The sequence below is a fragment of the Schistocerca cancellata genome, chromosome 12, assembly GCF_023864275.1.
Source record: "Schistocerca cancellata isolate TAMUIC-IGC-003103 chromosome 12, iqSchCanc2.1, whole genome shotgun sequence".
In the NCBI taxonomy this organism is placed as follows: Eukaryota; Metazoa; Arthropoda; class Insecta; order Orthoptera; family Acrididae; genus Schistocerca; species Schistocerca cancellata.
The window spans coordinates 57,168,763-57,234,450 of record NC_064637.1 but is presented as its reverse complement, the minus strand read 5'-3'; the positions used below and the strand labels follow the sequence as shown (position 1 = coordinate 57,234,450).

Here is a 65,688-nt window from a genome sequence, read left to right as displayed (position 1 = left end):
CGTGCTTGGGTAGCTCAGTTGATAGAGCACTTGCCCACAAAAGGCAAAGGTCCCGAGTTCGAGTCTCAGTCTAGCACACAGTTTTAATCTGCCAGGAAGTTTCATATCACCACACACTCTGCTGTAGAGTGAAAATTTCATTCTTAAAATCTTCCACAGTTGTAAAGTACTTTTGTTGAGCAAAGTCTTACACACAAAAAGCCGCCATGTGCTACCAGGATTTCAGGGTAAGACCCCCACCATCAGGGGTATCTGAAATCTGAAGTAAAACATCATTTATACCTACTTCATTAAAAGGAATTTTTTAAAAAATTAAAATTTAGAAACTAAAAAATTGTATGAAATGGTTAAAAAAAATAGCCCACCTGCCAAAAATAGCATGTCATGTCCATGCTCAAACAACTAGTAGGCAAACACATACCCTAAGACAGTCATAATAACATCACAAATTGTGACTGCAAAGCATCCCAACTTTCAAGTTCGGCCTGGGAAAATGTCTCTCATCCCAAACTTGCCTCCGGGAACATGTACTGTCTATAAAAATTAAAGCAACTACAGGAAATTAGGTGAAAGTCGCGCACTAGATCGAAGTGAAAGTAAGTAATGATCCTCCACTGTAGAAAGTGCAAATCAGCTTTATATCTATGATGAACCACAAGAAAATGGCACATTCAAGGTCAACACTTACCAAATGCCTGCGTGACCCATGTGGCTATGGCAAGAAGACTGAACAGTAATATTGCGGGCCTTATTCGTAGCAAAACACCATGAAGACAGTGCATAACATGGCATGGATAGGAACTAAAGTACAACTATGTACAAATGCTGAAAAAATGTAGAAGAAATACAGGTAAAAACTAAAAGCATGCCATTCCAACACAAGAGCTGTTCATCTTAACAAGCAAATAAGAAAGAGCAGTATGACTAATAACAAAATAAGCACAATAAAGCAACAAGCATATGACATTGAATGCTAACATACACTCCTGGAAATGGAAAAAAGAACACATTGACACCGGTGTGTCAGACCCACCATACTTGCTCCGGACACTGCGAGAGGGCTGTACAAGCAATGATCACACGCACGGCACAGCGGACACACCAGGAACCGCGGTGTTGGCCGTCGAATGGCGCTAGCTGCGCAGCATTTGTGCACCGCCGCCGTCAGTGTCAGCCAGTTTGCCGTGGCATATGGAGCTCCATCGCAGTCTTTAACACTGGTAGCATGCCTCGACAGCGTGGACGTGAACCATATGTGCAGTTGACGGACTTTGAGCGAGGGCGTATAGTGGGCATGCGGGAGGCCGGGTGGACGTACCGCCGAATTGCTCAACATGTGGGGCGTGAGGTCTCCACAGTACATCGATGTTGTCGCCAGTGGTCGGCGGAAGGTGCACGTGCCCGTCGACCTGGGACCGGACCGCAGCGACGCGCGGATGCACGCCAAGACCGTAGGATCCTACGCAGTGCCGTAGGGGACCGCACCGCCACTTCCCAGCAAATTAGGGACACTGTTGCTCCTGGGGTATCGGCAAGGACCATTCGCAACCGTCTCCATGAAGCTGGGCTACGGTCCCGCACACCGTTAGGCCGTCTTCCGCTCGCGCCCCAACATCGTGCAGCCCGCCTCCAGTGGTGTCGCGACAGGCGTGAATGGAGGGACGAATGGAGACGTGTCGTCTTCAGCGATGAGAGTCGCTTCTGCCTTGGTGCCAATGATGGTCGTATGCGTGTTTGGCGCCGTGCAGGTGAGCGCCACAATCAGGACTGCATACGACCGAGGCACACAGGGCCAACACCCGGCATCATGGTGTGGGGAGCGATCTCCTACACTGGCCGTACACCACTGGTGATCGTCGAGGGGACACTGAATAGTGCACGGTACATCCAAACCGTCATCGAACCCATCGTTCTACCATTCCTAGACCGGCAAGGGAACTTGCTGTTCCAACAGGACAATGCACGTCCGCATGTATCCCGTGCCACCCAACGTGCTCTAGAAGCTGTAAGTCAACTACCCTGGCCAGCAAGATCTCCGGATCTGTCCCCCATTGAGCATGTTTGGGACTGGATGAAGCGTCGTCTCACGCGGTCTGCACGTCCAGCACGAACACTGGTCCAACTGAGGCGCCAGGTGGAAATGGCATGGCAAGCCGTTCCACAGGACTACATCCAGCATCTCTATGATCATCTCCATGGGAGACTAGCAGCCTGCATTGCTGTGAAAGGTGGATATACACTGTACTAGTGCCGACATTGTGCATGCTCTGTTGCCTGTGTCTATGTGCCTGTGGTTCTGTCAGTGTGATCATGTGATGTATCTGACCCCAGGAATGTGTCAATAAAGTTTCCCCTTCCTGGGACAATAATTCACGGTATTCTTATTTCAATTTCCAGGAGTGTATATAACAGCATAAGTTAAGGCAAAAATATGTGAAACTGCCAAAACCTGCATCCAGTAGCGTTTGAAAGTTGGGGTTTTTTTGTTTGAAAGTTGGTGTTTTTTGTAGCCACATTGTGGGATGTTATTATGATGAGCCAGTTAATCATTTTATTTGATTTTTTTTTAGTTTCTAATTCTTTTTAATTTCTTAATTGTTTAATGCAGGAGGTACAACTATTGATTTACCTTAGATTTCAGATGTATCTGATTATGGAGTTAAGACCCTGGAACTGTGCTAGTGTGTAGCAACTTCTGTCGTGTAAGACTTCGATCAATAAAAATACTTTATAACTGTGGCAGCATTGTTTAACATATGCATCATAATTAGTAATGTCCACTTGGTGACTGAGTGACGTGGCACTATGCATAGCATACTGGCCTTGCATTCGGGAGGACGATGGTTCAAACCTGTGTCCACCCATCTTGATTTACGTTTTCTGTGATTTCCCTAAATCACTTCTGGCAAATGTTGGGATGGTTCTTTTGAAAGGGGACAACCGACGTCCCTCACCATCCTTCCCTAATCCGATGACCTCGCTGTATGGTCCCCTCCCACCAACCCAACAAATCAGCTCAACCCAATCCATTTGGTTTATCACAATTAGTAATGAAAACTGACACCATTGAAGGTATGTGAGGGTAAAGGGAGGAGGCAGGGCACCCAACAATAAGTTGCTCATGTGGAAAAATGTTCTTAAACCAGCTCTGTGACCATAATGTATGCTTTGTTCTTGCCTGTAAGCCTTATGACTGGCCTGTTATTTATCTTTGTGGCTATTTCTGTAAAGCTCTATCTTGCTCATTTCCATCTTTTCTTCCTTTCCATTGTGATCTATTTCTTCTTTGGTTTACCACTAACAGTTCCGTCTATTTCCCAGCTCTGTCTGCCCCCTTCTCTATACCATCATCATTCCATTTTTCTGCTTTTATCAAAATTTGTAGCCTCCTCAAATTGTGTAATTCAGATCAATATATTTTAAGTAGAAGGTATTCTTCCCTATGAACTTTCAACTTGATGTGTCAGATGTACAAAACTTAAGTACTGAAAGTCTGCTGTACAACACAAACCCTGTTTGCAAGTTTTTGGGCATACATGTAGATCATAAACTTACCTGGAAACATCGAGTTGATTATGTATGTAATGAAATAATATGTAGTCTTTATGCTTTAATGAGGCTACATAAATCCAGAAACATTAAGGATAATATGTTTTAGACTTGTGTACCCTTTTCTGTCATAAGGTTCTGTACTGTGTGGAGGAACATTTCATACATACACTACAGTCACCATTTTTTGATCACACAGGATAAAAACTACATACTTTATTTCACTGTACAACCACATCATACAAAATAAATATTTTCTCTTGCTATCAGGTACAATACAATATGGTATCCACCTTTTGCCCTCAGAACAGCTGCACAAACTCTTGGCATTCTGGAGATTGCAGTCCATCATATGTGTGAGTTACTCTGTAGATCTGCTAGATTAGATGACCTCACTTTTCTGACCTCCTTGTCAAGTTCATCCCTTAAGAATTCAATGGAATTTAAGTCAGATGACTGGCTTCGCCAAATCATGTTCAGCTCTTGTCTATTCACATATCCTATGCACAGTCCAGTGGCATTGTCCTGCTGAAGAACAAACCCATGAACAAACCATCTCTTGCCAGATTTATCTGCATCAGTATCCTATGATGTCCTTCCTTCTTTAATGTTCCTTTAATTCTCACAGTATCAACAGCTTTATCACCTGTGAAACAACCCCACGCAATGACCGAACCTCCACCATGCTTCACTGCTGGCATCACACATTGACTCTTCATACATTCTCCTTGAAGTTGACAAACAAACATTGTATGATGGATTCCAAAAACTTCAGACTTAGATTTGTCCATGAATAACACTGTGGACCATTGCTGCCATTCCAGTTTTTATGTTGTTGTGCCAATTGCAATATTTCCATATTATTTTGTTAATGTAATAAAGGTTATTTAGCCACTACACACTGCTTTAAACACTGTCCGTGAAGATGGCATTGCACTGTTGAGGCAGAGATTGGAGCTGTTCGTGTACTATTTACATCCTTGTGAATTTCAAGTGCAGTACGACTCCTCCGACATTTACTCTGTACACCCACAAACTGATCTATCCTGTATGATGTCACTTGGGGTCTTCCAGATCGCAAAGCACTTGCATTGGCAACCGTTTGATGAATCACTGCAGCATATACACCACTGTAGACTGTTGCTATTGTCCTACAAGAGTAGCCTTCCAATACAGAGCTACAATTACAGCAAGTTTTTCAATTCTAATCTCCTGTTCCCATACCATTACGAGGCAGTATGGTATGAAACTGATCAGGTACCAACACACTGCTAAATGCACACAGTGTATTGTAAACTAATGCAAACTGATTGCTACACAAATAGCTGAAGAAATGGGTCCCATTCAAATGGAACTGTCTACGGTAAAGGCATGTCCCTGTTGTTATGGATACTCAACAACACCCTTGTATACGAGCAACCAGTCATATAGAGAGGTGCTTAGCCTTTACATGTTCACACTTGTTTTATTATCAAAATGAGGATTTGGTAGGATATTCAAAATGAAATCTCTGATTTAACCACAAACCCGCAATTGTGATAGGTGATCGAAAACTTTAAGACAGGTGTGTGTGAGTATATGAACAAGTGTCTTTGTATTGCAGAAGAAAGCTCCGAGGTTGGTGGCTAAAGTCAAAAGATAACCTCTTGTAAAGATCTGTTTTTAAATTTCAACATTTTGACTGTTGAGCCACAACATTGGAACCACTGCCCATCTCAAGGCTGAATGCCACCACTGGCTATGTGGGCATCTGATTCGGTAACAAAACTTAGAACAAAAATGTGTGGCCAAATTTTCAGAAAATATTCCTCACACATAAATGATATGCCCTCTAGTATTATGGGTAACTCTAAAATATTTCTGCTTGCTGATGACACTAGCTTGGTAGTAAAGGATGTTGTGTGCAACATTGACTCGGTTTCAAGTAGTGCAGTACATGACCTCAGTTCATGGCTTGTAGAAAATAAACTAACGTTAAATCACAGTAAGACTCAGTTTTTACAGTTTCTAACACACAATTCAACAAAACCTGATGTTTTAATCTCACAGAACGGACATATGATTAGTGAAACTGAACAGTTCAAATTATTAGGTGTTCAGATAGATAATAAGCTGTCGTGGAAAGCCCACGTTCAGGATCTTGTTCAAAGACATAATATTGCCATTTTCACTATTCGAACGGTATCGAAAGTGAGTGATACTTCGACATGTAAATTAGTCTACTTTGCTTATTTTCATTCACTTATGTCATATGGTATTATGTTTTGGGGTAACTCTTCCCATTCTAGAAGGATATTTTTGACTCAGAAATGGGCGGTTCGGGCAGTAAGTGGTGTGAGTTCATGAACCTCTTGTCGACCTCTGTTCACGAGTCTGAGTATTTGACATTGGCCTCTCAATACGTACACTCCTGGAAATGGAAAAAAGAACGCATTGACACCGGTGTGTCAGACCCACCATACTTGCTCCGGACACTGCGAGAGGGCTGTACAAGCAATGATCACACGCACGGCACAGCGGACACACCAGGAACCGCGGTGTTGGCCGTCGAATGGCGCTAGCTGCGCAGCATTTGTGCACCGCCGCCGTCAGTGTCAGCCAGTTTGCCGTGGCATACGGAGCTCCATCGCAGTCTTTAACACTGGTAGCATGCCGAGACAGCGTGGACGTGAACCGTATGTGCAGTTGACAGACTTTGAGCGAGGGCGTATAGTGGGCATGCGGGAGGCTGGGTGGACGTACCGCCGAATTGCTCAACACGTGGGGCGTGAGGTCTCCACAGTACATCGATGTTGTCGCCAGTGGTCGGCGGAAGGTGCACGTGCCCGTCGACCTGGGACCGGACCGCAGCGACGCACGGATGCACGCCAAGACCGTAGGATCCTACGCAGTGCCGTAGGGGACCGCACCGCCACTTCCCAGCAAATTAGGGACACTGTTGCTCCTGGGGTATCGGCAAGGACCATTCGCAACCGTCTCCATAAAGCTGGGCTACAGTCCCGCACACCGTTAGGCCGTCTTCCGCTCACGCCCCAACATCGTGTAGCCCGCCTCCAGTGGTGTCGCGACAGGCGTGAATGGAGGGACGAATGGAGACATGTCGTCTTCAGCGATTAGAGTCGCTTCTGCCTTGGTGCCAATGATGGTCGTATGCGTGTTTGGCGCCGTGCAGGTGAGCGCCACAATCAGGACTGCATACGACCGAGGCACACAGGGCCAACACCCGGCATCATGGTGTGGGGAGCGATCTCCTACACTGGCCGTACACCACTGGTGATCGTCGAGGGGACACTGAATAGTGCACGGTACATCCAAACCGTCATCGAACCCATCGTTCTACCATTCCTAGACCGGCAAGGGAACTTGCTGTTCCAACAGGACAATGCATGTCCGCATGTATCCCGTGCCACCCAACGTGCTCTAGAAGCTGTAAGTCAACTACCCTGGCCAGCAAGATCTCTGGATCTGTCCCCCATTGAGCATGTTTGGGACTGGATGAAGCGTCGTCTCACGCGGTCTGCACGTCCAGTACGAACGCTGGTCCAACTGAGGCGCCAGGTGGAAATGGCATGGCAAGCCGTTCCACAGGACTACATCCAGCATCTCTACGATCGTCTCCATGGGAGAATAGCAGCCTGCATTGCTGCGAAAGGTGGATATACACTGTACTAGTGCCGACATTGTGCATGCTCTGTTGCCTGTGTCTATGTGCCTGTGGTTCTGTCAGTGTGATCATGTGATGTATCTGACCCCAGGAATGTGTCAATAAAGTTTCCCCTTCCTGGGACAATGAATTCACAGTGTTCTTATTTCAATTTCCAGGAGTGTATATTCCTTATTGTCGTTTCTTGTTACCAATATTAGTTTATTTCCAACAATAAGCAGCTTTCATTCAGTTAATACTCAGCAGAAATCAAACCTCCATTTGGATCGGACTTCCTTAACTCTTGTGCAAAAAGGTGTGCAGTATACTGCTGCATCCATTTTCAATAAGCTGCCACTCGAATTCAAAACTCTTAGCAGTAATCCACGTGCTTTCAAATCAAAACTGAAGAGTTTCCTCATGGGTCACTCCTCCTATTCTGTTGAGGAGTTCCTTGAAAAATTAAGATGATTCTCATTGTATTGCTGATAGCATTTGCTTAAACTTATGGACTGATTTTCTTACAGGTTCATGAACATTTATTTTTTATCTGTTATTACTTTTATGTTGTAAGTTCATGTACTGACACATTCCATGACCTTGGAGATTTGCTCCTCAATTTGGTCCTACAGAACTTGACATATAAATAAATAAATAAATAAATAAATGAAAATATGTTATATGGACATGGGACCAGAAACACTTTATTTCCATGTTAGAAATCAGTTTCTACAACTTTTCAACAAATTTATCATCTACTTTATGATGAAGCCTCAACTGTGAACAACAAATTTACATTAAAGTGAGGGTCACACATTGTCAGACAAACCACTCGTAGAAGTCTACTCACTTAGGAAAATCAGCTGCCGACAGTGTCTTCACATGTAGCACTCCCCAGTCATGTGGTCAACATTACTTGTCATAGCTAATTGGTTTACGCTGACACTAGGGTTTGATGACTATCAATTGCTTCACAAGTGCTCCAGTGGGGCAATGTGATACTAGAAATCTCTCCTGATACAGTCGTTGAGTGCCATGACTATTACCGTCTGATAATTCATACAGAAAATGGAATCTGTCAACTCTGCATCTGAGTACACTTCCATTGCATTGTACTAGAAACCATGTGTGTGAAGAATACTACACAGCTGACGCTACATGCTCGATGCTAGTAGAACAACAAAATCAGCTGCATGGCAACACAAACAATGAAGTGAGTCACACGACAATATTACCTTTGTTTAATTGAAACAACAAACACTGGCGGTGAACCTAAGAATTACAACTTCTTGTTCATTCTAACCAAATGCAACCAAGAAGGTATTTTGAACATTTCATGTAAGAAAACATTTCACACAGTGCTGGCACATCGGTTTCTTTGTGTTTCCCAGGATTAATGTGATTACTTACTTTATTTACTTACTTATACTGGCCACAAAAATCGCAGTCAGTCCTTGGCCTCATTCAGTCCACCCTTCCACAGCTTCCTGTCAGCTGCAACTTCATCTCCCAAACCTAGAAACTGCATGTCTCCCACGGTATTATCTTTCCAGTTTGTTCTCGGCCATCCTAGTGGTCTCCTCCCTTTGGCTTCTCTAACCATCACTGCCTTTATTACCATGTTCTCCCTCTCCTCCTCACATATCTGTACCACCTGAGTCTTTCAGTTTTCACACTCGCTACGATATCAGGTCGTGTGTATAACTGTCTGAGTTTGTGTTTTTCCTTATTGTCCACTGTTCATTTTCTTTCACTAGTCCATAAATTTTTCTTGGTACTATATTTTCAAAATCAACGAGTTCTTCCCGCGTTTCCTTTTTTCCCCCCCTAATGTCCATGTCTCACTTGCATTGCACACTATTAGTTTGATGGTGGTCTGACATATTCTTATTTTTGCCTGCCTGGATAGCAACTTGAAACTGGTGATGTTATGTATAGCTCCTAGACATCTTCCCCCTGCTTGAATTCTTGTTATGATTTCTCATTCTATAAGGTTTTGTTGGTTCAAAATGTTCAAATGTGTGTGAAGTCTTATGGAACTTAACTGCTAAGGTCATCAGTCCCTAAACTTACACACTACTTAACCTAAATTATCCTAAGGTCAAACACACACACCCACGCCTGAGGGAGGACTCGAACCTCCGCCGGAACCAGCCACACAGTCCATGACTGCAGCGCCTTAGACCACTCGGCTAATCGCGCGCGGCTTTTCTTGGTTAACATCGACACCGACGTACATGAATGTGTCTGTCCTCTGTGTTGTTAGGATCCTGATTGTTAGATGATTTTGTCCTAAATGAGCTCTTCTTCCTGTTACCATGAACTTTGTTTTATTTTCATCTATACTTAGACCTACTTTCTTAGCTTCTCCAATCACTACGGTTCCCATTTTCTCCAGGTCTTCCATGCTCTTTTCTATCACCACTATATCATCTGTGAAAGCCACATCATTTATCTTTTTCCCTATGGTGACTCCTGCATACTCTTGTATTTCTCTCCTCAGGGTGTTGTTGAGCACCAAATTGAACAGGGTTGACGATATATTATCTGAGAACTCCTCCTGTACTTTCACTCTACTCTTTGATTCCATCACACACATTTTAGTTAGCTTTATCAGTTTGTCTGGTATTCCAAACTGCCATTATCTTCCACATCCCCTCTCTCACTAAGCTGTCAGTTGTTTGAGGACCATGATAGTGAAGTCATGTTGATGTCTTGGCTGCCAAATTTTCCTGATCTGAACCTAATGGAACACATTTGGGACAGTACTGGGCTCTGCACACACAAACAGCCTGTCTGCAATTGACTAGTATTGCTTGAACTGTGTGTAAATATGTGGTGCCACATACCTCTGGAAATGTACTGAGGTGTTGTTAAATTTGTACCTCAAGAATTTCTGCTGTAGGGTATATTGTGTTTAAAAGGTGGACCGACATGCTATTGAAAGTTTTTGCTTATCAGTATATGTTCCAAATGATTCAAACAGTAACAGAGGACAGAATAATCACTAGCAGAAATACAGAATTTCATGGTTAAAATTATTTAATTTTATAGATAAAGAAATCTACTCAGCAAGCAGTGCCAGAACATACACATAAAAGACTGTTGTGATTGGCAAGCTTTCGGAGCCAGTGGCTCCTTCTTCAGGCAGATGGGCTGAAGGGGAAGGAAGAAGGGTGAAGGAAAAGAACTGGAGAGATCTAGAAAAAGAGGTAGATTTTTACGTTTGTCCACAAGAGGGGCATATATGACGTATCATGTAATAAGACTGCTATGCATTAATGTGACAGTATGAGAGAGAGGGAGACAAATATATTCTACATTACTCTGTGGCGTCGTGCACTTAGATAATTATTCTTAGATAGTAAGCTTTTCTTCTTGTCAAGATTTAATTTCATGAGCGAGGGGTTTATGCCATTGCGATATTTTGAAGGAAATTTGTATATACATCTGTATATACGATACAGAATCACTAATTCATGTGTGAGAAGAATTTCATTGACACTAAGGTCAATAAAACTTCGTTCATTTCAAAAAGGTACGTATTATTTCCACAAATGACATATACTCAAGTGTCATCTATTAATGAATACCAGCTTGAGAACAATTCTGATGGGAGCGTTCAGTTCTAATTAAATAATTTTATGCTTTCTTCGGAAAAGAAGTGATTTCACGTGTTTTTTTTTTTTTTTTTCCCCCCCCCCCCCCCCCCACCAATGTTTCTAAGAACTGAAAGCAAATCTGATTGCTATGCAACAGAGCCCCAACGAATATTTCTCCACAACTTTGATGAACACTTTCAGCTTCAATACAGCATCTGCAGCAGCTGGAACAGTCACCATAACAATGGAAGCATATAGTGTGGAAGCAGTTTCACCCATAGCCCTGTGTCCCACCAACATCTGTATGTATTCACTACAACAGTACACTCACACAATCACTCATACATATAAAGCCACAACACAATGTGGTGTGGGAAACATCTCAGTATAAAAGGGTCAGTATATGCAAAATACAAATAACAGTAAGTGAAGATAGCTGAGTGATTTTATACCAGAACTGCAGGTCAGGGGAGATTTACCGTACGGTATGAGCAGGAAAGACCGATTGTTGGGGACTGCATCAGACGAGATTTAAAAACCTCAGAGCTTAAAGGTGGAAGTCAGGGTAATATGCAAGACAGGAATTACTACTGAAACATCGTGCACGAGTTAATAAGGGTGAGAAGCTAAGTGCATTGTATGTTCACAGGGGTGGGAGGGGGTGGTGAAAAATATACAGTAAAGACAATGAAAGATGTAGAAAACTAAAACAGAATGAAACAAAGAGTAGTCACGGAGAAGAAAAGCTGAGATGGAAGAATAACGTAAATTAAGACCAGGTGGGTGGTGAGAATGAAGAACATGTTGTACTGCTAGTTCCCACCTGCAGAGCTCTGAGAAACTGGTGTCCGGGGGAAGAATCCAGATGATGCGTGTGGTGAAACAGGCGCCGAGGTCACGAATGTCATGGTGTAGAGCATGCTCTGCAACTGGATATTGCATGTTGTCAGTATATACCCTCTGCCCATGCCCATTCATCCTACTTGATAATTTGGTGGTAGTCATGTAGATGTAGAAGGCTGAAGAGTGTTTACATAGTAGTTGGTATATGACATGTGTCATTTCACAGGTGGCTCTTCCTTTGATTGTACATGTTTTGCCAGTTACAGGGCTATTATAGGTGGTGGTAGGAGGGTGCATAGGGCAAGTCATGCAGCGGGGATGGCCACAGCGTAGGAGCCATAGGGAAAGGAGATGGGTACACTGCTATTAATTTGTGTGTGAAAGAATTATATGCAAAATATAATAAGTTAGGGTAGTATGTGTTTTACCACATGTTGGAGGCAAATAATAAATGTACTGAAGTTGCTGGCTTTTCCATGGATGAAGATGAATGGGACATTTTCATTCTTCACATTGTTGCAGCAATGTGGTTCTCAAATGCATCCTAGACACTTCACAGCAGAAATTCCATTCAGCTTACAGAGATGCTAGAAACTAGTACCAGCTTGGGAGCTAGGGAACTTCTCATATTACGTGAGATGTGTGTGTATGGTATTTGCGCGTTGAGTTTCAATGAAGCTCAAAACTTGCAGCATTGTCGCCAGAACTAATTGTGGTCCTTTGGTTCTGAGTCGCGTGGAAGGACTGAACCAGAGACTTCCAAAGTTCTGTGACAAGCTAGGCTGCAACTTCCTGGACTTGCACCATAGGGTTGAGAACAGTACCATGTATATGCTGTATTTCTTTATTTCCGAAAAGCATATCACTCAGTACTGCTTGTTTTATTTTGTTTTAGGATGCAAAAACAGCTAGAGTCATACGCACCCATGTCAGGACTGCAGTACATGAAGGCAAAGAGAGGAGTACAAAACAAATACTCGTTAATCCCAATCGACAGAAAAGAAGACAGCTAAAAAGAGGGACGTGGAGAAATATCTATAAAATACGCTGTAGAGAAACAGAGGTAATAAACTAAAGATTAAATGTCCATCGTCATATTGCTATGACAGTTAAAACGTAAAACGAGGTTGACATCCTGCCTGTCATTCGCTAAAACGGCTGATAATGCAGACAGCAAACACAAATGAGAATGAAAGTGGTTAAAAATGGGCATTCCATCAGGAAATGGTGGACCATTAAAGGTTGAGAGCAATGAGCACAAAATGGTGGGGGAGCACCACTTAACAAATGGTGATGGCTAAAACGACAGTGCCCAATACGCAACCTAGCTAAAATGATCTCCTCATGGCAAGAGGGCCGAGAGGAGGTTGTCCAAGCCACTGGGAGAGGCTTAATAACCCGGAGTTTCTTCCCATGAAGGGAGGACCAGTTGTGATGCCAAAGTGACACCACCTCAAGACTGACAGCAACACAGAGATCAATGGAGGGGGTGGAAGAACTTGCTGGCTGAGGTATCAGGACTGCAGCCTTGGCATCAGTGTCAGCAATCTCGTTTCCTGTCAGACTGATGTGACCAGGAGCCCACATAAATGTCACAGTGGTCCACCAAGAGTGAGCAAATGACAGCTTTCCTGGACCAGTTGCACTAAGGTACGGACGGTGTATGACACACAGAGCCTCTGAAGGGTGCTGAGAGAGTCTGAGCAGATGACACCATTGAAAAGCCTGTGTTGCAGATGTATTGTGTGGCCTGATGCAAGGGGACGAGCTCTGCTGTAAATACTAAACAGTGTTCTGGAAGCCAATACCAAAAAACATTGGTACCAATGACAAAGGCATGCCCGTCACCACGCTCAGTCCGAGAACCATCAGTGTACACAAAGATACTATCACAAAGTTCCGTACAAAAGTCGTGAAACTGAAGGCAATAGAGCAAGGCTGGAGTAGTGTCCTTAGGAAGTGAATGAAGGCCAAGGTGACAACGGGCCGCCGCATAAAGCCGAGGTGGTGAAGGGTTCATGCCCACCGAGAAAGTGGCAGGTAGCATGAAGTTAAGATGCTGAAGGAAGAGCCAAAAGTGAACTCCAGGAGGTAACAGAGAAAAGGGATGCACTCCATACTGGCAATCAGAGGAGTCATCGAAGAAGGAGGCATAGGATTGGTGGCCACGCATGGCAGACAAACGGCATAGGTGTCTGCTGAGGAGAAAGTCAAGGCAGTAGGACAGCGATAGTTTGGCAGCTTCCGCATTCAGACTCTCAACCGGGCTGGTGTAAAATGTGCCAGTGGCCAAACGGATGCAAAGATGGTGGATAGTACTGGGACGGCCTAAGAGGGACAGACATTCAGATGCATAAACAAAACACCCATAGTCAAGGGACCAATACAAATGGAGGAGGGTGGTTCAAACTGCTCCCCAGGAAATACCACTGAGGACAGGTAGGACACTGAGGACCCACATACAGCGAGCTGGCAAGCAAGACACGTGGGAGGACCAAGAAAGTTTCCTATCGAGTATGAGCACCAGGAATTTTGTAGTTACGACAAACGGAAGAGCAACAGGCTCAACTGCACCGCCATAAATTCATATAAACAGTTTTGTCAGTGGAAAAATGAAAGACACTGTTGTTGCTCCATGAGCAAAGACAATCAAGTCATCACTGAAGATGCCGTCCAATTAGCTAACTCCATGGAGAACTGCAATAGATGGCAAAATCACCAATGAAAAGCGAGCAGGATATGCCTGGCGGGAAACAGGCCATTATAGGGTTAATGGCGATAGCAAAGAGAAGACTCAGGACGGAACCCTGAGGTACACCGTTTTCCTGGATAAAGGTGTCCGACATGGCAGAACTCACACGTATCTTGAAAACTCGGTCTGTTAAAAATTTCTGAAGGAAACAGGGCATGCAGCCACGGAAGCCCCACATGTATAGAGCACGGAGGATACCAGTCCTCCAGCAGGTGTCGTAGGCTTTCTCCAAATCAGAAAACATGGCTACAATCTGGGATTTCTGCCAAAAACCATTTGTGACATAGGTGGACAGAATGAAGAGACGGTCAACTGCAGTACAGCACACTCGAAATCCACACTGTGCAGTGGTTAGTAAATTTGCGAGGCCCTATCCACCACACCAGCCAGACATGAATCATACATTTCATCACCTTGCAAACACAGCTGGTAGCTAGAAGGAAGGTGTTTGTCCTTGCCGGGCTTAGGTATGGGTGTGACAGTGGCTCCATGCCAGCATCTGGGAAATGTGCCCTCTACCTGGATGTGGTTGTATGTATGAGGAGAAAGTGCTTGCCTGTAAGAGAAAGGTACTGGAACATCTGAATGTGAACATTGTCTGCCCCTGCAGTGGAGGATCGGGATGAACTGAGAGCATGATCTAGCTCCCTCATAGTAAAGGTGGCATTGTAGCACTCACTATTCTGAGAAGAGAAGGGTATCGCCTGAGCCTCCTCTGCATGTCTCCAAAGGAGGAAAGTGGGGCGATAGTGGGAAGAGCTCAAAACTTCCACAAAATTGCAGCCCAAGGTGTTGGAGATAGCAACAGGGTACACGATGACATCGTCTGCTACTGTCAGGCCAGAAATTGGGGAATGGATCTTGGTCCCAGAGAGCCATTGGAGGTTGGCCCACATGACGGAAGAGAGAGTGAACTATTATAAGAACTAATGAAATCCACCTAGCCTTTTTGCTATCCTGAAGAACGTGACAACACTGCACAGGCAAACTATTCATAATGAATGCAGTTTGTCTCATAGGATGACAGTTAAAAATGTGGAGAGCACCCTATCAGACAGGTTCTGGGAGAACCCCAAAGGGGATGGAGAGCATTAAAGTCACCAAGCAGCAGAAAGGGGTGAGAGAGTTGCCCAATAAGCTGGAGGAAGTCTGCCCTGGTGACATCGAATGACGGAGGGGAGTAAATGGCACAATAAGGAAAAGGTCAAGTGAGGAAGGAAAATGTAGACTGCAACAGCTTGAAGCAGGGCAGTTAGGGAGATGGACTGACTGTGAACACCATCTTGGATGAGCAGTATGACTCCCCCATGAGATGGAGCGCCATCCTCTGGGGGAAGGTAAAAGCAGGCCGGGAGGAAAATGCAAGAGCCCAAAGCGGTTGTGATGGTGCAATTTTGTTTCTTGTAGACAGAGTACAAGGGGCACTGTGATTCTAAGAACAGCTGTAAGTCCTTCCTGTTGGATCGAAAAACTCGAATGTTCCATTGGAGGACAATCATAACAAGGAAAGGGGAGAGGGGCAAAAATGAAGGGGTGTCATCTCTGTGGCTGTCGAGTGCCAGCCTTTGAAGATTCACAGCTACAGGGTGCAGGGGCTGGAGGCTCCTGCTTCATGAGATCTACAGAGGTGTCAGCATTCTCCCTCTTTTGATCTGCGAAGTTCTGGGAAGAACAGTTGGTGGTGCGCGCTGGCGACACGGTCGGCCAGGCGAGGGTATCACGTGGCGATACTGTCAAAGAGGATCTCCAAGTCAGTGAAGGTGAAGACCCTTTCCATTTGTTTGACTTCTGGAGCCTTTCCTGTTGGCAAAGGAAGACTCAGTTGTTCATTGGCTGGAGGGGCATAGGGGGCCTTTGCAGGAGTATTCCTTCTGTCCTTTGCGGCCTGTCGGTTGTGTAGCAGGTGACTTCACCCTGTGAGGCAGAAGTTTGGTGGCTCATTGCACAGCTGGAGGAGGAGACGGGGACACTACCATAACGCTGGGTGATGTAGCAAGAACAGTACTGTAGGAGCCAGATGGTAGAACGCAGAATTTCCGGCTAGCCAGCAACTTGCGAGCAACCGGGTATGGCACTTTTTCCTTCACCCGGATCTCGTGGACAGCCCACTCATCGAGATACACGGGACAATCTCGGCAGGAGGCAGCAGTTAATAGAGGGGGCAGAGGAAGGTGAACAATTGCCTTTGTGAGAGTCCCTAACAAAGGCAGGAGGGCAATAGGACTCTCGAGTTTGGTTGCAACAATAACACTGGTAGCAGTGCATCAGGTTCAGAATGTACGGTCGTACTGTGATAACTTCATAGCCAGCTTTGATCTTTGATGGAAGGACCACTCTATCAAAAGTGAGAAAAAGCGTACGAGTGAGCACTAAGGATGCACCTACTTTTTTCATCACCAGATGGCAGAGAATGACATCCTCATCAGAGAGTTACGTTTGGATTTCTGCCTCAGTCAGACCATTGAGCAGCCTAGTGTAAAAAACACCACAAAAAGAATTCGGCATTCACTGGGCCTCGAACATGATAGCTGTGGAGGAGCGAGGCTGCAAGCAGTTCTGCTTGAGAATCAGAAATAGTCTCCAAAAGCAAAATACTATTTCGTAAATGAGAGCAGGATTTCATAGGGCCAGCAACAGCATCATCACCTTTCTAAATAATAAATGGATTTACCGTAGCAAAGGACTGACAGTCTTCAATAAGTGGAACCACAAGGAACCGTGGTATAGCTGCAAGGGTTTTTGAATCATTTGCCTCATTCTGTTTATGTTTGGTAGATGTTGACCATGAAAAAGACGATTGGCCCACTGCGAGAAAATCCCCCATGATTGCCAGCACTCCTTCAGAGGTGGCGCACCTGTCTTAGGTGATTCTTCACACCTCCCGAACACCTGAGAGAGGGTCCAATCAGCAATTTAGGGAGATAGCAGCTCAGGCAATCATTCCTCCCCGGGCCTGGCCTTTAGCAAGGGGGTACGTGTGAACCCTACCTGTCAGCCCACACTGGGAATTACACATTACCCAGTCACCTGTTAAGCGGCAGATGTGCAGGCTGGCCTTCAGGAGCACACAGGGAGGTAGAAGAGAAAGAGGCACCTAAATTGCTGAAGCGGAGGAAGGATAGGAGAATGGGAATGAAAAAAAGAAAGAAGGAACAAAAGACAGTGGAGAGGGTTCAGATATCAGCAAATGAATGTGCAGATCACATTTCCAACAACATCCCAGACATGTTCCCCAAGGGAGAGGAAAAAGAACAGCATGAGGATAGACATGCAGCACAGAAGGGAAAAGATGCTGCAAAGGCTAGGATCCCATGATACCCGAGCATGAACCTGCCAAAGAGCAGTGAGCCCCCTGGGAGGGAGGGGAGGGGGGGGGGGAGGGGACAGCACTCAGTACCACACCTGTGCTTTTGTCAAAAGTATGATCGCATGGGGTATCAAGTGAAATTTGTGAGTGGACTGAGGACCTTTTGGTAGACAGGATGCAGCATGTTATCTTGGATGGAGAGTCATAGTCAGATGTAGAAATAACTTCGGGAGTGTTCCAGGGAAGTGTGTTGGGACCATTGCTGTTCACGTTGTATATTAATGACCTTGCAAACAATATTAATAGTAAAATCAGGTTTTTTGCAGGTGATGCAGTTATTTATAATGAAATACTGTCTTGAAAGAAGCTGCATAAATATTCAGTCCGATCTTGATAAGATTTCAAAGTGGTGCAGAGATTGGCAACTTGCTTTAAATGTTCAGAAATATAAAATTTTGCACTTCACAAAATGAATAAAAAAAAAACATAGTATCCTATGACTATAATATCAATGAGTCACTGTTGGAATCGGCCAACTCATACAAATACCTGGGTGTAACACTTTGTAGCGATATGATATGGAATCATCACATAGGCTCAGTTGTGGGTAAAGCAGATGGTAGACTTTGGTTTATTGGTAGAATACTGGGAAAGTGCAATAAATCTACAAAGGAGATTGCTTACAAATCATTCATGTAACTGTTTGTAGAATATTGTTCAAGTGTGTGGGACACACACCAGAAAGGACTAACAGGGGATATTGAACGTATACAGACAAGGGCAGCACAAATGGTCACAGGTTTGTTTAGTCTGTGGGAGAGCTTCACAGAGATACTGAAGGAACTGAACTCTCTTGAAGACAGATGTAAACCATCCCCAGAAAGTCTATTAACACAGTTTCAAGAATTGGCTTTAAATGATTAGTCTAGGAATATACTACAACCCCCTACGTATCAATCACACTGGGATTGTGAGGGTAAGATTAGAATAATTACTGTGCACACAGATGCATTCAATCAATCATTCTTCCTGCACTCCATATGTGAATGGAACAGGAAAAAATCCTAATAACTGGTACGTATTCTCTGCCAGCACCGTGGTTTGCAGAGTATAGATACAGATGTAGATATTCAGACAATAGTTACGTAAAATGTATAACATCCCCCCCCCCCCTCCGTCCCTCTTGTCCCTCTTCCCCCCCACCCCACACACACACAGTATAACATCCCCCCCTCCATCCCTCTTGTCCCTCTTCCCCCCCCCCTCCCCCCCACACACACACACATTCACATTAAAAAGAAAGACATGATCATTTTTAAAGTACTTTTTCATGTCAGCTTTGTCGTGCAACTGGTATTTATATGAATTTTATAATTCAATCAACTTGACTGTGTCTGTCACAAAATTCTTGTAGAAAAACTACATTGCTACACATAAGATGGAAAGATGAAGACATTATAAAATAATTTGTTGAAAACAGACATCAATGTGAAGACATAAAATATAAATTTGGAAATACTGAAAAAGAAGTCTACTCTGATTTTCTGGAGGCTAGTTATAGAATATCTCAGTGGTTCAGTACTGGGATCTCTGGGCTGAATGTTTTATATGATGTATTTCAACAAAGTAACGAGACTGACAGCACTGTGTTTGACTCAGCAGTGCCGATGACATCACACTTGAGTGGAGGCAGGTAAACTTATGATACACCATCATTGCGCAGTGGACCACGCTAGTGTCACTCAGATAATGACTGACACGAATTTCGAACAACAGAATATGTGATCAGATTTTGTGTCAGTGTTGAACACAGCGCAATGGAACCGTTTGCAAAACTTAAGCAGTGTTTTGTCAAGGTTCCAGAAAGAAGACAGTCAATTGAAGACAACCTTACAGTGGAAGGCCATCAGTTTCAATAACTGAAGCAAGTGTTGACAGAATCTGGGATTTTTTGTGTGCAGGTCATTGGCTGATGGTCAGAATGACTGGTGCAGAGTTGAATTTGACTCACACCATTGTTGGTCAGTGACCAAACATAAAAAACAATTAGGTGTTGCATCACGATGATGCGTCTTCCACACAGCAATTTCAGTAAACCATTTTTTGCCCAGTACGAATATTCCTGTGGCTCATCAGCCACCTTACTTGCCCAGCTTGAGTCCTTGAGAATGTTTTCTCTTTGCAAGATTGAAAAGATACCTCAAGCAACATGACTTTGGGGCCCTGGGTGACATTCAAATGAGTGTAACAGATCAGCTGAAGGCTATTCCAGCAGCTGAGTTCCAGCACAGCTACGAGGAGTGGAAGAACTGTCTCCACTGCTGTGCAGCTTCCCAGGGTAAGTACTTTGAGAAGGTTCAGTTCTAAATCTACTGGAATGAAACAGGTGAAAAAAAAAGCACTTTCATTATTATATTTACACACCTTGTATTAACGACTTGCTCATTGCAATATACAAGAAAGTGATCATGTATGTTGACGACCCAGTTTTATTACAGTAGGACATTGCAATACAGTAAAGGACCTGCCAATGAGAGCTGCGCAAATGGCAGAAAAATATTTAATGGAAAATGACCTAGTGATCAACATGAAGTAAACACGCACAAAATTTCAAATACACTCCTGGAAATTGAAATAAGAACACCGTGAATTCATTGTCCCAGGAAGGGGAAACTTTATTGACACATTCCTGGGGTCAGATACATCACATGATCACACTGACAGAACCACAGGCACATAGACACAGGCAACAGAGCATGCACAATGTCGGCACTAGTACAGTGTATATCCACCTTTCGCAGCAATGCAGGCTGCTATTCTCCCATGGAGACGATCGTAGAGATGCTGGATGTAGTCCTGTGGAACGGCTTGCCATGCCATTTCCACCTGGCGCCTCAGTTGGACCAGCGTTTGTGCTGGACGTGCAGACCGCGTGAGACGACGCTTCATCCAGTCCCAAACATGCTCAATGGGGGACAGATCCGGAGATCTTGCTGGCCATGGTAGTTGACTTACACCTTCTAGAGCACGTTGGGTGGCACGGGATACATGCGGACGTGCATTGTCCTGTTGGAACAGCAAGTTCCCTTGCCGGTCTAGGAATGGTAGAACGATGGATTCGATGACGGTTTGGATGTACCGTGCACTATTCAGTGTCCCCTCGACGATCACCAGTGGTGTACGGCCAGTGTAGGAGATCGCTCCCCACACCATGATGCCGGGTGTTGGCCCTGTGTGCCTCGGTCGTATGCAGTCCTGATTGTGGCGCTCACCTGCACGGCGCCAAACACGCATACGACCATCATTGGCACCAAGGCAGAAGCGACTCTCATCGCTGAAGACGACACGTCTCCATTCGTCCCTCCATTCACGCCTGTCGCAACACCACTGGAGACGGGCTGCACGATGTTGGGGCATGAGCGGAAGACGGCCTAACGGTGTGCGGGACCGTAGCCCAGCTTCATGGAGACGGTTGCGAATGGTCCTCGCCGATACCCCAGGAGCAACAGTGTCCCTAATTTGCTGGGAAGTGGTGGTGCGGTCCCCTACGGCACTGCGTAGGATCCTACGGTCTTGGCGTGCATCCGTGCGTCGCTGCAGTCCGGTCCCAGGTCGACGGGCACGTGCACCTTCTGCCGACCACTGGCGACAACATCGATGTACTGTGGAGACCTCACGCCCCACGTGTTGAGCAATTCGGCGATACGTCCACCCGGCCTCCCGCATACGCCCTCGCTCAAAGTCCGTCAACTGCACATACGGTTCACGTCCACGCTGTCGCGGCATGCTACCAGTGTTAAAGACTGCGATGGAGCTCCGTATTCCACGGCAAACTGGCTGACACTGACGGCGGCGGTGCACAAATGCTGCGCAGCTAGCGCCATTCGACGGCCAACACCGCGGTTCCTGGTGTGTCCGCTGTGCCGTGCGTGTGATCATTGCTTGTACAGCCCTCTCGCAGTGTCCGGAGCGAGTATGATGGGTCTGACACACCGGTGTCAATGTGTTCTTTTTTCCATTTCCAGGAGTGTACATTGGTGAAGCTGACATAAATGAAATGGACGGTAATAGCTTTCTGGAAATAGAAGTGTGCAAATTTCAGACATGGAAAAACCACACTGACAAACAAAGTACAAATGGGTCATTGGAAGTATCCGATTCCAGTTGTCTGCTTTGACTTGTGACGTAATAGCATTGTGGTGTGTGACATCACTATGGTGCGGTGTTTTTGAGTTGAGTTTGTGTATGCACATGCCGTGTTGTTGTATTTGATGGTACCGTCTGGTGAGATGTTGACGAGTTGAGTTTAACCTGTCGTACTGTGTTCACCTGATTCTTGGTGATCACTGAGGTAACGTGAGTTTATTTGAGACGGGGTAGTCAATGCTGTAATGTGGATTTTGAGACATTTGCTTTATTTTCAGGAAGTTTTTATGTTTTTTCCCCTTTTGTTTACGCGTGTCTCATTTTTGTTAGGTGTGATTAGTTTTAGTTTTTGTTTTGGTTTTATTCTATAGTAATTCTGATGTTTTGCCAGTTTTATATTTATGATATTGTAGTTTTAATTGATCAAGAGAATATGGGGCTTTTTGGTTTTGGTTTCACTGGTGTTTTGTGAGTTATGTGGCTGTATGAAGTTTGTGGTTGTGGTTTTTTTATTTGAGGTTTGCCACTAGGCATGGAAAACTGTGTTTCAGCCATATATCTCAAGGGGAATGTCTGCTTCTGCTTTTCGGAATTGCAAATGTTGGTTTTTTTGGTATCGGGGGCTTGATTTGAGCTATGTAGGTCAACTGAAGGATTGAAGCGTATGATTCCTGTTGGTTTTGTGGCTGTAGCATTATCTTATACATTTTTTTTCTTTTTATTTTTATTTACTTACTTTTTTATGGTACATTTTATTATATTGTTATACATTTAACTTGTACCGCACTAAACTCCTATTTCCCGCAGTTGTCCAGTTAGTTTCATTTTATTGTTAGAGCGAGATTCGTGTGTTGTTTTTACTTTTGTTAGCATTTATTGGCATGTGTATGCAGTGACGATATCATCGCCATTTTGTATACGCTGGAAGTTGGCGTTTCTCCCATACTAATGATGTCATGTGTCACAGCAGACAAGTGGAATCAGACCCTTCCGTAATGCCATAAAAACCATACAGAGCAGATTCTGAGTTGCAGACAGGCATAATGAAAAGACTTCTACACATTTAAGCTTTCAGTCAAAAGGCCTTTGTCCAAAATAGAAAAACACAGACATACAGGCAAACACAATACGCTCGCATATGGCCACTGCCTTTGGCTGCTGTGGCCAAACTATACACAGCAATTGCAAGGTGAAAGCTTAAATGTATAGGAGTCTTCATTGTGCCTGTCTGTGACTCAGTGCCTCCTTTGTATGGTGAGCAGCAATCTGTATTTTCATAATATTGCTGTCATTCCATCTTGGACTTTCCATTGTTTGGAAACTACCTTTTGTAAGTCTAAATATATTCTTAATGAATAAAATGTCACAAACCTTACTAAAAATGGACTACAGACTTATCTTCTCACACATATTGTTCTATATATCAATGCGGGGAGGAGCATCAGATGTACATATTCACAGAATTTTAAAACTTCCAAAGAAAAACATCTGATGCAAAAAAACTAACACCGCAAGAATAAATTTAAAGACTTTAAAATATTAACTGTATCTAGTTTGTACACATGAGAGAGAGTTCTCCTTTTTATGATAAATTGTACAGCAACACTGCGACCCATTCTACAATATTGTCTAAATGTATGGAACTCATACCAAACAGGACTTATAGGGGATGTTGAACATATACAGTGAAGAGCAGCACAATTGACCACAAGTTTGTTTTTGTCCATGGGAGAGTGTCACAAATATACTGAAGAAATTGAACTGGTACAGTCTTGAAGATAGATGTAAACTATCCCAAGCCTACTTACAAAGTTTGAAGAACTAGGTTTAATGATGACTGTAGGAATATACTACAACCCTCTACTTAACACTCACAAATCAATCATGAGGGTAAGATTATATTAATTATAGCACACAGAGATACGTTTAAACATTCTTCCTACACTCCATAAGTGAATGGAATGGTAAGAAATCCTAATAACTGGTACCCACTGCCATGAACTTTAGCAGTTTTCAGAATATAAATGTAGATGTAAATTGAGATTTTCAAGACTACAATACAAGAACTACAAATAATTAACATATTTGCAGCAAAACTCTTGCAATGACAGAGGAAGCATATTTCTTATCAGACTGCCACTTAGTGTGAAGAAACCAAGTATATTCAAAGGTAAATTGAATGAACATCTCAGCTCTGGATGTTAGTATAAAGTGAAGCAATTCTTGCAGGCAAATTCATGAAATAATGGTAAATTTAAAATTGGAAACAATGTTAAACACAACTTCTTAAACCGGAAAGCAACTTCCTGAGGAGGCAAGGAAGTAAGACAAAGCACAGCGCTGAGGATACAGAAAATGTGATATACACTGTGTTTCTGCTGCTGTGTATTACATCAAATGTGAGTAAAACAGTGTTTTTTTAATTTGTACAGAGTACTTCTTACTATTTTTCTGTTGTGGGCCATAACTTGTCTATTGTCCTTAGGTCTGGAACACAGCGTGTTACTGGTGCTGGCTTTTAGAGCCTATCATTTGTTTCCTCTTTTTTGAAACTTGCAACATGCCATGTCTAATTTATTATAAAATATGATCTGTGGCCAAAGTAAATTAAACCAAGTTCATTGCTTACTATGAGATTAACCCTCAAGTTTTCACTTTCAAAATGTTTTAGTGCTTTTCTTACAAATTTTTTAACTTCATTATTTGTATGTTTTGCTCGTCAAACAGCAGTGTATCATCTACATTCAAGTTGATCAGTGGTTTGTTATCTTGAGTACTTAGAATGTCACTTCAGTTTGAGTAACTGTACTTCCAGTAGCGATTCTCAGCACTGTTTACCAGGTACATATCCTCGTTTCAGTTCTGTATGGCGACGGTGAGTGTTCACAGACCCCAACTCTCTCTCAGCTCTAATCCCCCCCCCCCCCCCCAGTCACCCCTCTCATACACGGTAATTTGCAATTCACCAGAGTTTACGAGCCAGAAATGCCAAGGATTTTAACAATTATAATAAATTAAATTCAATGTTTTAAATAATCATAATAATCGGTTTACATCAATGGTTCATGCAGTGCATCTCCTCTTCTCCCCTCTCCTTGGATCCGCGCCCGTGGTTTATAGGAAAAACATGAGTGGTCATAACCAAATTACTTCGTAGTGACGTAAAACATAAAAAGTGATACGCTTCTCCAAAACTCTGATACAACACTCGTACCAGTAAGGCCAGCCCATTCAAAAGTTTGCATAGATGAGGGTTGTTATAAATCCAAGTAATGCCTATTTCTTTCGATTTTTCCCTTAAATTTATACACCTGACACCAAATCGTACGGAGTGTTGTGTAATCGAGGCTTGTATCGTGGACGTAAGTACTTTCACTTTACTGTACGTAGAAATACTACGATTTTTTGCATGATAACAAAAGTCACCAACGAAATAAATCCATATCCACAGTTGGGCGAGAAGATAATTTCTTTGTATCTTCAACACTATTGTCATATCTTCGGAATACGACGAGAGATTAGCTGTTTACAGAGGGGCAATATCTATTCTTCCTGTTGATACATGGTCTCACAGACATCAACATATGCTTTCTATTTGTATTCACCGCGTACTTTGACATCTGATGTTTTGTTGCTGAAGCAATTCGCGAGGCAAGAGAGGATAAAAAAGGATACAAAAAAATGCGTCAATTACTTCGAAAAATGCTGGATAATTTACTTGACATACGTTGCATTAAAAAGACTATATTCTACATTGCTTATTATTCTGTTACTAACTGCTTCTTTCCGTCCAATGTTAGCAGCTAATAATAGTAAGCGATCAATATTTTGTTTACCACTGGCTTGTTGGCACCATATTGGCTGCACTTGTGGTCGAGGAAGCGGTGGACTGAAAGCGCGGGAATAGCGTAGTAAGTTTCTGTTTCGATGTTCGTCACTAACCAAATACTAACACGCTAATTTTGGCTAGTTTAAGCATGGTGTAACTAAATATTAGGAAGTACTCTTAGCTTATATGAAGACAGAATGGAAGCATTCACGAAAATAGAGAAAATCGGGGAAGGTACATACGGAGTTGTATACAAAGCTAAGAATCAACATACCGGAGAACTTGTAGCATTGAAGAAAATTCGTTTGGAAACGTAAGTGTAAATACTTAATCCAGATTCGGCATTTATTTGGCAATCTCTATGCTGGTGTTGTTTATTTTATTAATACTTTTTACCGTTGTTTTTAATAATTTCGCAGCCTATGGACGATCGAAGAGTTGCAGGTGTAAGATAGGCATTATCAAAATTAATTTCATAGATATATCTGTCTGTGATAGCCTGTTTCTGATGCCAAGTTCTTGTTTTGTGTTAAAATGTTTCTTGTGGACCCTATTATGAGTTAGGTAATAGAGATGTTCCACTCTGTGTGATATCGTTTGATTATGATCAAACAGTGTAGTTCATTCCGTTGTTACGTATTTTCGGCAGAGTAAAGCATACACATTGTGAGATTTTGCATAATGTTTATATTCCAATTTATTGTAACTTGGCCGACATGATGAATGCTGCTGCTTCAGGCGTAGTTAAGTTGGCAACGTCGCATTGTTTCCTGGCATAAAGCTGGGTAAGCGCGTCTGTTGGATGTGCATGTAAACAGAATCGGTATTTTAATTGAAAATTCTGACGGTAAACAACGATTCCTAGTTCACCTTTTGATATGACTGCTGCTGATACATGCTATTACAAAAGAAGAAAAACTTCGTTGCTTGTGTTGTGTTATATGGTAAATATGACACAATGAAACTGAAATGCAACATGGCTAGCGATTGCTGTTCCGTTGCATTGAACTGAAGTGGAAATTCTTTTCATTGAAGTAAGTGTAGTGTATTACGTTCATATTTTTCAGATGTATTCATGCAACTGTAAATTTTATGACTCTTGGGCGAAAGTGAAGTGGGAATTACATTTCAGCTAGATGATGAACCATCGTTTAATGAATTAATTATGTATGCCACATTTCGTTTTTCGTCACGTTTGAATGTTATGCCTGTGTTAACCAATTCAGAAAATTTTATGAACTGCTATGGTGACTTAATGTGAGCGATTGTGAATTGTACTGGATTTTTCCCCCCTTTGTATTCTAATGATGATGAAAATGCTAATAACAGTGAATCACCGCATTGAATTCTTTTTTCCTGTTTGGTTCTGTGTTTATATATTTGTATACCCTTATTCAGTTTTGCAATTTTCTTGAGTTTACTTTTATTTTTGCTTTATTTTCAAAACTATTTACAGTGTAACTTTAAATTGTTTTCCCGACCTTTCTGAAATTGCAAGTCATTGTACCTTCTGTTTCAAGTATTTAATCAGCGACATTGTTTTCTGTACACTGTCTTGGAATCTGAATACACAAGTGTAACAGGACTGAACTCAGTCATCCATCCAAACTGGGATTTCCTGCACCCACATGTGCCTTTGACGATCTCCAGAATTTGATAAGTGAGAATGGTTCCTGTTTAAATATTTTTTTGTGTTACTTGGACTCTACAGATGATTCATATGTTCCTCTCTACAAAAGTTTATTATTTCTGGACTCGGAAAAAGTGAAACATCAACAACAGAAGAGTTTAGTTTGTATTTGTCTTTGTTTTATCAGTGCACATTGCAGCTGTGATTATAATAAATCTACTGAACTATAGCAGTGAGATTTGTGGGAAGCAGGTAAAAAAAGTATTAACATTCTCATTTAAAGGTCTATCCATATAAAAAATTATTCTTTACATCTGATAAAAGTTGATTTTTTTTTTAAATTTTCAAGTCATGGAATGTGTTGAACAATGACTGTTTTAATACATACAGGTGTTGATGAATTTGTGCCGTATTTTCTTTCACACATCCTACACATTATGTTGTAACAGTGGATGGGGTATGAACTTTGGAAGTAAGAATACATGAAAAGCTTAAAGATTTGTGCCAAGAAAGCAAGTTAAATCTTCTGTATTTGTTACATCTATGTGACAGCACATGACTAATAGTATGTAGGCTTGTATACAGTTATCACAGTGTGTTATTTTCACAAAGAATAGAAGGCTTGGTGTGGGTGGATCATAAGTAAAACATTCGCATTATTTGGTATCAATATACACTGCTGTTTTGTGCAATATTTTGGTTTAATAAATTTGAAAACTTGTTTCGTGGTCACATACCTAGTGTCAAATGCTATGAATCTCTGCGTAGTTAAGAAATAGCGGGTATTCAGGCTCAGTCTAATGTGTAAATGACACTCTTTAAATTTCTGTCTCTGAGGATGCTCAATGATTTGAACATTAGGCCCCACTGAATCCTTATTTTAGAGGAGTGTTCAAATCCCCACCCAGCAGTGTAAATTAGTTCCTCCCCCCCCCCCCCAAGGGTTACATCATTTGAGGTAAATACTAGAATGACTCCTTAAATGAATGAATGGCCAATTTTTCCCCATCTATGCTGTGGTTTTTTCTCTGCAGTGTAATTTGCCTATCTGCCAGATTAAACTTGAACTTACTTCTTCTTTTTGGATAAACTGTAGCTTCTTGTAAGTGAAGAGCGTAGGTGGTAGCTATACATAAAATGTAATCAGTCCTTGATAGTTACTAGTGTAATTGTCAGAACAGTACATTAGAAGTTGTAAAACATCTGCCAGATCTATGTTCCAGGTATGGATCATTTCATGTGACAGAATTAAACATTTACATAACACCTTAACATGTTTCCGTCCAAAATCCAGTTTCTTTTAGAACAGGGGCCCTCTTAAGAGCATAATTTTTGTCACACAACATGCCATATACAGTTATTAATGAATAGAATACCGTAGTTTTGTGCTTCTATTTCATGGAACTAGGTCCATATTTTATAGCTAGTTCGATCTATGTCTTATTTCATAAGCATATTTGCTTTTTCAACACCCGAATTAATTATACAGTGTTTAACAACTGATATGAAATATGTATGATAGTTTTTTTTTTTTAAGGAGCTAAATTGGTTATTTTATTTAGAACTCTCATTGCATGAACTTAACTGTTGAATCACTTCACTAAGCTTAGCCAGTCCTGGAAAGGTTTTGTTGGGTCAGTGGAAGGGTCCAACTCACCTGTGTGCTTTGGCCCATGGCATAACTGTGTTGTTTCATGACGTCATTTAGGTGCGGTGTGTTAGAAAGGGATTGTGTTTGCAAAAGGCGTGTTTGGAGTAAGCAGTGGTGCACTACTGAGTGTGGTTATTGTTTGTAAACTGTTTGTGAGTTATGTTAATGTGTTATTGACCTTAGTGCTGCTTGTTACTCGATGTTGTGGGGGTGGCATTATGGAAGTGTCCAATTCAACCCACCTGATTTGACCCAACATCTTAAATATGGCAAAAACGCCTACTTCTGATGGATACAAAATGGCAGTGATGATATTAGTATATTCACATGCCAATTAACATAAGCAAAAATGAAAATGATACAAGAATGTCTCACTCCAAAAATTAAATTAAACTAATGGGACAACTGGGGTGTAGGGTGGGGACAGGTAAAATATATAACATTGTAAAACATCCCTCCATCCAAAAACAAATAATACCCCCAAAAAGTCAGAAATCCATAGATCCTCATATTCACAGCCAATTAAAACACGACCTACACACACACACACACACACACACACACACACACACACACAGAGCTTTTGGTTATGTATATGTAACACAAAAATTCTAAGGCCACTTTTCCACCAGCAAAACTCGAGCACCTCTTACCCCTCCCTATAACTGACTTGGCTCAAAAAACCTCTAACATATTAGTACAAGCTCCAGTGTCAATCTTTAAACTCTGTACTATGGTTAACTAATAAATGATTACAACCACTCATCCCCAAACCCCTATAAGACGAAAATGCATCAGATATTACAGTACTACCCTCCTTAATATATTCCTTATTCAGTTCCACTAGTTCCCTCTATGAACCTGTGAAACCATAAAAACTTGATCTGCATACCCACCCCCTGAAATAATAGCCCCCACACCCACATACCAACCCAAGAACGGTCCCTCCCTCTTACCAGACTATGATTCGTCGCTCATAGGCTCGCAGTAGTGTTCTCGCTTCCTAAGCATGGGGTCCCGGGTTCGGTTCCCGGCGGGTTCAGGGAGTTTCACCTGCCCCGAAATGACTGGGTGGTGTTGTCATCGTCGTCATTCTTCCCCATTACGGTCGGAGGAAAGCAACAGCAAACCACCTCATTAGGACCTTGCCTAGTGCAGCAGTGCCGGTCTCCCGCATCGTTCCCTTACGTTCTGTCGAGCAACATGGGATTTCATTTCCATTTTCCATACAAAACATTTCTCTCACTCAACACCAGCTTCATGCAGACAATAACTTAGAAGACTGATAACAAAAATAATACACGATCAAGACAATCTCTCTAGTGGCCGACCTAGATTTCTTGAACCGTGTATCGAGAGCCAGATATTGTCACTCGGACAACACCACATATGCTTATCCCTGATCTGAGCCGCCACAACACACACAACCTCACATTGTTCCCACAAATGTTAGCAATAAGACCGAACACCTGCAGAAACATAATCTCATCACCTATCACTTCACTGTCATATCCATGCCTAACAAAAGAGCAGGAAAAATTTAGATTTCGTTCCACACAACAAACGCCAAACTAATCAGGCCTAACAAAACGCCAAACACATAAACAAAAAAAAAAAAAAATCCTTAGTAACTCAGTGAAAACACTTCCACAGCCCGTGTTACCATACCAACTACCTAGACTCTAAACCAAATTAGCACAATGACAACCAAAACTCAAGTGAACCAAATTGAATACCACACATTAAACTCAGCACATCAACATCCTCCACCAGAGGGTGCCATCAGATACAGTTACACAACATATACAAACACAATCAGTGGAGTTTGCTAGTCATTGGTTGGTTGATGCTGTGGATGACAATATGGCATAAGTAGTTAAAGTTCTGCAGTTATATGGTTGCTTGGCAGAATGTGTTGAAGTTTCACATTGAGCTAAGTCTCTGCTTCTCAAACCAGGCATGCGTGTATGCAGTAATGTTTTCAGTAATGGTTTTTTTGGTTGGGGGGTGGGGGTGGCCAGTGGGACTTGCCTAGTATCGTTGGTTTCCTATGAGCAATATAAGTAAAATGAAATACACAATTCCAGAGTTTTGGTTTTTTTTTTTTATTTTCGAGCATTTCATGTTTGTTATTTTTCAGTATTGTTTGTTTTTAGAATGGTAACATTCTTACTATGTATTTAGATTGTTTATGTCCAAGACCATCTACTTTCCATCCCATTAGTTTCATTATATTACTGAAGTGAAAATATTTCGCATGATTTAATATCTTTGTTCATTGGTGTGTTTGGTGACTTAACGATTTCCGTATTGCATACTGTGCGAATAGGGTTGTACAGCGTCTTGATGATGTCACAGGTCAAAGCAGACAGACGGAATCGGGCATTTCAGTATTGCTGTTTTGTTTATAGAAACTCCAAGAAATTTAAGTCTGCGGTGGTCACTTCTTTGCCCATGTAATTTAACTGTGTTATGTTCTCTGGCAGTTCTTGGTCCTGAAGTGTGCAATTTGTGTTATTATTTATCTAAGTTTCAAGTGCTTGAAGAGGGTTATTTTACTTTTTAATTCTATTCTATGCTAGTTCTGTGTTGTTTTTACTGCAAACTATTGCTGCTGAATCGTCTACAAACAATTTTTGTGGGGTTATCTCACATGGCTATTTCATATAACTTGTGTAATGTCTGGTCTAGTATGGACCCCTGGCATACTCATTTCTGTATTTCCTTTCATCTTGAATAGTCACTCTCCACTTTTTGGTGTATAACTATCTTCGTTTTCTATTTTTGAGACTGGATGGAAATCAACTTAATTTTCCATGGTAACTGTAAACAGCGATTTTGTGAGCAGCAGTTTATTGTGTCTCTTGTCAAATACTTAAGTAAAATCCTAAAAGAAACTGGATGCACACTGCTTGTTATTGTGGAGTTTGCTTAATTTAGTGATTAGTTTGTTTATAGTGTACACGGTCCTATGCCCTTTCCTAAATCCATATTTGGTTATTCAGAAAATGTTGTTTTTTATGTTTTCTAATTGATTATGTACTTTTCCCTCACATACATCAGAAAAAAAGGGTAACGTTGGTGCTGGGGGAGGAATTTTCTATCTCAGTTTTGTGAGACTTTCATCCCAGCAAACAGAGCTACGGTCTTTGAAGGATTTTGCAATGTTGGCACGGTCTTTGAAGGATTTTGCAATGTTGGCCACTTTGAAAGCAGGATGCATGAGTAAACTGAAGTTAATGCAGATATGTATTTAATTTTATTGGGATTTATGTGAGGAAGGAGAAGTTACAAAGTAAAACTGCTCAAATCTTTACAAATTGGTCTGCATTTCATAACTGCTTCCCTCTCAATCTCTAATTTGGGTTTAAAATGAGTGGGTTCTTCAGTATTGACAATCTGTCTTACAGCTTTTGATTAGTTTAAGGCATTAAGATGCATTCGCTGTATGCCATTTTAATGAATGTGAAATATTGCTTTGTATGTGTTTACAAATGTGAAATATTGCTTTGTATGTGTTTACAAACAAGACAAACTCTGCATAATGTTGTTTTTTGCTTCCATGTGGAGTTTCCTCTTTTTAATGCTAAAGATCTTGATGCCTTGAGTTATCCATGAGTATATTTTACCATGAGTCACATACTGTTATGAAATTGAAACATCCATTTTAAATACTCATGAATTGTGATACAAAAGCATTGTAATTAGTCCCTATTGAACAATAGGTGCTAAATGACTGAAAATTTTCATTCCCTTTTGAGACAAATACATTCACATTTTGTTGACTTAAGTTCCTGACTCATTTTAACTGTATGGATATTATCTGAATTTGGCACTGAGAAAAAAGTGCTGGATGCTCAGCTCCAAAATGAATGTTTTTGTAGCATCATAACTGATACTGCTTACAATGTCATCTACACTTGTTGCAGTGGATTGTGTTACCCTGGTGTATTCACTGAAATTTGGTATTAGGTCTCTTATAGATAGCAAGCCATTTAGGGAAATGGCAAATCTAAGTTGAAGTCAGTGCAAATAATAATATTTCTGCACAACTATTCTGCTCACAACCTACTGGCAAAGTTTCTGATTTGTCTAGTAATGCACATCTGACAGTAGTTAGAGATGTGATGTATCCATAATAATTAATATGCCACATTCCAACATTTCTATACAGCGGCTTTCAAATAATAGTTTGTCATTGTAGCAATTGGAAATTTGTCTAACTTCAGAGGTTAGTGATTGCTCGACTAGAATGCATGATCCCGTAGTGAAATTTTCTCTAGTAAACTGTAGCCTGTAAGTGAATTTACGAAGTTGACATTGACACTTATGCCAGTGTTTATTTAAGCATTAGAGCTTACATGATTTTTGTTCTCTAAAAGTACTTCCAGTTCGTATAACTTGTTCAAAATTACTGCTGGTTGGCCCCCTATGTTTAAGTGCAATATGCTGCTATATTTATGAATTAAATCTAGCCCAGAATGATTAAATTTGTTCTTTTCTGGTACTTGCATGGGTCTGAATTTCTACATTGCATTCCTGTGTTATTTTGTTACTTTTGGACAAAATTTTTTGGGAGTTGATTTACTTTATTAGTTTCCTTGTAGAGGGATGCCCAGCACAGTAATAGATTCATTTGTGCATTCATTATTGAGAGAGCTCTAGATCCCTGCCTGTGTCAGTAGCTAGCACCCTTTTGCCACATTTGTTGAGACGGCATTCCATGTCACATGAAAAAGTTTTTCATAATATCTAATGTGTAACATCATTTGCAAATTTTACACAGAGGCTTTTCACCTTGCTGTTAGTTAGTCTAATTCCTTTGCCTACACACGGCCAGTTTGTAGGTAATATCTTAAGAGGCAAAGTTGCTAGAATTGCGTTATGGAAATGCAGGATACGCAGTGCTGAACAATTTTGTAATGAAGCCATGGGTTTCATTTCTGTAGACCTCCTCTTATGAGAAGAATAGTCATTTCAGATAGAGTAGTATTCAATACCGATCATCAGCTGTGACCAGTGGCATAGGAAATATGCAGCAAATGTCAGAAACAACATGGTGATGATAATGTGATATTGGCATGTACACAGTCACGACCGCCTTCTCCTCCCGTTCAAGCTGCTGGAGAAAGTGGTCATGTGTTTGTGAGGTGTGCTTGCTTGTGTTGATGTTATCACTTGGCTCCTATAGCTATTTTCCACACAACAAAATCACATTCATACCAATTAGTTGAGTAGGGGCGCTGATCTTGGAGTTGGGTGTCCTGAATGTACTGTCACTACCACCACTGCTGCTGCCAACCACATCATTGTTTTTCCTGAGTGAAGAAATATTGAAAATGTATTTAACCTAATAAATATCAGACATTAGGTAAGATATAAAACAAATGACTTCCTCTCATTTATGAAAGTTTTTAAAGTTTATTAAAATAGTAACTCCGAAGTTCATTAAAATTCAGCAAAAATAAACCTTTTTCAAATTGTCTTCGAACTTAGGCTTTAAGCTGTGAAAGAACGTGACAATGACTTTAAAAAAAATTGAACGCTTAAGTTTTAAGTTGCAGGCTATTTGCATATTGCATAATTTTCCCTTATATTTCCTACTCATAAAATGTTCTTTCATTGAGAATATTATTAACTTTTTTAATAATACAAACTTATTTATTTAAAGTTCAGTCACAGAAAATTAATAGCAACTGTATTTGAAAACTTATATTATGAAACAATTGTTTAAGAGCTTGCTTTCCTATTAGCAGATACCTAGATTTGCATCCAGAATTGTAATAAAATTCCAGTGTTTCATGTGTGTTTTATACAGTGTAGGCAACTCTGTGGTAACAATTTTGTTTACAAAATCAAGAATTAAGGGGGAAAAACTCAGAGTGTTGTTTCACTTTTGGTGGAATGGTCCATATAAGTTGTGCATCTGAGACATATGGACAGTTTCTACAATTTCAGGTTTAGACCATATTTGTAAGACCATTCATTGGTGGAAGGAAGGTACCAGTCATGCTGTAGAACACAGCTAATGTAGATAGTATTAGACTGGTGCGTGCCCATCTAAGACTGCCTAAATCAGCCATGTACGAGAACATACTAGCCTTTCATCTACAAGTGAAACAGTTTATGGGCCTTAGAAATAAGGACTGAACTGTGATGGATATCTTTGACCGCTTAGAAGCCATTTTAGAGATACATGATTGAAGGATACAAAATTATTGCGTATTTGTTCCATTTAGAAAAACTTCATGTGTGTTTGTAGTGTCTTGTGAATTTCAGATGTGCATGGTGTCAAGTTTTGCAATTACAGTATTAAATACCATGTGCTTATGCTGGGTCACAACACACAGCACTCTTAACATTTTTATTCGTCTCACCCTAACACCTCCAGATAACTGAAATTCCATGTCTGTCTTCTGGCCACAAGCAAGAAATTTCATTGTAGTGTCACTTGCAGGTAAAAGTATAATTATTAGTACGCAGTGTGCCTCATTGCTCATTTATCGGATATCGACGTTTTTAACCCTGGTTGTGGTATTTATTTCCTTTTAGGTTTTAAGGAGAGTAGCTGAACAACATTTATACAGTATTTATAAGCTCATAAATACCTTAACATGGTGTTGATCTTTTCTGCTTTATTGATATTATTTACTTGAACCTAAAAATATTTATTCTTATCGGGACAACACAATGATTGACAAATTTGAAAATGTTGAGTGAATATGTGTCAATATAATTCTTGCTTTTCAGTTAACTTCCTGTATTCCTCAGTCGCGCTAGGCGTATAAGTTTGCACTTTTGTGTATACTGTTCTGTTGAGTTTATTTAGTTTTTGACAGTATAATATAATTGGATACATAAAAAAACTACTCACAAAGAGGCAGCAAGTTTTATATGTGCAAGCTTCTGTAGCCACTAGCTCTGTGTGTGTTCTCCTGTGGCCTCTTTGAGAGAAGATTTTTTTTCTATACAATTAAATTATGTTCTATTGAGTTTTTACTAATTCCGTTTTCCTGGCTGCCACGGAACATCTTTACCTTCACCTCCCAGTGTTTGACATTCCACATAACCACAGCTGTTAAGCAGTAGCTGTTGCTGAGCGTTGCAGGTCGACAGCAGGAGGCCACTTAACTAAAACTGGACGGACCTTTCCCTTCGGACTAACCGCATGACCGCTGCTTTGTGAGCAGAGGCGATTACTAACTGCCATGTGGACAGGGGTCCCTAGCACAAGTTGAATTCTGTGGTGTCTGTGCTGCAACGTATACGAGTCGTAGCACCACATGATTCAGCTTAGCTCGGGACCGCACAGTCGACAAGGTGCGCCTCTGACACGGCGAGCTGCAGAACTTCGTGGGACGCATCTGGCTAACGGCACGTGGCTGTTGTAACTAGGAATGGTTATGACAAATGCTAATAATGGTGTGTGGCTGCTATAATAGAAAAGAATGCTGAAACTGTTTAAACGATTGATTAATTAACATTCTACTGGATATTTTAGTTGTTTTATCAATTTGACTTACTCTGCACTTTTGTTTCTTAATTCTCATCTCTACCTGTTACTGCTACCTGCTTTTTGTAGTGCTTATGTCTTTTGCCATATTAACCTCTTCATCCGAGATCCGCCGTAAGTTGTAACTCGATTTCACTACGCTACAGATCCTTCAGATTTGCTATAAGTGTAGCTCCTGTAAAGGTGTTAACGCCATAGAAAAAGAAACTAATACTGGGAGAGAGTGCAAGTTTGTGGTAAGCAGCTGTACCATGATCTGACATGTTACCTGCTTGTGCATTTCACTTGCAGTTCTGAAGTATTTGATCCTACATTGGAAGGAAAATAGATGATGCAGCAACCTACTACAGAAATTTTGAAACATTGTTAGGCAACCGAGTTGATTGTGTCTTCCGTGTTCTGTGAGATTTTGGTTGTACTGTCCTCCCATCTTCAGCAGCATGTTAAACGAATGCTTTCGTTTGGGCACCTGATAATGTATCCTTGCATTTCTGAACCTAGCTCTGCATTTACAAGGAGGCCTTACGTAGGGCTCTCTCCTCCCCCCCATCCTCACGAGATGTGAAGTTGAGTTTCTGGGCGTCAGTTCCTAAAGTAGTGTGATATAAGTTTTGTAAAAGGTGTGACCATGAAGTAGTAGGACCGATTTTCAAATTGTTGTGGGAGGTAGGGGGAGACTGGCTTGGCCTGGTTGGGGGGGGGGGGGGGGGGATCGACATTTGTGAACAAAATGCGACCCTTTGCAGTCATGTGCGGGTCTGTGGAGGGTGAGCACGCTCTTTCTATTAAACCTTTGTGAAGCAGTGTCGTCACGTGCAGAATGGAACGGAATCTCGAGCAGTGCTGCGCCATGAAGTTTTACTACAGACTTAAAAAACCGCCATGGAAACTTTCAGTGTGCTCAAGCAGGCCTGTGGGGATGCTGCCCTGAACCACTCAGTTGTTTTTGAGTTGCACAAGTTGTTGTTGGAGGGAAGAGAGCTTGTCACACATAACCAACGCGCTGGTCGCCTGTCAACATTAAGGATCAACAAAAATGTGACAAAAGTTCAACAACTTCTGGACTCAGATCATTAGTTATCAATCAGCCTGTTTAGTAAGCAGTTAAGCCTTTTATACAGAACCACTCAAACCATCAATACCGATGTTTTGGTGGTGGGGAAAATATGCGTAGTTCGTGTCCAGATCCTTGTCTGATGAACCGAAAACGAATTGTGTGCAGTTTCAACAAAAATCCTGAGATGTGATCAAGAAAACCCACATTTTTGCAATAAAATGGTTACTGGAAACAAAACCTGACATTTCCAGAGTGGCCTCACCAAATTTCAAATGGCACATGAAAACTTCTCCTCTGCCAAAGAAGGCTCAGATGAGGAAGTCCATGGTAAAAACTATGCTTCTGGTCTTTTTTTTATCACCATAGCTACATCCACAAGCAGTTTGTACCCCTGGGAAAACCTCGAATGCACAGTTTTACACGGAAGTGCTAGGGAGGTGAAATCAGTCAATCGCGTACAACTAGACATCACCCGTTTCTGGAAACTGCGCCACAATAATGTACTGTGCTGTTAGTGTGGAAGCAGGTGGCTGATTATGGCACTGCCATTCTGCCTCCCCACCTACAGACCAGACATGGCTCCCCCAGACTTCTTACTCTTTCCTCACTTGAAACGGGACACAAAGGAACAATGTTTTAATCCATTGAAGCGGGTGTAAAAAGATTCTAGACAGTATCCTGGCCAGTGAGGATTGGCAAGACACTCTATACTCTGTGTGTTGAAGCCCAAGGACCCTACTTCAAAGACTATTGAGGATCTGTACCAATATGTGCAATAAATTATTTGTAAAGAAGCCAGTCCTGTTACTTTTTGATTTCACCCTGCATACGTAAGATGTACCTACTGAGTTGTCAGGCATGTTTTTTTTCCGGTTTTCAGTAGATATTTGTGATTTTGTTTTTGCAATATGCAGCTGGGGTCAGCCCAAACAAATACTGTTTGTCACATCCTTCATGTGACACCTGGTGTTGACAGAAAATATCAGTTTGGATCCTGACACAAAATTATCTTTGAAACTGAAATTTACGTGCCCTTGTGATAGAGCGGTACCGAGTTAGTGTAATATGATATTCATTTTATTGGTGTGTGGTAACAAGGTCACTAAAACATGAAGAGTAATTGGTACTTCAGCAGTGGCCTGCACTGGCTTCTACCGTCATGCAGTGACACTGCTCACTCACTGCTGGAGTAGAGATTATTCTTCTGCCCTTGTTAATACATATCAATAAAACAGATATCAATCTACAGTAACTTGGTACTGCTCTATCACACGAGCACGTAAATTTTGGTTTCAAAGATATTTTTGCATCAGGATCCAAACCGATATTTTCTGTCAACGCCAGGTGTCGCATGAAGGATGTGATGAGCAGTATTTGTTTGGGTTTGACCCCAGCTACATATTGCAAAAAACGAAATTAAAAATATATATCAAAACACCAAACGAAACACGCTGGACTCTTAGAAGTGACACCCTGTATAAAAATAATGTTTGAAGATCAGAAGGCTTCTCAGTAGTCGTCAGTGTATAGCATTTCCAACTAATTAATTTAGTTCATGGGAGCTGAGAGCACAGTATAAAAATCTTGTATTTTGTAAAGTCACTGTTTTGAATTTTGCTAGTAGCAACTGTATTTTCCATCATTTTTAACAAATGTGTATAGAAAGTAACATATTGAAACAGAATTTTTTAATAAAAACTACATCCTTTTATGACATGCTGATGTGAGAATGTATTAAAATATAATGTGGACAAGCAAAGAAGTCATTGTTGATGACTGAGAAAAATTATATACATCAGTAATATTGTTGAATCGCTACTAATATAACTAGATTTTTGAAGAAATTACTGGCACCAGTTAAATATTTGAAATGGTGACTTTACGATTACAAGAATTCTACAGCACACACTTGGCAACTGACGATGATGTTTACTAACTAGATTAGTTTTGTGCTCCTTCTCCCGAAGGTGCAAGCTTACTTGTTTACGTTAAAAAATGTTGTCATATTGCTTTAGTAAATTGATGTCCGAGTAGTGAGTTTCAAATCCTCTTTAAGTCCAAAGAAAATCAAAGAGGTCCAGCCTGTGATGTCCTCCCTGTTAGAGCACATCATCATCATCATCATCATCATCCAACAGGACCATCTTTGTGCTGTCTTGGACTAGACTAATAGCAACATGTCCCTTTAACAGAGGGAAAGTTAGTAATGAAGCTATGAACTGGAGAGGAGTACCTATAGATAACATTAAATGTGGTTGTTTGCATTATTTACGAGCTATCTGCTATTGGAGGTAGATATGCTGCAAATTTATACTTCAATAATTTGGTACTGCCTACCTACAAAGTGAGCCCCCATTTGAATCCACCCACATGTGAATTTATTCTCTCCGTTTCTCAATACATTCCTGCATGCCACCTTCCATAAGGCTACTCGGGAGCTCCACCATGTGTCCTCAGACGGAACTCAAAAGTATGTTCACAGTAAACAATTTCCACTTTCACCAAGTTCGTTGGCCGGCCGGAGTGTTCGAGTGGTTCTAGGCACTACAGTCTGGAACCGCTGCAGTCGCAGGTTCGAATCCTGCCTCAGGCATGGATGTGTGTGATGTCCTTAGGTTAGTTAAGTCTAAGTAGTTCTAGGGGACTGATGACCTCAGATGTTAAGTCCCATAGTACTCAGAGCCACCAAGTTCATTGACTGTTTGTCACAGCATTAGGACATGGTTTAAAAAACCACTGACTAATATACTAAAATAATTAGTTCCTTACTAATGCCAACAGATTTTGTTTAGGCTGTCTATAAGTAGGGTTGTGTAAATATGCACGAATATCATAACTTTTACATTACCGAAAGCATTTAGAATGTGGATGAAGCAATGTGGCTGATTCTTGAAAATGGTTTGTGACATAAAGCACACAGGTGCTCTTTATAACTAATTGCACATCATTAAGCCACAAGTCAAAGCTGATGTTCAGTATTGGTAGATTCAGCATACCCTTCTCGCTGCTGTATCATGGCTTGATTAATGTACTTGAAACATCAAGGTTTTTACTATTTTTGTAGTTAATTTCATTTCATTTGTGGTTTTTGGGATGCACTTTCACATTGCGAGATTACCTCTTTGTGAATCATTGAAGTTTGTACTTTTTTACTAGTCTTTGTTTTTATTTGACTTAAAACCTTGTATTTGCTTTATGCTGTAATTGTTGCGACCTATAATGATCCTTGCCACTTCACAAAGGTTTGCAGGGTATAGATGTAGGTGCAGAACCAATACAATTGCCCATATATTTGTTATACAGGTTGTGAGCAGAAGTAGTTATTTAGTAATGATTATACTTAGCTATTTCTTTTATGATGTGTAGAAATCTAAAATACTGTGGGCTGGCTTTTCTGTAATTACCAGTTACAATTGACCACAGATGGGGAGGATGGGTGGTGGGGGAATGAATTGAGCTGGGTGGCTTCAAAACATTTAAATAAATTTGCTTAAATTACTGAAGATGTGTAATTGATTTCAAGTATTTTTCATTTTTGTTTGCATTTATCTTAAAGTTTTGTATCTTTTGAAATGTACTATTCTGAACCTATCATACTACATTATGATGTAGTGACATTTATCCTTGAATATATGTTTTTTGTTTAGCTTTTGTGAATATGCAACTGTAACTTGTTTGCATTAAGATGGAATGGGGGTCAAAGGTTTATTATTTAAATATATTGATGCACACAGGAGCCCTGTTGAATTGTCTTAACTATGAACTACTGCAGGTTGATTTGGATTTGATCTTTTCACTACTAAATTAGTTTGTATGGCAAATGAGTGTGACAACATTGATACTTTTCATAAACTTTTGTTGTTTTGAAAGACGTTACTAGGTAGTTCAGTTCCTTGCTAATGAGAGAGGAGATTGATGTAGAGTACTGCAAAAACAATACATTTTCTCAAACAAGTATGAGGTTACGGGTATTAATAAAAAAATATTTTCACAAAAGCCCTCTGACATTTCTGTTTAATTGTGGAACATTGTGTTGTGAAGATGATATCCTAATTCTCTGGTGCAACTGCTTAAAAGTTCCACAATGTATCTGCTAACATGTCTTCTTGCATAGCAGTTTCATGCTAGTGCCCCATAAAAAGCTCTGTGGATGAACAGTGTCGACTTGTGGCATCCCTCTCAGGAAGGATATGGTGTAAATGTTTATTTGTATTGATTTTTGCCACAATGTTACGTCAAATAATTGTTTAAATCATTGTCAGGTGAACAAAATCGGCTTTACACAGCTGCTTTTATGTATCACCTCTCTTGGTGGGTCGAACTTTGTGCTTGTTTTGTGGTATCCACTGTAGCAAGTGGGGCCAGTTCACTTTACCTGTATAACCAGTTAGCTTGCAAATCACAGTTTACCCCTATCGGACACAGTTGTGATGAAGGACTGTGAAGAGGTAGCCAATAATAATAAAATCATTCTTTCAAAGCCTCTGACACGATTGACTCCCTCATCTCGATCAACTGCTTGTGGCAGGTGAGTCTGCTCCAAAGCTGTCGATGTCCTGTACTGACTCAACTCTCGTGTTTTCATTTGCATATCCATGCCAAAATTGCATGTGTTGTGAGAATTGTCGTCTGTGCACTGTAGTACCTGAATGGTGAAAACTTGATTATGAGGGACCCTCCTTTATACAAAATTAATCAAAATATACTATTAACAAAACATAGGCAGTTGCAAAATTCATAATGGCTACTCTTGACAAAGGTTGTGTGGAACTGAAGGAAGGGAAAAAATATTGTCCAAACATTTCAAAATGAATACATTTATCTGCTCCAGAAAATGTCAGTAAATAACACCTTTTTACTTCATCCTTTGTATTTTGTTTTCTTTGTGAGTGTTGAGTAATGTCATGAGTTATTTTTATTGTTAAATGTATCCTTTTCACAGTTTAACCAATTTTCACTAAAACATTCGTCTATGTTCTTATTTACACTTTGTCCAGGCTGCTGTGTGTGTGTGTGTGTGTGTGTGTAAAACTAAGGGGTGCCTTTGTGCTTTCAGAGATTTCATTACTCTTGTTGGAGATCACTATTAGGAAAAATCCTGGGCCCTTGTGCCACCTGTGCTCTGTGTCATATGAAACAGGAAATGACAAAGAATATGAACACATGAAAGCACAAAATCCATTACTATGACAGGATTGAGTCAAGCCAGAAGAGGTTAATCCGCGATGTTAGCGGATGGCACCCCCCCTCCCCGGTTACTGCAACTGCACTGTCTGCTCCATACTTGAGATACGGAACTCCACACTTGGCACAGTCGATTAATGACGGCTAATTTACATGTGAGCACATTACGCCCACCCATGAGTAGTTAATTTTATCAGAAAGTCCCTTGTGTAAAGTGAGTTTGAAATACAGCTTGATGGCAAAATATTATTTTATATCCCAACCTGCTGCACTGTTATTAACTTAAGATTTTGAGATACTGGCAGTCTTCAAGAAAATATTCATTCTCTTTACTACCAGCAACTAAACATTCCACCTGTTTGCACCACAGAATAGTTTTGTACAACTGCTTGGAAGTATTTAGGTTTCCTTGAATGGTTTAAGATATATTTACCCTTTTTCATTGCTGTAACTGTGCAAATTCTGTGACACTAAAAATATAGGAGATTTTGAATTGCTCAAAATGCCCACATTATGAAATATAGAGGGTGAGTTCTGAGGAAATATATAACACAGACTGAGGGCAAGTAAGTGGTCCGGAGAACAGAGTTCCAGGGTACAAACAAACAGGAAAGGAAATAAAGTATTAACTTGACTATAGCAAATGTTGAAAGTGACCACCATTCATCTCTTGGCACTTTTGGGCCCTGGTCAGCAAGTTGCTGAAGGCGGGCTGAAGCTTGCCTGTTGGAATTGTTGCAGTCCCATCTTAAATGTTCTTTTGGCACTTCTTGAAGACTAGGTGGGTTGTTGCAATATACCTGAGACCTGAGGGCTCCCCAAAGAAAGTAATCACTCACTGATATATCATGTGACCAGGGTGGCAAGCTAGAGCTGCAACCAGGCTGACCTCTGCCAACAACTCTGGCAGGCTGACGATTGTGTAAATATGCTCCAAGGTTTGTGTTAATGCTGCAACAAGCAGTTTCAAAATGTTGGCACCAAAGTCGGTGTCTGACAAAAGATGGGACCAGTAATGCGACATGCAGACACTGCACAGCAAACCCCAACCCTGTGATCTTCCAGTGGTTAGTTATGCAGATTCTCCGCTGCCCAGAACGTGTGATTCTGAGAGTTGACATAACCACTCAGGTGAGACCATGCTACATCAGACATAAAGAACAGATCTGTGTCCAAACCATTCATTGTTATCTCTGTGAACAGCCATTCACAAAAGTAGAGATGCTGAGGAGAATCTGGTTTCAGTGCATGAACAACAGACATGGTAGGGATGCACGTGGAGGCCCAGCTGGATTATTTGTCCACATAATCAAAGTGATATGCTGGTCTCTTTCAACAGGTGTCTGATTGATTTGGTAGAACTCTGAAGCATTTTGTTGTGTGCAGGCACTTTTTGGGATGCTTCTTGACTTGTTCAGAACAGATCTTGCCTTATGCCATTTTTGGAGTAAGTGTTACACCACACTCTTTGCTGACACTTTGACGCTATTAAACTTTTTAGCAAACCACTGACCACACCATTTCCACAACTCTTGTCTGGTAACTTTCCACAATGAACACCTCCCTGCTCCACTGCGAGTACCACTGTCCATTCTGCACTGCTCCACTCACACTGACATAGCCTGCGCTACGCTCCCAACTGGCATGGATCACGTAGCAGGCGTACATGTGGTGTGCGTGTCATGGAGTGTGGTTAATGCATACATTCACGCCCCTTTGTATCGACAGGCGTGGGCCCTTTTATTTGCCCCACCTTGTATATTACTGGGCATTTGCTTCTTTTTGCGTATTCATTAACAATTGTAACAGGTTATTTGTTTTTTGTTTGGAATTGGTTAGTAAAATTCATAAGAACTGAGAGGCTCAGATTTAAAATTAATAAGACAAGAGGTTAAGTTTGCTTATCCACCTTCTGTAAGTAAGTAACAAGAAGTAGTGTGTTTTTGTAGTACATAACGGGTTTCTTCTACACAGAGAAACTGAAGGAGTTCCATCGACAGCATTACGTGAGATTTCACTCTTGAAGGGACTCAAGCACCAGAATGTCGTTTCTCTTTTGGATGTGGTGGTTTCGGAAGCGAAACTTTACCTCGTGTTCGAGTTCCTACAGCAGGATCTCAAGAAATTTCTTGACAACATCACTGACCCACTTCCATTGGATCTTGTTAAGGTATGTGTAAAGAAAATTGTAATTTACACGAGAGATGATTCTTACTTGTAATTGATTTCCTTAAGTCAAACAAATTGTTAGTGCGGTCTGCAGTTTAAAGATGTCTTTTATACAGCCCTCCATGCTTAACTACACTGTCAAGCCTCTCATCGCTGCATAACTAGTACAATCTGCATCCATTTCAGTCTTCTAATTGTAGTTGAGCTTTGTTCTCTCTTTAAAATTGTACCCTCAACACTGCCTTCCATCTCTAATTTATCTATTGTGTGATGCCTGACGATGTTTCCGATCAACAGATCCCATTATCAATCAATAAACCAATCTTCAGCATTCTTGTGCAGAACTGTGTTTCTTTTTGTCACCGATGTTCCACTTTCATGTATTCGTACTTTCCAGGCAAATACTTTTACAAAAGATGTTCCTGTGTTCGCTAGTCTGCATTTTATATCTTCCTTCATTCTGGCACCGCGAGTTATTTTTCTGCACACAACTACTTTCTGCATATGGTTTTTCACTTTCATTCCCTCAGCATCACCTGACTTAATTTCAGCACCATTCATTACCCTATATAAGACCACAATAAATGTTTAAAAGTAGGAGTAAGTTAATTTTTTTATACTGGAAATGTTAAAGCCACACCTAAATTTAAGTAATGTTATTTTGCATTATAGAAGTGTTCCAAAACATTTCACCATGAAATCTGCAATGTTAATGTATTGTGAGAAATGTGTGTGTTCAAAACAAAACAAAATCAAAGTTAAATTCACACATAAAACAAGTAATTACAAATAGAAAATTAACAGACAATTTAGAACAACTAATGCCTGTTGTCAAAAAATCTGAAATTGTAGCCCCCCTGTAAACTCATGTTAAAGATATACCCAGTAGCCCTTGCTGGCAAAAAGTTTATGTTGTGACAGTCTTTTTGTTGTGCCTATCTGTGACTCTGCATCTCTGCTATATAGTGAGTAAGAACTATCTTATTCATAATATTGTTACATTCCACCACCACATACTCCAGTCTGGTCACAAGCATTGCTAATCCCATCAAAAGCAGGGCTACTTGTGAAACCAGGCATGCGATCTAAAAGCTAAGCTGCAATCACTGTGCTGCATTTTATGTGGGCATGACAACCAACAAACTGTCTTGTCTACATGAATGGTCACTGACAAACTGTGGCGATGAAACAACTGGACCGTCCTGTTGTCGTTGCTGTACTTTTGTAGTTGCCTTCCAAAGATTTAGTAAATAATCTTTGTAACTGTTATTGTGACGGCTTTCTTTGGAGTTGATCATATCTTGCTGATAATTCTCTGTTGATTTACCTGATAATTTAGATTAACATTCTCGTATTTTTTGAGGTTGGTGGCACTTTCTTCTGCTTTTTGTTGCAATTTTGCCCATGCATACAGTCTTGCATCAATCTCAACACCTGTAAGTCTACTGGGCATACAACAGTATTATGAAAAGAAGGTGCTGAGTCGCAGATAGGCACAACAAAAAGACTGTCACAAAATAAGCTTTTGGCCAATGAGACCTTTGTCAAAAATAGACACGCCTCCTCCCCTAAACACACACACACACACACACACACACACACACACACACACACACTGCGAGAAAGTTAATCCAAATTATCAGGCAAATCAATAGAGAATTATCAGCAAGAAAGCTGTCACAATACCAGTTCCAAAGGCTACTTACCAAATAGTTGGAAGACAACTACAAAAATGCAGTGCCCTATGTTTATACTGAAAGATAAGGAGGAATAATGGTTCTAAGTAATGACAGAAATGCTGAAATCTTGTCACAATCAATGAGTAAGCTGTTGAGCCGTGAAGAATCCAAGAAACTTAAATGCCCTAATAAAGACCAAACCTGAATTAACCCCCCAACCCACCCGACCCCCTGCATGCCCCTCTTCCCCAACAGCCCAAGAGGTGAGAGGCATACTGAAGTAGAGCAGGAAATGACCTGCCTTAAAGCTCTAGCATTGTAATCAATCCAAGCATACATACAACAACAGTAGAAATGGTAAACAATTTGTAAAAAATATCATTTACTGGTTTTCTGCAGATGGTCTCACTTATAATTTTGAAGGGACACGACATATACACTTTTTGCACTTCTGGAGGTACTACAGCAATGATAAGTGAAACGTATGGTGAGGAAATAAGGTGGAATTTAAACTGGGAAAAGCACATTTTGAAACTCTTAAAACAACTTAGTTCAGCCGCATTTGCACTTGTATCACTACAAAATTTGTGTATAAGCAAATCAGTTAAGTTGACATATTTTGCATATTTTCATTCAATAATGTCATGTGGGACAATGTTCTGGGGTAACTCATCTTTGACTCTGCATTGGTGAGAAAGATGTTGTAAGAATAATATGTGGTGCTGACCCACGGTAATCTTGTAGACGTCTATTTAAGGAATTTTGCATTTTTGACTACAGTTACACAGTGTTTTTAGTCACTCATGAAATTTGTGGTAAATAATCCACTGATATTCAGAAGGAACAATGATGTACATAATTACAGTACTGGAAGTAAAAAAAGAAAAAAAAACTTCAGTATATTGCATTGAGGCTGTGCCCCATACAAAAAGTGTGTGCAGTTCTGCAACCAAAATTTGTGATTGCTTACCAGATAACCACGTGAAATTGTACTAACACATGTCTGTGTTTTTTAATGAAAAAGTAGTGCATATTTACAATATAATTTGTGATGTGAATATAAAATTATTTTGGTCACATCCTTATGATGTATCGTGCAAATGATATAAGGAGCTGAAAAATTACAGGGCATGTGGAGCAGGTCAAGTTTTGACAGAAGTCTGAAAATATCGAAGTGACATGATTCACACATCCTTATATGTAACTACCAAAAATTTCGATAACAGAAAAATTTACAGGTCACTGGACCACAGCTATAATCCATCCACTTCACAAAAAAATGAGAGCAGAGCAATCCAGAAATTTATATTGGTATGTATCCCCTGGACTGCATATGCCAGATTTTCTGCAGATTGTGTATGGTATTGTGTAACGCCAACCTGAGTTCTAGTTGGGTTCAGATCGGGACTTTGGGCAGACTAGTCTGTTTTAGTACCTTTATTGTTGACAGATCGTTGTCTTGCAAATGCTGCTTTATGACTGGGTACATTGTCGTGCCGATACGATCATCTCCAAACTCTTCCTCTACTTTACGCATTACATAATTCTGCAAAAAGTGTCCATATCATTGTGCAATCAGAAATTTCTAATATACGATAAGGTGACCATATCCTAACCGCAAAAAACACCGCCATGCCATAACACGAGCACCACCTCTGTATTTCACAGTTGGCACTACACACAATGGCGCGTAACATTCTCCGACCATTTGCCAAAACCAATCCTAAATCCTTCCATCGAGTTGCCACAGGGTATAATGTGAATCATCACTCCAAATCACTCATTTCCAGTATTCAGTGGTGTTACTGTTTGTCACTTAAAGTGTCATTTAGCATTGGCCCAGAAATGTATGGCTTAGAAGAACTACGTAACCATTGTACCACATTCTATGCAAATTCATTGTGCTAGCTGGAATGCTGATTTTGTGCCATTTTTTTCTCTGCCATCCTGCACAATACTCGATGGCCTCTGTCAGTACGTTAGATCTGCCAGGACTCGGTTTTGCTGTGATTGTTCCTTTGAGTTTCCATTTCACAATCGGAAAGCTTCAGAAGGATTGAAATGTCCCCCATGGATTTGTTACTCAGGTGACATTCAGTCCCTATACTCAGTTCATCATAAGAATCAACCTGATGTAAACATTACACTATGTATTCTTCTGCATTTGCTTGAATGTCGTTGGATTTCATTTCACGTGGAGCGGAAGCCAAGTTGTGACCAGTACAGTCAAGTACGATCATTAGGATATAATTTATGCTGTGTTACATGCACCTAGACAGAGTGAGAATGTGCGGGATAACAGCTTTACCGGTGCATTAATCTTGCACTGCACTGGCCAACCAGCGGTCCAAATAACCTACAATGACGTGAGCAGTTGCAGTTCAGATGTAAAATAGATGGGCAAAGAAACAATATTGCTTCGTATGTCATTTAATTTTTAAAGAGAGTGAAATAATATTCGGCAAAAATCCAACACTACTGTGCGCTTAGGTGACCGGATGCAAAGCATAAAATTCACTCGTTCTCACCAGACATTGTATTCTAATTACAAACAAGAACGATGAAAATTTTTTTCTGAGTGAGCTGTGTGTGATGCAAAAGCATACAGAAAGGATTTCACCATACTGTTGAATACTGAAGTCACTTAAGATATTAGTTACAGTCAGTCGTCTGGTAATCTCTTAGCTCTTTTCTTATCTGAATCCAAGAAATACATTTCAGTTCTGGAACTGCTATCTGCTATGTTGATAATGCGTCGATCAATAACAGAATCCATGAAGCCACCCAGGCGCTGCATTTTCTCCTCTTCTTTTATGACTTGCCGTTCTGTATCCCACCAGCATTCGACAGTGATGTGAAAACACTGTGTGCGTTAATTCCAGTATGTCTAGCAGATTAACGGTCTTGTTCTTTCTCGGGCCAAATCCTGTAACTTGGTTCTGGATCAGTTCCGTTACGTTCGTATTGTAATGGTACAGTGGCAAATGTAAAAGTGCAGCATTTGTATGGTGTGCTTGATACTGTGATTTAGAACAGCCTTTCTCAATAATCTTTCATAAAATATAGATAATTGAGAATTTGTATTTGAAATGAAAACAGGAATTTCGCGTGCAATATGTAATTAAAACAAGATGTGCATTACTTATAAAAAATTATGATTAATTTTACAATTACGAGATCTATGTGTATTAAACTGAAAAAAAAAAAAAAAAATTTGACACATGTGAGACTTCAACCAGTGAACCATAAAATGGCACAGGTGTCGAGCTACTATGGTACCACTTCTGCTATAACTCGAATGTGCAGCTGTGAACATCTGTATCTAACACAATCCGTAGAAAAACTTCAAAGCCGATTACTTGTAAATTTATGACAAACATTAAGCTGAACCTATTTTTCAGCACCTTTTAATCGTGTTCCACACGCGTTTCATTACGGAACAGGAAGCAGCCTCAGCCATTTTCATACTTCCGTATTAACAGCATGACAAGCAGTGCGGAGGCTGTGACTGTGCACGATTTTTGAAATAAAAATGCATAACTAAAGCATGATTAAGAAAAAGGTTGATGGCTCGTAATAACCCCCCCTTTCAACCTCCGATCGCTTCGTATAGAAGCTACGCGAGCGGCAGAAAGTGGACATGTGCTGTAGGCTACTGTGCAACACTCTCACTACACACTCTGCCATTGCTGACATCAGGACGTCACTCTGCATTGCACTACAGCCACGTAAACGTGGCTGCCATCATTGTTGCTCCTGCCTAGTGTGAATTATGACGTGTAATTCGGTTTCTGCAAGCAGAAGGGGATAGTGCAGCAGAAATTCATTGGAGAATGAGCAGAGTGCACGGTGATAATTTCATGACTGACGGTGAGTTGTGCTGAAAGTTTAAAGATGGCCGAAATGACATGCGTGATGAAGGGGCCGAGGACGCAAGTCTGTCGTTACAGCTGACCTTGTTGAACGAGTTGACAGAATGGTTAAAGAAAATCATAGGTTCACCATAACTGCTTTGTCTATGGAAATTCCGAAAGTTTCAGGCTCTGCCATACACTCTCATCATTACTGAACATTTAGGCTACAAAAAACTCGTTGGGTTCCAAACAGACGCCCACAAAAGTCACTGAATGGTGTCAGCTTTGAATTTCCTTGGCTGTTATCGACAATGAAGGGGAGAACTTTCTGAAATCAATTGTTACTGGAGACAAAACTTGGATCCAGTATGATCCACTGGAAACAAAACGACATTCATAACAATGGATGCATCCAAATTCACCAAACAAACCAAAAAAATTCGAACATTCAACAACAGAAAAGTTATGGCTTCCATGTTTTGAGACCAAAAAGGTGTGTTGCTTGTAGAGTTTATGCAGCCTGGAACCATTATCAATGCAACTGCTTATTGTGAACTTTACGACATTTGCGGAGAGCTGTCAAAAGAAAGAGGAATGCTGACTTCAGAAATCCTGTTGATCCATGACCACGCTGTCCACACACTGCTGGCACAACCCAACAGCTCCTTGACAAATTCAGTGGGGACATTTTCGATCATCCGTCGTACAGTCCTTACGTAGCACCCAGCAACTTTCACCTTTCCCCTGAACTGAAGACATGGCTAGGAGGGTAGTACTTTCAAATCAATGAAGATCTTTAAAACAACGTCAATGCTTATTTGCCATCATTGGTAGCAACATTTTTTGAAGAGAGTATTGCAAAGCTTATCCACAGATACGATAAATGTCTCAATCTTTTTGGTGATTATATTGAAAAGTAACCATAAGTGTACAAAATTTTTGGTTATAAAATAATTGTTTTCTATGAACTTGTCTTTTATTTATAGCCTATCGGAGGTTTAAAAAAAGGGGGGGGGGGCAGCCCACATACATTTGAATATCTTAAAGTTTCATTTAACTTAGTTATAATACATAAGTAGGACCTACTTCCAAGAGCGTAACACCACCAGTGTAGGTGTGCTGTGGCGTGAGCGTGCCTCAGGTTTATTCTTATGATGAACGGAGTATAATTCACATTCAAAGTCACTGAGCTCTCCTCTGCTGTTACTGCTTGTTCACTGAGAACATAGTACTCCCCACTGGTGGGTTTCTCTCTCGTGACATGCAGCAGTCAGTCCTGCATTACCTAAAGGTTCCCATACCGTATTTACTTGAATCTAAGCCACACTTTTTTTCCGGTTTTTGTAATCCAAAAAACCGCCTGCGGCTTAGAATCGAGTGCAAAGCAAGCTGAAGTTCTGAAAAATGTTGATACGAGCCGCCACAACTAACTTCTGCCGTCGAATATATGTAGCGCTACACAAGCATCCTTTGTAGGCACAAAGATAAATACTGGCGCCAAAACCTCTGCGTCAGTAAATAAAATTAAAAAAAAAAATTGGAAGACGAGCTTTTTTTCTCTGCCCGAGTTTCGACCACTGCATTTTCATACATTATCCAACGAAGTAAATACAAATTCCGTATTGTTCATCTTCGAATTTCAATGTACTAGGAAAATCCGACGTAATACTGGGATTTTTGTCAATATGGCCAACTCTGCGTTCTGAATTTTTTCCTACCTGTGAGGAGAGATGGTTGCTAATAGAAACCTGATGAAATGTGAATCACATGCAGTATTCTCTTCACCATAAGAATAATACGAATATAAACATTTTGCCATGTATTCTTTCGTGTTTGCTTCCATCTCATTTAAATCCTGTCTGCCAAATAAACTACAAAACTAGAGTGAGACAACAGCAAACGCGGAAGAATATACATATCGTGTCATGTTTATATTCGTATTACTCTTATTCCTAATAGTGATACAGTCAGAAATGAAGCACGGCAACTGACTAGATTTTTAAATCTAAGATGACTAATTTCTGTGCAGAATTTGATGTACTGAAGAAGCGGCCACAAAGATTTTCAAATGGAGAAAAATTTTCGCCAAACTCTCGTTCAGAACATGTTCTATCATACGCAGTCTATTATTTGGTTCTTGTTGATCATTATCAAAGAAAGCAGCAGTGTAAGAAACAACAAATAGCAGTCTCTTGCCATTGTTTCGCTAATGAGACGATTCCTCTCTTTTTTTAATTGTAGGCGGCGGTAGCGCGCACAAAAGCAAGCCATGCTGCGAGCAGCGACAGGCCGTAAACACGCACTATCAGAATGCGACAAACGCATGACACAGTATAGTAATGCATTTTCAGCTTGGAGTGACTGACGTAAACACCTACAACATAGAAAACGGCACTTATCAGATCAAAGCAAAATAAGCAATCGATTCAAACCAGACGAAGCACGTGAAAAAGAAAGGGTATCCGTATAAATACGGACGGAGCGCCTGACGCATAGCAATGGCTACCTTGTAAAGCTTAACTGCTAAGCTTTCGACTCGAACCAAACTGCTGTAGCTGTATCGTCATTCATTCGACCTAAACTGTGTCTCATATTACAATGGACCAACTTTGTTTCGATTTGGAGGTGCGGCCTAAAACTTTTCTCTCCCCTTGAATTTAGAGTCTCAAATTTCAGGTGCGGCTTATAGATTTGGGAATTTTTTTTTTTTTCCTTTATTTCGAGTCTCATTTTTCAGGTGCGGCTTAGATTCGAGTGTGGCTTACATTCGAGTAAATACGGTATGCTTTCGATGAGGTAGTTCAGTGTCTGTACAGATATGGAAAATTCGCTTGTGCTATAAATGCGAAATGTTTGGAAGAGTAAAAAATGGTTACTCCAATGTGTCGTGCTTTAAGTAGATTTTAAAGTGTGATGAATGCAAAATCTCTGTATTTCAGTAAAATTTATTAAAATTAGTATATTTTGGCAAAATTTATAATTTTTAAAAGCTAAAACACCTTAATATGCGGACACTGGACTCTTACTGGCTCTAATATATATGCAGTTGTATGTGAAATCACCACATACAAATGACACAAGTGAAAATTTAAGAGTGTGATCAAATACTTTAAAAAAATACATGTATGCTAGACAACACACATTTTTGCACTCCCAAATTATCAGTGTCTAGATAAAATGAGATTAGTCTCTGTTGTATTACACGTAAAAGTGAATACTAAACAAAGAATGAGGTATTTATACCCGTCAAAGATGAGATACATTAGTAGATCATCACCGCCTGCAGTTTACAGAATTTTACTAGATAATTTTGAACAGTGTATTTTGTACCTTTTTTGCAAGTGAAATTGTAGTAGTGTAGAATTTCTGAATTTGAGGCTTATTAATTCTTTTGCTTCTCCTTTATTCACTTCATTCCCTGTCATTATATAAATACAGCATTCTTGTATTAAGGACAGAAATGTTTGTTAGGAAAGCAGCAAACACAAGTTTGAATTTGGGAAAGGCTAATTTTTTCTGATGTATTCTTTACGCCCCCCTCCCCCTTCACAATTATTGAAGATTTTCTGAAGTAGAAGTAACGCTACAAGTTTTTCTTTTTTAAAAAAAAAATTGCCAGATATGGCATCACTGGAATTGAACATTCTTAACTAAACCTTTACAGTGTAATGTTTAGTTAATTTGTAAAAGGTGTGAATACTGAAAAGAAGAGAAAAAACTTTAAGTTAAAAATTTTGTATGCATACGTTGTTGAGAACATATATCTACATATCTAGGTCATTTAAATGCAGACACAAATTAAAAATTATAAATGTTAAGTTAGAATTTCAACTCCTATTGGACAGTAGAAGCAATGGTTAAACCAACGAAGTCGTGATCTGTTCTCGTTCTCTCTCTCTCTCTCTCTCTCTCTCTCTCTCTCTCTCTCTCTCTCTCTCTCTCTCTCTCTGTGTGTGTGTGTGTGTGTGTGTGTGTGTGTGTGTGTGTGTGTGTGTGTGTGTACACCATGCACGAATTTTGGTTTATACTCACCATTCTTGATTAACTGTCTTTAAAAGTTTCACAGTATGTGGCTATTTACACTACCACGTTGTTTGAAGTGAATTTCCATTGATGTGTTTAATGTGATCGATGTAGTTGTGAAAAAAAAGTAATGTTTTATTACATGAGTAGCACCTGTTTTTGCAGAGCTATGCCCACCAGCTGCTCAGTGGCCTGGCCTACTGCCACGGCTGCTGTGTTCTTCACAGGGACCTGAAGCCTCAGAACCTGCTGATAGACCAGCATGGCTACATCAAGCTGGCGGACTTTGGACTGGCGCGGGCGTTCGGCATACCCGTGCACACGTACACCCACGAGGTGGTCACTCTGTGGTACCGCGCACCAGAAATTCTGCTGGGCAGCAAGCTCTACACAACAGCTGTCGATGTTTGGAGTCTGGGTTGCATCTTTGCCGAGATGGTAAGATTTGTATATCTTTTTTTGGCAGTTCTAATAAGATGTTTTAGAGACTAATATTAAGTCTCTTGCTTTTTTGTGGGCATTGGTGTGGATTTTTAGTAGACATCAGCATTATTTTGAAAATCGTATATACAGGGCATATACGCCTGGGAAATCTGGGAAAAGGTAGGGAATTTTTCATTGTCTTAGTTTCCAGTTAAAATTGTGTGATTTTGACTTGTAAGACCTGATACTCTAACAAAGAATTTTACTTTAGCCCACTACTACATCATTAAAACATAAACAAGAGAATAACACCAAAATTAAACTTTAATTACAAAGAAAATTTGTCATGTACAATAAAAGAACACACACAAGTGCCCGTTGATAGCAAAATATGTCAAAAACTATGCTGTAGTTGTTACACTATTTAAATGGTTGTCTCAAAATTCAGTTACCATTTTACCCAAATTATAATCTTCATACATTTGCTATCAGTGGCATCAGTAGGCAATTGCTGCATATCTACATAGCGAGCAGAAAACCATTCACTCAGTTACCATCACTTGCATGTTGAGATTGATCATGCAGAATAAATTTTTGAAGTACAAAATTTGGTTGGAACAATGTGATACTGAAACTTTTCCAAAGAGAGTATTGAAAAAAAAGAGTAGGTTCTGTTTTTATCAAAACCTTGAAACAACATTTCTCGTAAGTGAGTGTGGCGCCAACAATAAGACTACCACAATTCTCTTATCCTGAGCTGTGCGCGTGCTGTAACAACAGGCAGCAATATCCAAGGGTATGCACCTCTCTCCAAGCCAGGAAACAATTTTCTCTCCTCTGGCTCTTCCAGAGTGTATTGGTATCTGACATATGGCTTGTACACTGTGTGATCGGAGATATTCAGACATCTTTTTTGGGTTATTTTATATATGTCCCCTGGCCATAATGGACCGATAGACCTTTATGTAATGTGAAATTGAACAAAATATGTTGAGAAGCAGGTGTGCCAGTATAAAAGGAGGCGGGAAATTATTGCTTGGTTACTAGAGAAAATTAGCACCATCAGAATGGGCCAATCAGGTGAGTTCAGTGACTTTGGATGTTGACTTCGATGTCATGTGAGTAACAAAACTGTCATGGATATTTCAACATGACTCAACTGTTTGGAGAGTGATTCTGAAGTGGCGAAGTCCAGATAGCACAAGGACTCTGCACAGGGACTTAAAAAGAATGAGATATAACGGTCAGGGAGCTCCTCTTAAGCCACACGCTTCTGAACGCGTACTCCACTCCATTTTGGCCTGATGCAGCAACAGTGATTCAGTGTTCCAAAAATAGAAAACAGTTTCTGCTGCAGGTGTTTTATTAATAATGATGTGTTTCTCATGGTTAGTGCATGTTTAAATTATCTGTAATTAGTAATAACAATCTTGTTACATAACAGTTTATTCGTGAACCTATGTAGCACTGATCAGTGAGATAGCTAAGCTAAAGATGAGAAGTAAAGTGATACATTTTCCCTAATCAGCGGAAACTGCATAGTCATATTTAAAAGCCATTGATATGGTGATTTTAAAGTGAAAGCCGTAGTCGTCAAATATAAACATAGGAAAGCCTCAAATGGCACATGAAAATCTTTAAGTTAAAAGTGTGAAAATAAAACATTAATGTAAGAACAAATATGTGTGGGTACCGGATTAGGAACCATAAAGGAATTCACTAAACCGTGGCAATATGCAGGGTGAAAAATGGTTAGTTGACCACAGCCATAAATCACAGTCGTAAGCAAGCAATCCCAAAATCCCCAGACGCATGCTGCTCATTCGGTCGAGGAACCTCGAAAGGGATATGCCGATATGCAGCCCTTCTCAGTCCCCCTCACAATCCCCGCAACATGAAGATCAGAGCTAAGATTTCCCACAGAGAGGCCATTTGGCTACCATCATGCACCCAACTTCGCAAGGATTCTAAGGGATGGATTCAGAAGGTCAATATATTGTGCATCTTGCGGCTTTGGGCTTGTTTCACCATATACATTGTCTAGAGCAGTAGTTGTTTACCATGTGGTTCAGAGCTATGATTGCTATCCTACGTTCGCACCACATATTGCCATGGTTTGATGAGCTCCTTTTTGGTTCCTAATCCTGTGCTCATACATATTTAATTTATTAATGTTGTAATTTTACACTTTTAAATAGAGGTTTTCACTTGCCAAATAAGGCTTTCCTCCGTTTATATTTGACAACCGCGGCTGTCACTTTCATGCCACCATATCGGTGACTTTTACATTAGACTGTTGTGGTCTCTGCTGCTTGGGAGAAGCGAATCACTTTATTTCTCACCATTACCTTAGTTATCTCATTAATTGCTGCTACATAGATTTGTGAGTAAACTGTTACGTAACAAGATTCTAGTTACAGATAACCTAGAGATACTACACGAAACACATCTTTAATAACGAAACACTTTCAGCAGAGAATTTTCTAGTTTTGGAACCACACATTTCTATAGTCAATGCTAAGCGGCACTTGAGGTGGTGAAGAGGAGAGCCACTGGACAGTAGAGGACTTGTGATGAATTATACAATACCCTGTGGCGATACTACAGCAGTGTTTAGGTATGCTAATTACCTGAAGAATGTTACCTGTCCTCACGTATATTGTCATTAGTGAAATACAGATGAGATGGTTTTATGGTATGGGAGTGTAACACGTAAGAAAACACTAAATGTGGAAGGATATGAACATATTTTATGGCATTGTGTAGTGTGTAGAGTAAAGGACTTTTCGGAGACTGATTCCTTTTATCAGCAAGAAATTACTTGAAGCAGCATATGTGAAGGGGTGGTTTGTGGTCAAGAACGTTACTGAAATCGACTGGCCTCTCCAGTGTCCTGACCTGACCCTTTATAATGAATTATGACGAAAACATCCCTTAGACTTCAGTAGTATTAGCAGTACCTTTACTGGTTTTGGCTCTTGAGAAAGAATGGGCTGTCCTTCCTCCACAGACATCAAACGCATTATTGAAAGTGTTCCCAGCAGAGTTTGAGCCGTTTTACAGGCGAAGGGTGGACACACTCTACATTAATGTCTACTATTTGGTGTCCAAATACAGATGGTTATATTTAATGTAGTGTTAACTGTGAATGCCGAAAATTATGGCAGATTTCGACATGTTAAGTTTGACCACTCCCTTGAAAGCCCAATAAAGTTATCAACAAAGTGCAGTGTTTTGAGAAGTTAGTCACAGATAAAACCTGAAGCTGAAATATGTAATTTTAAAAACAAAAATGAAAATTTTCAGTTTAATTGCTTGGTAATGCAGGAGATTGTCGGAACTTTGCAGTCACTCTGAATAATGTCTCGTATCCAACACACCCAGAAACTTTTAAATTTAAATGGTTTGGTGTTTGACGTTTTTCGTACAAAATTTGCAGTAAACTTTAGTTTTTAAATTTTCTCTTGTAGCTGTGCAAATATCTCTGTTACTGATGTACCAGCCATTTCAGTTCTTGATGTAATATTAATTACTGTTAAACATTGATGTTTCTTTCAGACGACAAGGCGAGCAATGTTTCCTGGGGATTCAGAGATTGATCAGCTTTTCAGGATATTTCGCACTTTGGGTACACCGACGGAGGAGGGTTGGCCAGGTGTATCACAGTTGCCCGATTACAAACCTTTGTTTCCACGGTGGGAACCACAAGATCTGCAGGACATCTTACCTAGAATGCCTAATGATGGACTAGAGCTTTTCCTAGTAAGTGCTTTCACTTAATAATTAATGATGTGTAAGCTTTCTATATTAATTTTTCCCAATCTATAAACACACTGTAAAGTCACGCACAGTATCTCACACTTACACTGCATATTTTTGTGATACACAAATGTAAATATGAGAATCACCAACTAAAACATGTCAGCTTCACAAACACTTAAATCAATATGATGGCTGCTCAGTTTGCTTGTGTTGGCCAGTCACGGCACAGGACCCATGATGATGTGGAAACATCACTGTATTGTTGCACAAACACACAAACGCCTAAGATTGGACACACACACACACACACACACACACACACAAGAAATATTAAACATTGCAAGTCCAGAATCGAAAAAATGAAAAACATAAAGTATGCATTGAGGTTGACATGCTATACTTAGAGGTTTTCATATTTATACTTGCATGTTATAAAAGTTTGCAGTTTAAGGTATATACTGCTTTAAGATCTGTACAAGACACACCATTTTTGTGCTAATGTGCTGGGAAATGTGATGGTGGCAGCTGTATGTGGTACCTGTAGATTTTATCTTGGTGTTGTTTAATAATTGAGTGTGAAAACAAAAGAACAATATTATTTATTTTAGAGAATTCTGGCCTCATAGTTCTAATTGAAAATTTTAATATATAATTTCACAGTAATTCAAGGACAATATATGCTTTGGTCTTCATAATCAAATTGTGTTAGCTGCAAGAAATGCCCAGCAGTGCTTTTTGTCAAAGTACATATTATGATATAGGGTGGCAATTCTTCTGGAAAACCTGGAATTCTCAAGGAATTACAGTAATTTCGCAAAACCTCAGGGAATTCTGAATCTTTCACTGTATATTGAAATTTAATTTTATTGAATTTTATAAATCACGAATTCTTAAATACCACAAAGGAAATAAGCCCCGCTCCCTGTAACCACTAATTAATGAGGAGTTTCTTGACACTACCCTCCTCACCACACACACACACACACACACACACACACACACACACACACACACACACACACACAAATGACATCTTTACCATGTGGAGTCATGGTGAGACTGACCAGGTAAAATTTCTGGAATCTCTAAATACCTTCTCCCTATTAAATTACACAAGGTCCTATTCCAAATTCCATGGCACTTTCCTTAATGTTGATCTCGTCCTCACCGAAGGCCAGCTACACCCTTCCATCCACATTAAACCTATCAACAACCAACAGTACTTACATTTTGACAGTTGCTATCCTTTCCATGTCAAACAATCTCTCCCATATAGCAAACGTAATTGTTCCAATGCAGACTGTTTCAGCAATACACCACCATTGTCACCTCAGCATTCGCTGCACGTAATTACCCCACCAGCCATGCCCTGATATGAGATTCATTCTATTTGAAATTCTGCCGATCACACCTAGAATAGCTTTCGTCACCATCCCAATCTCGACAATATTTTTGTCAGACCCTGTGCTCTTTCTGCACCCATCTCCCTACCCTCTGGTTCCTACCCCTGTGACTGTCCCTGCTGCAACATTTGCCCTACCACCACCTATAGCAGCCCTGTAACTGGCAAAACATTTACTATCAAAGGTTAAGCCACCTGTGAAACGACACGTCATATACCAACTGTTACGTAAACACTTCGGCCTTTTACATCTGCGTGACTTACACCAAATTAGCAATTAGGATGAATGGGCATATGCAGAGGGTGTTTACTGACAACACGCAATATCCAGTTGCAGAGCATGCTCTACAACACGACAGTCAAGACCTCCGTGTGTGTTTCACCACACGCCCCATCTGGATTCTTCCCCCAGGCATTGGTTTCTTCGAACTCTGCAGGTGGGAACTAGTGCTACAACATGTCCTTGGTTCTCACAACCCACCTGTCCTTAACTTACATTAATTTTTTCTGTCTCAGCATTTCCAGACAGTAACTAGTCTTCCTGCCGTTTTTGTTTTCTGCATCTTTCACTGTTTTACCTGTCTGTTTTTCATTGCCCCCCCCCCCCCCCCCACTCATTATGTACAGCGTGCTGAGTTTGTCACTCTTATTAACTTATGCATGATGTTTAAGCAGTAATCTCTGTCTTGCATATTACCCTGTCTTCCACCTTAAAGCTTGTGTGTTTTGAAATCTCGTCAGGTGCAGTCTCCAACAATCAGTCTTTCCTTCTCATCCTGTGCGGTAAGTCTCCCCTGACCTGTGGTTGTGTGTGTCTTTCCTGAAATCTATCCCTTTTCTTAGACCTTTCCAGTCCTTTTCCTTCCCTCTTCTTCTTTCCCCTTCAACCCTTCTGCCTGGAGGAGGAGCCACATACTCCATAAGCTTGCCTAATTACAACCTTTTATGAGTGAGTGTTTTCTGCCGCCACTTGGTGAGTAGATTTTTGATCAATCCTGTTGTTTATACAAAAAAAAGTTTTGAGTGTAGCAACCCTGTGATACCACGTTTCGTGATTCTGTTCATTAACTAATGGACCTCCCATTATCGATAGGGAACAGATTGCCTCCTGCAGGTAAATATCATTCTCATTCAACATTATTCCTTATTGTGTTGGCTATGAAAAGAGTTATGGCCATGCTAGTACTTAGTGATACACTCTTAACAGCCCACATTTACTTACAGTATGTGGCTGCTGAGCCAAACGTTTCTTTTCAGACTCGTGTGGTGAGCAAGAAATGCTGTGAATGGAAATGAAAAATATGTCAGTTTGAGTAGCAGTGTGTTGATATAGGCCTTGATTTAAACAAAGATTCATATGGAATATTAGACATTTATTATATATAGAAACATACATATGAAATAATTCTCCAGTAATTGATAAACTAAACCTAAGCTACATTTTGTTTCAGATCAAAAATACATTAACTTATTCCACAAGATCTCTATTGTCAGGTAATATTATTAACTAGCTCACCAGACACCATATTCTTTGTACATTGACGAAAGTTCATAGCCTCTTGACCTAAAATACACTTTTTGTTGACCATTACAACATTTAATTCTTTCAGAGTGTCTTCCTGTAGCATTTATCTGAATCCATAGCTGCAATCTGTTGACAAAGATTATGGCTGTTTCCTGGAATCTGTTTAGTTTCAGCTGTCACAGGGCCCACTTTTCGCATCTGCTAGAAATTCTCACAACCCAAACTTGTGCCATTACATATTAAAAACATAAAAAAACTGTAGTATCTCTCTTTCTGTACAAACATTCTTACTTGTTCACCTTTCTTCACTAATGATATAGTTAAGAATAAATGAAAGGGAATTTGGGGGGGGGGTGATATGTAACTATTGCGTACATCAGGTCAAAGTATTAAACAGTGAAAAATCCAGGGTGGAATGTAACAAAATAATGAAAAGGATAATTGCTACTTGCCAAATAGTGGAGATGCTGAATCACAGAAAGGCACAACAAAAAGACTAGTGGAAAGTTAGCTTTCGGTCAAGAAGGCCTTTGTCAAAAATGGACAACATACACACACACTCACGGAAACACCACTCACACACACAGCCACAGTTTCTGGCAGTTGTTTCGCTCAATAGTAGTAATAATTCCTCAAAATACTCAACTGGAAAGTGAATGAAGAAGTAAAGAAATCAAAGACAGGAAGAAGTTGGTTGTATGAAAGGAAGGAAATGTGCAGTGAGAAGATGAAAGTAGTTTGGCACCTGAGAAAATATCACCTCAACTAGATGTTTCACATGATCTTCTAGGGGAAAATGTGTTTATGATGGAGGATCGTGGTGGTTGAGCCTATGAATTGATATACACAACCTAAAACTTTTTACGGCTTCTTCAATGAGGACTTGTAATGCATAAAACTGAACATTACCCATCAAAAACATTTACTGTTCTTAAACCGAAACTGTATGTAAAAAATATGCCTTGATCCTCATTAGGCAATCCAAAATACAAAGTAGAGCGAATTAGCATCAGAATGAAAAGCATATCACCAACATAATTCATTTAAAGCCTGGGGCGACAGTGTGACATAATGAGACTTCCTTCCATGCAGCATTGTACCTATTATCCTTTCCTTGTTGTAAGATATGACAAATTCAAAATTTAAGGGAATTGCAGTTTAATAACTGATGAAAGAATTGAATGCAGTTGACCGGATGCAGTAGTGATCAGTAAAGTTTAGCAAGTCACCTTCCTCATAGACACCACTTAGCTCAATGCACACTATTTGCAAACCTATCACAAAAGGGAAAAGGGAAAGAGCCAGTTTCAGTGATTTGGCAGAGGAAGTAAAAACCATGAAGAAACAAGTTTGGGCACTTCTTATAGGGATTAATATCAGGCACAGGTGTGATTCGAAAAGAAAAGGCTAAGGGACTTAAGAATGCATTGTTCACTCTATTAGCAACAGTGAAAGGCAGATGTGCTGAATGTCTCTAGAATAGTTTGCAGGGCTAGTTGAGAACATAATAAACATACTGATAACATGTTAAATCATTGTTAACTCTTTGACTGCTGTGGGTGAGTTGACTCGGCATACTCCACCACTCACTAGGTGAGGATAACTTGTTTCAATTCGGCTCCTGGGTTTTCTTCGAATGCTATTGATGTCTTTTCATGTCCTGTCCGTGCTGATCCCTCACTAAGGCAGGCAAGTTATTTCCACATAACAGTTAACAAAATAAAGTTCAGAGTGTTTATCATACAACACACCTGCCTCTTTGCGTGCTATCATTTGCAGAAAAACTCGGTTCGATGTGTTGAACTGTTTATGAAATGTGACAATTGTTATGACCACATGGTTCCCGAAGCTTTGGGGCGGAAATGGCCACATCTCACATGCCCGTCCACTGGGTATAAAAATTGGTATCTCGAGAACAAAATGAGATATTCTTATGATCTCAATTTTGAATAAAATTTTGGTACCTGATGTAGATTTCATACACATCAATGTTTGTGCTAAAATTAACCATAGGCATAGTTTATACAATGCTTTTTTACCTCTGCAAACTCTTTAAAATTTTGCTGTGCATTATTTACTTTGATGCCGAACAGTAACTATGACAGATAAGGAAAGAAATTTTCCTTCATCAAGCAAAGCTACCAGACCATACGGTGTGCAGAAACAAATTTTTTTCACCAAAAAGTTTTCTTAAAATCGGATAAGTATTTCTGTAGCTGGAACACCATCTCTCAGCATGGATAGCACTATTTGGTGAGCAATACAGCAACGACAAAGCTTCGCTCAGCATGGAACGCAGGGAGCACATCTGTAGCAGCAAAAGGGTTAATATTGTGTAAAGATGTGATTCTGAGGTGTGTGTGATATGAGAAGTGCACTGTCTGCAAGCCTGGCCAGGGGCGTGAGTGTAGTTGTGTGACAGCAGAGGCACCAAACTGGTGAGTGTCTGGGCTTCTCAGCAGAGCAGTCATGCAGCTACAAGTGTGCCTTTGGGTCGAAACAGGGAGACTCCGTTGGTTGCTCTGTCGTTTTCCCTGGTCATGTCCTCGAGGACTTTACTGTCTTTGACATGGAATTATGTGCAATCTTGCGTGCACTGTAGCAGATGAGATCTGCTTCGAGGGCTAAATTCCTTGTCTCTTCAGTTTTTATGAGTAACCTTCACTCTCTACAACACTTGTACTAAGCAGATAAAGTAGTCCAGAATATCAAGGATGCTCACCCCCAAGTACAGGCGTTGTGGAAGGAGATGTGTTACTGCTGGGTACCAGCTGGGTATTGGAGAGACTGAAGGGGCAGATGTAGTAGCTAAGGAGGTGTGTTCTGATACTCTGTTATTTCAGGTGCCATCTCCCTGTGTGCTATCAACTCGCTATCGAAGTTTAGCATTAGCGTCAATAGGGAGACGATCCACTGGAAGTGACATATAATAAGCAGCATCTAGTAAAGCCCACTACCCAGTCATGGCATATCTCCTTTCAGCCATCTGGCTTCTCGCTCCAGTGAGAGGCCCCTCCAATGTGTGGTGATGGTTGCATACAAATCACTATGCGCCACATGTTACTAGACTTTATTTTTGGACCAGAGGGCAGTGGCAGATTAGCCAGCAGATCTGCCCTCAGTGACACTGAAACACATGTGGCTAAGAGTTTTTAAGGTTTTGTGATCTGTCTGATTTGTTCCAAAAATTTTAGGGAGACGTTATTGTTAGCAGGTTTACTGGCTCACCCATGGTCAGCCAGATACATATCCCTGTGCCATTGTTTCAACTCCTCTGTCGTATTATTTCTGTTTTCATCCCATGTTTAGTACCTTTCACTGTATCTCCGGTGTTTTGTGGCTTGTGATATTGAGTGATTGTGTGGGTCAATGTTTTTTAGCACTTTTCACCATATTAATTTCTTTTAACATTTCTAAGGTTGCTGATAATCTCCTCACCATTGCTCGACCATCGGCCTACACCCCAATAACAACAACAGTAACAATTTTCTGTTTCCCCAACATGTTTGCCAAATAATACTGTAACTCATTAGTGTTCAGACAGGCACAGATTGTAATTGTTAACACATTTTTTGTTCACAGAAACTGGTGACTTATGATCCTCGGAAGAGGATATCTGCTCGGCAGGCTCTGCAGCACCCATATTTCAGAGGAGTGCATCTCGTTATTCCACCAGAAGTCAAGGTGAAGAGTAAAGGCTGATGTGTGAAACACAGTGTCAGTGCAAACATGTGAAGTCTGAGGAGTCAGTATTTTTTGCCTCTGTGATTGTTGTACAGTGGAACACTTGTGGCACTTAAATTTCTTTTGGAGTGATTGTTCTGTTGTGTGCAGGGACATACGTGAATCAAGATTTTTTGTTTATATTTTGAAATGTTTGAGATATTAATATATTATGTAATTTTAAATAAATGTTTATTAACTACTCATTTCATAAAGCTTTTACTTTCCCAAAGAATGAGTTTTCAGTAATTGTGGAATTGGTTTGTCACATTTAAATGATTTTTGAACGTTCTTCTATTTAGTACTGCATGCACACAACTACTCAGAAAATTCTTTCTTAATGTCCTCCAACATTATACAATTTGTTCAGTTTTTGTTAAAGAATTTCAAATGCTACACTGTTTAAAAAATGAACTCTACAG

The 65,688-nt window shown here is 40.5% G+C and overlaps 1 protein-coding gene across 1 annotated transcript; it reads left to right on the top strand.

Annotated features, from left to right (window-relative positions):
* The first annotated feature begins 25,708 nt into the window (after positions 1 to 25,708).
* On the top strand, positions 25,709 to 65,455 carry LOC126109712 (cyclin-dependent kinase 2-like). The gene is made up of 5 exons (XM_049914766.1): positions 25,709 to 25,984; positions 44,681 to 44,876; positions 54,597 to 54,869; positions 58,413 to 58,616; positions 65,126 to 65,455. The coding sequence occupies exons 1-5, from the start codon at positions 25,869 to 25,871 to the stop codon at positions 65,243 to 65,245; spliced, it is 909 nt and encodes a 302-aa protein (XP_049770723.1). The 5' UTR covers positions 25,709 to 25,868; the 3' UTR covers positions 65,246 to 65,455.
* Positions 65,456 to 65,688: the final 233 nt, after the last annotated feature.

Coding starts and splice junctions, on each gene's coding strand:
- LOC126109712 (XM_049914766.1), top strand. CDS start 25,869: ATGGAAGCATTCACGAAAATAGAGAAAATCGGGGAAGGTACATACGGA. Junction 44,877..54,596: donor TTCCATTGGATCTTGTTAAG/GTATGTGTAAAG, acceptor CTGTTTTTGCAG/AGCTATGCCCACCAGCTGCT. Junction 58,617..65,125: donor ATGGACTAGAGCTTTTCCTA/GTAAGTGCTTTC, acceptor TTTTGTTCACAG/AAACTGGTGACTTATGATCC.